The sequence below is a fragment of the Nestor notabilis genome, unplaced genomic scaffold, assembly GCF_000696875.1.
Source record: "Nestor notabilis isolate BGI_N333 unplaced genomic scaffold, ASM69687v1 scaffold14774, whole genome shotgun sequence".
Taxonomy (NCBI): Eukaryota; Metazoa; Chordata; class Aves; order Psittaciformes; family Psittacidae; genus Nestor; species Nestor notabilis.
The window spans coordinates 1-54,852 of NW_009927010.1; the positions used below are offsets into that span (position 1 = coordinate 1).

The 54,852-nt window shown below is 38.6% G+C and overlaps 2 protein-coding genes across 2 annotated transcripts; one reads left to right on the plus strand and one right to left on the minus strand.

Moving 5' to 3' along the window:
- Positions 1-759: 759 nt before the first annotated feature.
- CCDC66 (coiled-coil domain containing 66) lies at positions 760-21,986 on the plus strand (the record flags this gene model as incomplete). Its single annotated transcript, XM_010013862.1, has 17 exons — positions 760-824; positions 2,977-2,999; positions 3,867-4,287; positions 5,150-5,285; positions 5,452-5,555; positions 6,474-6,595; positions 8,417-8,548; positions 11,173-11,426; positions 11,800-11,884; positions 12,193-12,354; positions 13,780-13,927; positions 14,382-14,504; positions 15,768-16,246; positions 17,479-17,516; positions 17,795-18,081; positions 18,558-18,679; positions 21,903-21,986. Coding segments are annotated over 17 exons (2,785 nt in total), but the record flags the coding sequence as incomplete, so codon positions are not given.
- A 2,331-nt stretch (positions 21,987-24,317) lies between these two features.
- Positions 24,318-46,307, minus strand: FAM208A (family with sequence similarity 208, member A). Its single transcript, XM_010013863.1, has 21 exons — positions 46,221-46,307; positions 45,295-45,367; positions 43,885-43,976; positions 43,386-43,544; positions 41,778-41,905; positions 40,545-40,576; positions 39,188-39,293; positions 38,655-38,758; positions 38,440-38,543; positions 38,132-38,204; positions 37,933-38,007; positions 35,769-36,474; positions 33,573-34,005; positions 32,335-32,479; positions 28,351-29,294; positions 27,560-27,682; positions 26,810-26,969; positions 26,039-26,147; positions 25,699-25,877; positions 25,462-25,617; positions 24,318-24,850 (listed from the first exon to the last, which is right to left on the minus strand). Exons 1-21 carry the CDS (start codon positions 46,236-46,238, stop codon positions 24,318-24,320), a joined length of 4,452 nt encoding a protein of 1,483 aa, XP_010012165.1. The 5' UTR covers positions 46,239-46,307.
- Between the last annotated feature and the right edge of the window lie 8,545 nt (positions 46,308-54,852).

Genomic DNA, 54,852 nt, shown 5'->3' on the forward strand with positions numbered 1-54,852 from the left:
GGGGCTGGGCTTGGCTGCCGGGTGCGAGTTAACCGCCTGGAGTTACAGCTTCAGGCACCTCTGTGTTGCCCTGCGGGTTGGAAAGCTGAGTACGAGCTTTAGATGGGTTAGAGGTTTTGTTCTGTTTTCATTTTTAATGAGAAATAGTTTGAAGATAAGCGTTATTTTAAACGTTAATCTTCATATCAGATTTTCTTAAATTAATGCATGGAAGAAAGAAAGGCATTTGGGTACTTCACATTCATAAACCTGAACACTACCAGCTTGTTTTTCTTAAACCCTAACCATAGCGTTTGTTCCACTTTAAAATGTGGACTGTTTTGCGTGGAAGCACGGTTTAAAGACTGTTTGCAGAATACAGCCCCTCTGTGATCAGCACTGGCATTCAGGGAGACATTTTTAGCATCTATGATTTTATTTGTGGCACACAGTTGATATTGTTGGATTATTAAATTCATGACACGGGCATATTGCTGTGTATAAAAATACAGAGTGGCACCTTCAGCACAAAGATTTACTTTGCAACATACAAATCCAAATTTTCAGTAATAAAAATATACCCTTTTCGAGAGCTGTTGATTTCTTTGTATTAAGTAACTTCTCACAAACATAGGAAGCTTGGAGGGGTATAAAAGACCATCTGGACCAACAGTAAATACAGTGTTATAATTACATACAATTGTCTTTGTTACTCATGTAAAAATCTTATCATTATCAGATCACTTAATATTTCACATTTTTCTCTCTCTTATTTTGCAGTGATGGACTGAAGCTTGAAACTGAAGTGCTGGATGGAAAGCCTAGACTAATTTTAGCTGCTTCTGGTATTTTTTTAATCACTTTATCTCGAGTAATCTTTAAAGTGTCTTGAAATTAAATCTAAGATCCAAGCAACATGAAGCACAGCTTTATTGACATTTTTCAGATTAGGAAGAATATATGTGCATTGCTAGTTACAAGTCCTCTTGCTCACCAGCTTGATACTGAACAGTAGGTTGAGGATGACCTTCTGTATACTCTCTCCACTGGTGAACAGCTGGCAGATAGTCTTAACTCTTTACAGCTTGTCTCTCCATTCGTAAAAAGTTAAGTACTGTTACATATTGACTGGCATAACTTGGTAATTTCTGTAACTATAGCACCTTACTTACCAAGGAAAAAGAGGCCTAATAACTCTGCTTCATTTACACAGAATTACATAATTACAGTCACATTTCTGACTTTAAAGCAGCCTTGGTATTTGGCAGTTGGTGTTTATAGTTTCTAATAAGCAGTTTATTTAGGCCATCTCTCATTACTGCCACCTGATATAGACTTTTCCAGTATGTGCTCATGATAAAGCATTAATAAATTCTATTTTTGTGATTTGTCAGGTGTATGTTTCTATACAAGCACAAGTTCACTTTCTCTGCCTGCTCTACATAGAAATTGGGATACAGAAATACTCTGTTTAATGCCCCCTAAGTTATATTTTTTGCATTTACCAGACAGGTGTGTAATGAGGCACTGTGGGGTATTCTGAGTCACTCAGGAATTCCAGTGTACTGGGAATGTTGCAACGCCTCAAAGAGCAATGCTACAAATCATCTTCAGCATCATTGGTTGGATAGGGCTGTAAGATAAAGCATTGCCTCTGACTTTGAACTAGCCTTAAACAAGCTTAAAATGTTTATACAACTGATATAAACAGCATTTCCTTGAGTTGAATTGTATAAAACAATTGCATCACATTACTTTTGAATTTAATTTTTTTCTGCACTGTCAAATATTGCTCATAGTCTTAGGGGCTAAAGTAGGGTTATTCTGCATAGCTTAAGGTGCTACTCGTTGTTTCTCTGTTAAACATGAAAAAACCCCTACAACAACCACCAAATAAAAAACCAAGAAAATAACCCTCAAGCAGCACTTTGGAGTTCCACGTTATACATCTCCCCACTGTGATGGCAAAGATCCTGTGTATGTTTCTTTCTCCTCTCCATGGAGAAGTTAGGCTTGCATAGCACGTTGAATCCCACTGTTTAGTTTCGGAATAGTCAGAAAGAAGCAAACAGTGACTTTTGCCTACTCTGGTAAGGGCTGAATGCTTGAGAACCCAGTGATAAACATGGCCACAGAACTCTATTAATGGTGTGGGTTTTCAGACTTTAAGAAGTTAGTGTTTTCCAGTGCCTTTAATAGGTAATGCAAAAAAAAAAAAAAAAGTTATAGGTGCTATTACTGCAAAATGTGCAACAGCCACTGCCAGAGGAATAACTGCATAGTGCAGCTGAAGAGGCCTTGTTTCCAACAGATGTGTTCCACTAACATATCACCCCTGCTATTTTCTCACCCTTTTCCATTAGCCATATGTGCATAATTTCTTGAGTACCACATTCTGTCTATGAGTCAATATTATAATCTTTATTAATAAGTATATAAAACATAGTTCTTAATATTATTTTTGAGACCACTACACATACATGCATCCTCTAAGATTTGGGTTGAAAGACTGAAGTGTATTTCAGGGCATGCTTAAGGGGAACAATAATGGATAGAGTGATAATAAGAGGATTGTTTCTTTAGGCTCTCAGTGATGGAGACAGATAACATCACGTAATACGATGGGGTTGGGTGCGGGGATGATGTGACACAGAAAGCAACTGAAAAATCACAGTTAAAAATAAGCCATTACCACAGGGCCCTCTGAGGAACAGTCAATAGCAGGGGAGGATCAGACTGACACAGTAATTTATTATATCTATATAAAACTGAAAACAGTTCCTGGAATATATCTTTTTTTTCCCAGCGTACTTTTGAAATGTGTATTCGGGAAAAAAAAAGGTAAAATGATACAACGGAGGCAGATGTTACAGGGAAAGTACTCCCTCCCCCCCCTTACAAAAATCAGATTAATGTAATGGTTTACTAATTATCAAGATTTTTTTTCAGAAGGAAGTTGTTCTTAACCACTTCTTTCATATGTTTGTTTCCCAAAAGATAAATCAAAGCCTGCAGTGAAGGTAAGTGGAAAAATTCTTTGGCTAAAGCATACAAATTAACTAGTCAATTTGTTAACACAGAAATTTGAGAACACGTTTGAACTGTCTAAATGCTTGTGATCAATGATATTTATGATAGATAAATATGTACTTACGGGGCCCTTCCAACTTGATATATTCTGTGATTTTTCAGGTTCTTAATAGCTGTTAGAAAGGATTAATTAAAAGTTCTGTGACTACTTTTATTTTTGCAGAATGTTTTAGCTTACTTGGCCAAGAAGTTACAGCAGCACAGGGAATCATGTAAATCAGAACTTCCAGACACCTTAAAGGGATTCTAGTAAAATAGGGATCTGAAGCGCATTTAAGTTCCAGTTTAGTCACATAGGTTGAATCTGTTTGTGTAAACTGGAATGCAGTGGGTTGGGCAGGGAAAGAAAGCAGAAAAAGGTCTCGATACATATGAGATAATTAGAAGTGTACATCAAGAACCTTGAAAAGGATAAAACTTCAGTACAGAATAGAAGAATCAACATTGAAATAATTGAAATAATACTGTCTGAATGGTGGAAGCATACGTGTTTGGAGGCAGGTTTCAGAAACACCAAAGAAAAGGAAAATTAATGTCTGTTAATTATTTTAAATGTTACACTATGTAAAGATATTCATCATACTGTCAATTTTAAATGTTCAATTTTAGGTGCTGTATTCTCTTATACCCATGAAGATGTTTCATTAGTTTATACTTAATTTCTATTGATGTAACAGAGAAAAAAAATGACATTTACTTGACTTGTTGCTTCAATCTTGTTTGCATTTGTTACCCATGCAATTTTTTCAGCTTTATTTCCTTATTTAATTTATGGCCAAATCTTATTGTTTTAACAGGTGGGTAACAAAGCCAGAGCATCTAAACAGGCATTGAGAATGAGGCACACTGCACATGTACTGAGGTCAACACAAAATGCTTGTATCAAGCAGGAAAACTTAACAAAACCAAGGAGTGAATCAAGCTTATCAATGACAAAAGGTGAAAAACTGCCAGTTACTAAACACTCCTCACATGAAGCTGCAACTAAAGATCACTCTTTGATTTTCCAAAGAGGTATCACAAACAGATATCCTGATTCAGAGAATCCTAATATTCTTAAAAAAGGCAAACAGAAACCTCAAAACCCATGTGTATCAACTGAAGACCTAAGAAGTTTGGTGTGTTTAACACAAGAACAGCTTCAGCAGATTTTGATGACTGTAAAAGAAGGAACTGGAAGCATCTCTGAGAGTAATAATGAGAAGCAAGAGGAAATGGGTAAGATACCAACACTTAAGTTAGTTTCATGGAAACAGAGCATAATATGAAAGTTTAGGGCTGCACAGATGTTACTTGTATGTTTAATCAGACAAAATACTGTTTGCTATTATGGGTGTGAAATTTCCTGTTACTGTTAGGAACCAAGCATTTGATAATTTTAACAATAAAAACTAAGGATTGCTTGATTATGTATTTTGTCGAAGAGCAAAAGAGCAAGCAATTCTGTCAATATTTCATGCAAAAAAGTAACCATTTTACATTGGGAAAAAAGAACGTAGTACAACTGCACTGTACTGTTACCATTAGGAGTTTGTGTTGAGTTCCATTAGGGAAAACAACACAAACCAAAACGAAAAATACCCACTAAACCACCCACTACCTCAAAAAGATAGACCCTTCTGGTTTTGCGAAGAGTTCAGGTCTTGCTGTATGTCTCAAGAGTGTCTCAAGCAGCAGTGCCTTTGTCCTCTGGCCCAAAGATTTATCTTTTTGCCTGTTGAATAGTTGTGGGTTTTTTTCCAATTCTTCTACTTAGAAGTGTAAGAACTGTTGCATATCTTCTTGTTTGTGGACCAGTGGGGGTGGTCAGCCTTTTGCCAGAAGACACACTGTAATTGAGTAGAGCTCCAAAGGCCAAGCTTTTAGCCAAGAATAAGTTCCTGTAAGGCTAGCATCCTAAAAATACCCTGTGAAGTTGTAACTTAATGTGCCTTAAAATTACAAGCAGGCCTAGAACAGTTGTGTTAAATAGTGGAGAATTTGTAAGTTTCTCCTGTTTTTGACTTATTTACGCAATGTTGAAGAAAGGTCAATGGTCATATTTATGTATATGTTTTAATATATTAATATTCTACCACAGCTACTAATGAGGCATCAGAGGAAAACATTGTGACATTGCTCCAAAAAGCTTGTGAGGTTTCATCTGTTCCAGATGAAGCCAACTCCGATTCAAGCAGGAAAAAAGAGGCAGATCCACAACCAGGACAGAAAGTTATGTATGTAGATATGCATTACTGACTACAAAACATGTGTCTTTGATAGACTGGTACTGTAGTTCTTAATCACTGTAAGAAACTTCATAAATACTGATTTAAAAGTTACCTTTAAACTTAACAGATTCGCTTTTGAGGTAAAATCTTTTTTCCCCCTCCTTTTCTCTAGAAAGGCTTCGTGGAAACCTTCTGACATGTTTACTACCTTGGGTGAAAGAGAAAGGGAGAAAGCCTTGTTAGAATTTAGGAAGACCCAATGGAAGAAGGAATTAGGTATTTACACAGAATATATTTCTGGTCAATTTATTACATTCAGGATGCCAAGAAACTTGCATTCCTTATGCTCTTTTAAATTTACTTATGTTAGTGCAGTTGCTACAATTGGAAAGTACTTAGTTCTATTAGTTTCCAAGACAGATTAAGTTTCTTGAATTTCATAATGTTATGCAAATATTATCTATGAATTCTTGCAGAAATGCTTCTTAACCAAATATATTCAGTTATGCTTATTATTTTAGGAGTTACTTGCCACTGATTTTGTTATATTCAGCCAGTAGTTGATAGCCATTATTCTTAACAAATTCATTTGGCTTTTAGTGGGAAAAGCATCATTCTAATCTACAAGCGTGACTGAATATATCAAATTGCAGTTTGAACATGAAACAGTTTTCAGTCCTGCCTCATCACCAACCAAAGGGAATCTCTGTAGAAAAAGGAAAACACTGAACACAGTAGTAAATTCTCTTTGACAAATGAAGCTGTTTATGATTCACATGCAGGAGTGTCGTATTTTGAATTCAACTTGGGTATAGACCATCTGGTTTCAGGGTTTGATTCTGCATAGTCAGTAGCGTTCATGTATAGCTCCATTGGTCTTAATAATATTACACTAGTCCAAGACTAGTACAATAAAATTGAGGGAATTTACATTTTGGTTATTTGTTAGTTTTTCCTTTTTCAGGAAAACTTCAGATTATTGTAGTCTTCCCAGAGAGATTCCCCAGTTACCTCTGTATCTTTGGGCAGAGACTTAGCTGCAAAGTCATGTGTAGGCTGATTGGAGACTTACTCCTCTGTCCATTCCATTTTACAATCACAATACAGACATGCACTGCTGGCTCTTCTCTCTTTTTTTTAAGAAACTGTTAATGTCTGTGTCAGGAACCCTTACCAGAGTTTGGTTTTTTGAAGATGAACAGGTGGCACTGAAGAAGAAACTGAAAGAAGGCTTGGAAGAAGTGGGTAATTTCTGGGCAAAACCTGACAATAATAAAATCCATAAAGAGAAAGTGGAACCAGCTGACCCAGATAAGGTAAGGCTATCAGTAAACACAAAAGAACACAGAGTTTCCACACAGCACTGTTCCAGAACAGGTCAACTTTTAATTCATACAAGATTTTCTTCTCTGTATGAATCCAGTAGAATCCAGTCTCAGTGGTTACTTTAAACTCTTCTGTGGCACGAATTCCTACAACTCCATGTTTCACATTAATCCAGCTTGTAGCTTCACAAATTAAGGTATTTGTAGCATGAACAACCCAGTTGTATCCTTCCAGGTTGATTCCTAACTGAACAGTGTACATCTTTTCTAGTTTTGTTTTCAGGAACAGTTTCAAAGGTAATTCCTGGTTATGTATTTATTTATATTGTTCATGAGCTCTCACATATATTTGGTTGCTTAAATGAGTATAGCAGCTTGAATTCTACTCTAACTTGCCTTTTAAAAAGTCAGCTGTCACTCTGAGAATTCTGTGTCAAATAAATATATTGTACTCAGATGAGACTTCTCCAGTGAAACTGATTGCCATTAAACAGAAGTTAGGGTTCTACCTGCTGTCAGATTTTATAGCAAAAGCAATTGCTTTTCTTTTGTGGCATACTCAGCATTCTTATAAAAGTTAGTGCTCTGCCCCATAAGAATTGGGTTTAGTCTACATAATTAAGAAATACTGGATATGAGATGCTTAGTTACAAGTTTTGGCTAAAGTTTTAATGAATAGTAACTTCTAGAAGTATAATTTACTTGTTTGTTATATGTTAAAGGCTATTTAATACAAAGAAAACAGGTGACCTGAGTAAGTCTTAAAGTAGTCACTTTATCTGCAGACAGTGTTTACAGCTGACTCAGTTTTTACCACTGAGGAAAATTTTGTCCATACTACTAAAGTTCCACTGACTATTTCAATTGCTCCAGCTGGGCAGTCTTCTGATCATGGTTCTTCTGACTTACCAGCTGTCAGTTGTGTACAGCATTTGTTTTCAGGATAAGATTTTAAATTGCATGCAGGTGTCTTTTTACTTAATGACAACAGATGTGTCTTCAGTAGATGTGAGTTCTTCAGTACAAACCAGAAGAATTCAGTGGATCTCTTTGCTCTGTCGAAAGAATTGTGTTTGAATGAATGCTTATCAAAATATTGATGCTCCAGAGTTTGCATTTTCAAGGCTGATGTGAGGAACAGTAATAGAGGTGTGAGATTAAGTGTTAATTAGCTTTTAAGTGTGCATTAAAGAAATAGAGAAATGGAACCTATCGGAAATAGAAGACTAAAATATACTGATGACAGAAGATTCAAGAAACAGTTTTTGAGTTATTGCTAGTAGTCACTGATTAAAGAGTGGTTTTTGTTAGATAGCACTGAAAATTTTTAGTGCCAATCAAGTTTGTTAAATAACAGAGATAGCCACTAATAAGGAGAAAAGAATGAAGATGGTATCTAGAATTTACTCATGACAGATCCCTGCTGATTAGATCATGGTGGTGAATCTACTTGGAACACAGACTGAGTAGTGAACCACAGGAAGAAGGAAAGGATTTTTATTCATGATATATAGAATTAAGGTTTTTTAAGAGTGAGAGGCTGATGGATCAAGTTAGAATAGTACTCAAAGACTGGCTTATTTAGTATCTTTCTAACAGCTGAAACATTTTTATGGAGCAGTCAGACACTTGCTACAGGTACAAACTTCCATTCATTTTTCTTTTTTTTTTTTTTTTTTGTGCAAGAGAACAGCCCAGTTATGCCTAGCAATTGAGGGCAAAGATTTCTGCCAAGTCTTTATTATATGGCTAGATAAGGTACTGAATCTTTTGTACAAGGAAGAGACTAGGCTATCACTTATCTTATTTCAGGAAGCTGTGCCACAGGAACGACCTTGTAGTGCTTTGAAGCATGAGCAACAGAAGAAGTGGCTTGAAGAGCTGGACAAACAGAAGGAAGAAGCTAAGCTACGAAAAATAGAAGAAAAACTTGATTTATCACAGGTATCTGTGGTTTAGAGGGACTTTTTGGATTAAGAGAAGCTTTTCTCCACATTCTTGTTCTAAGAAATAAAATATGACATTATAGATTTAATGGCGTAGCAGAAAAGATCTAATTACCTGCAGCATGTCCAGGTTTTCACTGCAGCTCCGTAAGACAGTCTAATTGAATGTTCAGCCAGTAGCTGTTCAGGTATTTCAGTGGCAGAGAACAGGCTACCATGTGTCTCGTGTGATGCATCGCAGTGCTTGCTGCAGAGACGAAGGCAGTGATACTACTAGACTTTTTTTTCTTTCCCACCATTGAGCAAAAGCTCTGGGATTTGGAAGGTGCTGTAGAGACAATTGCCACATGCTGCGTGAAAGGAATTTTTTTGTAAATTACGGAAGAAGATGAGAAAAGAGAAGTTACAGACAACTACAGTGTGTCACAGTGGTGCTCAAATCCTGTCTCTAGAGGTAGTATTTTAATACACATACACTCTTATGAAACCTTTTTAAATGCTTCTCCAAAAAGTATTGAAGAAAGTAGCCTTACCTTTTTAACCCTTTGGTTTTTCCAGGCAGTTAAATGTAGGTCTCTTATGCTGGATCTAGAAAGAAACAGTGGCAAATATAATTACTTTGCAGGTAGAATACCTGAAGGCGCTTTTAATACTGTCACTGTTGGACAATTTGGTCAATATAGCTTTTGCTCCTGGAGGTTTTTTGTATAGAAACTGATTTTTTTTCCTTTATATGTTCCTATTTCTACTAGGAGTAGTTTCAAAGTAAGTGTAATACTTTGCATTCTTACACAGGCTGATACTGACACACTCTGCCAAAGACTTTGTCTTTTGAAGTGAAGAAACATGCAGTGAGATTGTACTAGTGCTAGAATCCACATTTCCGAATTACTGTACACAGCTTTAACCCCAGGATTGTATCTTTCACCATGCAGGAGATACAGAATATCTCATGATGTGAATACATTATTAGTGAACAAGAGTCTTGGTTACCAAAACTTGATTGATACAAATGCTCATAGCCTGCGGCCTTCCAAATGAAAAGGCTACAGATTTTATTCTCAAATGAAGCATTTACAGCAATTACACATTCCTAGAGAACTTCCTCACTAATTCCACAGATTGTAATACTACATGAGCTTTCCTACTTACCCTTCAAAAAAAACCCGTGTTGTCAAGGCAGGTTACGTATCTACGTACAAGTCTCTTCATTTCCTGAATTGTGGAAGGGATCACATTTCCTTTGTAAATTGAGTTTGTTTAAACTATAAAAGGAACACAGCTGTGAAAGGTTCCTTCATTAGCTGCCTTGGTTTTTAATTTGATAGGAGTGCTGGGGGAAAATGGTTGCAGTCACCAGTGAGTAACCTAATGGCAGTCTTCCTTCCAGCCTGGTTTTGAAAGGAAGTTAACATGTTTTTTCAACATGTTTTGGTTTTAGGTCTTGTGTTACACTCTCAACCCTTCTGCATACTGCACCACGGATGTGCATAAGAATAAAGTAAATTTTCCCACCACTCCGATCTGCTTAAACACTACAGAGTATTCAAAGGGAACAAAACTCAGGAAACAGGGGGAAGAATAATTTGGATTCTTACTGTATGGACTGTGATTTTCTTGCTTTTTTTAAAATAGGTGTGAAGCTTTTCTGACACAAGGGAATTTTTGTTTAAGGCCTCACAGGAAGTTTATTATATCAGACTAAATTATTTTTTAACCTGCAGAATGCAAGTTTTGAGGCAGCCATTCTCTAGTCCCTCCAGGGAAACTTCTTTTAGTCAAGAGAAAACAGTACCTATAGCAAAACCAAAGACCCTTAGGTAAAAATCTTTTACTAGTGATATATTAGAATGTTCTAGTGGCCAACACTGAACCAAATAAGTAAGTAAGTCTGGGTGGTAGAAAAGGGAGACTTAAACCCGGTATGTCACCTCTACAGAAGTTTTAGGTATATTGCTAGGGTATAGTGGTAGCTGCTGTGGGTGGAAGACATTTTGAAAGAAGGCATATTTTATGATAGGCCCATCTAGCTAAAAATAGGAAGATGGAGATTAATATCTCTGCCCAAAGCACATTAATTCTGCTACTGTCCAGAATTAAAATGGAGGGATAAATGTAGGACAGTGTAAGAGATGCTGCTTGCTCATGTTGCTAGAGAGAGTTATGTACATAACAGGGGGAGAGCATGGCAGGGTGGACAGGGTACTGATCTCTCAATCAAGCAGTTCCCAGTACTATTAGAAAAATCGTGGAATGGAATAGTAATATAAGTTGGAAAAAAACCCCAGAAACAACCCAGTACCAAAAAGCCTGCATCCATGTTAACTTTTTTATTAAAAAATAAATAAATAAATTGTGTGTCCTGAAAACACAGTGGCAATATGGTTTTGAGTCCAAGTATACAGAACAGCAGTGTATTTTCTCATCAGACTTGCATTTTGAGCAACAGAGACACTTCTGTTTTCTCATTCAGGGAATTAACTACTGTCTGTATTGTAGCTCCATAACAGAGCTTTTCAAATGTTCCTGGCCTACAAAAGGTGCATTGTCTGTTTTGTTACCATACTTCATAGAAACAGTGTAATTGAGGGCTTTTCTGTTTCTTTGTTGCTTGGTATTTAGGCTGAAGACCATGACAGATGGGCAGTGCATTTTGATTCTTTAAAGAACCACCTTAATGCTAATGCACAACACCCCTTAAATGGAATGTACAAAAAGCAGCCTGAAAATCTTTGCCTGTCACCTGATCCTAAGGAGCTGACTGCTGTCATTCACCCTTTTTCACCTGCAGCTTCAGACAATCTCATACTCTTAAAAGTGGGAAATGCAGAAAAGGCTGCTAAAAGCAGTGCCTTGGAACACAGTCAGAAAGCCAGGTGAGTGAGCTTGGTCAGGATAATCATCTTCCCAGCCAGAACGTTTCTGATGCCTCCTCAGAAATTAAAAAAAAAATTAATTAAATTCTTTAAATCTGATATTTGGGTCTTACTCATCTGGCTTTTGCTTTTTCCAGAGACACCTGATATGTCACTTTTGGAAAACACAAGTATTTCCATTGTTCAGTAATGAAATTTATTGCAGATAACTGTACTTGGTTCCTTAGTAAACTGAATTTCACAATTGTGAATTAGTGTAATGGGATAACTTCAGTATGAAAATATTACTTGAAAACTAACTGATTCTAGTTAAGAAAGTCGTTACACTTATTTTCTGATGATTGAAAACATTTACATGTTTCTTTGTTCATAGTTTCCTCCGTTCAATGACAGCTCTCCTGGACCCTGCACAGATTGAAGAGAGAGACAGGCGGCGGCAGAAACAGTTAGAACATCAGGTAAACTTTTTTTTAAGGTCTAACACTATTTTAATGAGAAGAAAGGATGAAAGATAGTGTTGTCTCATGAATAAAGCATGAGATTTAATACCAAAATCCAGCAAGGCACTCTTATGCTTCAGATTACATGTTTACAGTTGTTTCATGGTAATACATTCAGTTAGACTCTGCTGGTTTCTTCTATTATTTGTACAGAGATGATGGCATTTCTGTAACTGAATTCTTGCCTCAGAAAAGCTGCAGTGCAGTCTTTAGAGCTCTGGTAGGTTTGTGTGCATTATATCTTTTTTTTTTTCTGATGCTATTAGAAAGCAATAATGGCTCAGGTAGAAGAAAACCGAAAGAAGAAACAACTGGAGGAAGAGCAGAGAAAATGGGAAGAACAAGAGGAAGAACAGCGTTTAGCACGAGAAAAAGAACAAATGCAGAAACAGTTTGAAGAAGATATGCTGAAACAAAAACAAAAGGAGGTGGGGCTTTGCTTTTTCTTTAGTATGGACAGTCTGATAATACTGGGGTTTGAGGAAAATGGTTCTTGTTCTTCACCTTCAAATTTGTGTCACCTCATTTTGAAAATGAAAATTATCAGAAATATTAGACATTTGAAGCCAAAATCTGTTTCCTCAATTAACAACAGCATACAGGTTTAAGGTGAGTTTGTGGGGTTTTTTTTGGACAAGGGTCTTTTCAGGAAGAGAAATACTAAGAACCAGCAAAAATGGAATTGTCACTTTAAATAATACAGAAACATGCATTTTAAAATACAAATTTTAAATAAATAAAAAAACCTCAGAGTATGTGATCCAGTTGTTGTTGTTGGTATCTCAGTGCTTTTAAGATGCTTCAGTACCATGAAGTTTCTCACTGGATGTGCTTTCACTCTGGATTAAAGACATTTCAGAATATATTTTAGAAAAGAAATTTTCCAGAATATATTCATGTTCTAGAGTTTTGTCCTCTAACTATTGCTGAGCTTTACATACTCCTTTCCTATAAAAGTTAAACCAAAAGTTCTAAGCAAATTTTGTGTACATTCTTACCTTAGTAGAAGGTTAAAAGCCTTGTCTGATGCTTTATTCGTCCTTTTGGCACAGTAGCACCTATTACTGTTTGCTTCGTATTTGGAACAGTAGCAGATTCCATGTCGTAAGACGAGGTGATTCCAAAACCACTCCCTTGTCTAAAACCTGCAGAAATACAGAGCAGTGATTTCTCTGAGTTTTTATATGGAAACATGTAGCATCTGCCTTTCGATTCCAGAACAAACTGGAAAAAAATGGGAAAGTCATCTTTCTCTGTAATAGCACAGCTCTTTGAAAACACATTATGCTAACGTGTTCTTTACACCTGCAAATGCAATAGGAAGTGGGGATGAGACAGCTATAGGGGTTTGGATAGGAGATTTCCTTGTCCCAGTCTTCTGCACCTCGAACCTGCTGAGCCTGGAAACTGTCATCCTCATGTTTAGGGCCATTCTGCCTTCTGTGCAAGTAGGAGGAGGGTGGGTTTTAAATTATTTTTATTTACACTTCTTTTATTTGGCACAGTGATCTAGGAGTCCAGAGGTGCCTGAAATCAGGCAGCATTTAGGAAAAGATGAAGTTACTAGAAAGGAGATAAATATCCAAATAACTTTGAGGATTTAGGGGCTCGCTTTTTAGTGCTAGGATTGAACGTCTTTCTTTCGCAAAGCAGAGGTTCTGAGTTTATAGGCACGAAAGTTCTATGTTACATATTGCATCTACTCAACTAGTTTGGTTTTGTTTATTTGTTTGGAAAAAAGCTTTATTCAAAATAAGATATATAAACCTTGAGGATTATATGGGGAGTAAACAATGCTGTGAATTTTATTCTCAAAATAAATGATCACATATTTACCACTTTGTTTTTTAAAGGAACTCGTGACTCTTAAAACAAATGAGCTGTATCAGAAAATGCAGAAAGCTCAAGAATTAGCACAGAGATTAAAACAAGAGCAGCGCATTCAAGACTTGGCTCAGAAGGGACATGACATTTCAAAACTTCAGAAGAATCTTAGTGCTGGCAAGTACAAGTCGTTTCATGTTCAGTTTGCTTGTTCCTTTGCTGTTTGCGTGCAAGTTGTTTGTGGGTTTGCTTATTGTTTTTTTTTTCCCCCTGTCTGCATTTGGGTCAGAAATTGCACCTTTTCTTCGTGAACCATATTTCATTTCAGTTTTCTTACGTTCCAGACAAGTACCAGTGTTAACTGATAGGCAGAACATTGTATTTCAGCAAGAATCAAATGCTGTATTGCATAAAGGAAGAAATATAAAGCTACAACCAGGAATACATAGGGAATATTCAGACCTATCTGCTGCCAATTAGATTTCCAGTGAAAAAGGGACAGTATTAGGATCTGAACCAGAATTCTCAGTCTTCCTTTGAGTTCTAAACCACAGCAGTCTGATAACTTGATAGCATGGTTTAAATGGAACATACATGACTAAACTGAACAATTCTCTTTACTTCTTTTTAGGTGGTACTGAATTTGAAAATTGTAATCCTGGCATTTCACATCAAAGTCATCATTTTTCTGATGACATTAAGAGTCACATTGATCAGCAGGCTTCTCCTCGGAAAGACACTGCTGTACAGACAGGTATGAAGCCTTTAAATTTAATTACTCTGAGGCACCTCAAGACAGACAGTAGAGCACCATATTTGTGAAGCTGAGCCACATCACTGTCATTCAGAACGGAATAAAACTAAAAGAAATACTTGGACAGACGCAGACATGTTGGTATATTACAGTATATCATTGTAGTCTTCTAAATAAATTAAACATCTATAAAGTTGTTACTTACAAGTTACAGAGTTAAGTCATGCAGTCTGAAATACAGTGTAGACTTAGAGTCATGGTCACAAGCCCTGTAGGACTAAACTTATTAAGGCATTTAAACATGGATTTGTAGTCTTCAGTGTGAATGTTCACAGGTTTGGTATGGAGCAGGGCTGGGTTCCTTGTGAATCCTTGAAAATATTGGCAGAAGCATCATCAGTAATTTTGGAGTTACAAAACCATTAGAAAATGAGAGATTATATTCAAATGTTTAGAAAAGCTTTCTACAGTGCTTGCCCTCACAGAATTGCAGGTCTATCCAGGTAGATTACAGTCTTTATTGTGTACCACACCCCTAAAAACCCAGCTCAAACTTAGTCAGCCTATATGAATGTTGTAGGTGAGGTGTGAATAAGCACATTCAGTGCTAACTTACAGTCACTTTACACCTTGTATTTAGAAATGCAAGTTTATCACACAGTTTATACATGTGAACTGAAAGCTTTAGTTCTATTTGCTTAAGCAACAGTATTTTGGGGTTTGACAATGCTGGTAGAAATTTTACTGTGAAGTTGGAGAGTTTACAAATGAAATAATGCTTGTCTGTATGACCCTTAGTAGAGAAAACTGGATCGTTAGTAACTTAACCATGGAACAAACTACTTCCATTAGAAGACAAGGACTGTGAAAGTCAGTTATTCCCAGTAGCACCTTGAATATGGCCAAACCATTGGCATGCTGAAAAACTAACTAGAAGCTGTGCTTGCTCTTTACCTTTGGGTGCAATGACAGAAATAGAATTCTACATTTTAAAAGAATGTAGTTTAACTTTACATAGATTTTGCTTTACACTGACTTTATTCTCCAATTTACTTCCCCCCTCTCCCCTCTCCTGAGTTGGCTTCTACTGGTCCCATCTATCTTCCACATCAAAGAGAATAAAAACCATTATAAAACTGTTAACAACCAATTTTTGAATAAAATCATTAATGATAGATTCATACACATGCAAAAGTCAAACAAATTATTTGCATAGCTTAGACTTGGAGTTAAAATCTAATTTCTTTAATTTTTTTTTTGTAGATTATTTTAATACTTCAGCATTCACTGAGTCAGCTGAGGAGAGAACTGTGTGTTGTGGATCGCCTGATATTTCCATAGAATATAAAGAAACCTTTAACAGCAAAAAATACCAGAAGGAAATGCAGTGTACAGATAAAAATAAAATTTCAGGAAGAGAGACTGGAGGCATTTACAGTGATCTGTATGAACAATATGCAAGAAAAGAAAGACAAATTAAACCTTTGGAAAAACACAACAGAAGACCTGACTGGAACATAAACAAGCCTGGGAAAAGATACATTCCAGCATCAGAAAGATACCCTATACAGCTACAAAAACAAAGGGAAGAAAATAAAGTAAGACGACAAATGGAGCTGCTTCAGTTGGTGGAAAGAAACAACCCATGGAATCTCTGCCCAAAAAAGGGTTGTTATTCAGACAGGTCTCCTTCACCTCATGGAGAAATAAATACAAAGACTAAGGGACACAGAGGCAGAAAGGTAACTATATGGGATTTTACAGCAGTGATGGGTAGTCTTAAGACTCTTGTTTCATATGGTTTTGCCTGGATGGGAATTCAGTTCTGTAACTCAAGCACTGAGAATTTCCTATCACTATCCTTTGTGTGAACAATGGTATTACAGTGTTGTTTCCTTCATCACCATCAGAAGAATGAATTCAGGTTTTGTGACTTTGCTTTTACTGTTATTTTGGTCTTCCAAAGTGTTCATTCTTTCATTTATTCGTTACCAGTAGTTCATTATGTAAACAGGGAGCTTGATTGAAAGCACTGTGCATATAGATAGTTACCTCTTCAAGAGAATTTTTACTTCTGCAAAGAATATGCATTACTGAGGATGTAACTGTTGTCTTAGCTATGCATCCTTCTTAGTGGAGTCATTTCTTACCCAATGGCAGTAAGCACGTTGGTATAGCTTGTGTCTGGGGGGAAACCCCCCACAATTTTCATTTAAAGAAAATATGCTAGAATATATTCATGCCTTTTCTTGCTCTTCCTGCCCCTCACTCGCTCAGTCTCTATATGTATCTATACGTATGTGTGCATAAGCACCTCACTTTCTCACACCTTCCAACAGAAAAAACCTGAGCACTTCAGTTCTATTTAACCATTTGTTTACTGTGGCTACACACATGTATTTTAGAATCCGTATTTAAAAAAACTGTGTGAAGGTCCAGAACTGTTCACATAGATGGCTTTAAAGATCTTTTGATTGTTCAACTGAGTTGGATGGTTTATTTGAGGTTAATGCGTCAATCTAAGTTCTGTGCTTACATGATTGAAAGGTAAATATTCAAGAATTTTGTACCTAAGAAACAAGGCAAGGAATTTTAAGCAGATTTTTATGAATAAGCATTGTCTGATACCGTAAGTAGCATGGGATACATTAATGTATTTCATGTAAATAGATTTCAGTTCTAGACACTCATGTATCTAGAACCGTGACCTTTCCTTTAATTACCATGATCTCGGGCTGAACCTTTCAGGCTTACAAATGCAGAATTGGAGCCAGTCCTTCTGTCATTGGTTTAATTCAGTTCCTGGACACTACGAGTCTCTTTAGTACAAGTCTTTGATAAATACCTTTCTCCTGAACCCAGTCAAACAGTCCTTTTGGAATTTCAGAACAAACTTGTCCTGAAAACTGAAAGCTTTTAATATAGAAGCCATGGAGCTTTTATTTTACTGTTTGCTTTCTTGGTTTTCTCCTAGGAAGAACAATTACATAAGAATCATGTGAATGAAGAAAGGTATGTCAATACCCTGCATCACTTATATGTATAACTGAACTAATGGTGAATTACACAGGCTTTTCTTTCCTGATCTTTACTTTTAATTAAAAAAAAAAATAAATTTAGATGCACCTAATTGTCTACTATTAAAAAACATGCAAGACCAGACAGACCTCAGGTATGAAAGCAGAGTAAAAGAGCAGAAGTCCAGTCCTCTGGTGATTCTCTGTTTCTACCTATTTGAGAACTTTACTCTTATTGTTTGGGGGGGTTTTAACTACAATTGTTTCATACAGGTCTGAATCACCACCTGCTGCAGGAGTTAAGAACAGATTACACCAAGTGCAACAAAACCAGACACATGTTTCTAATTTCTTGGTGAATAACAACAGCAGTAGAAGAGAGAAAAATACCAAGCCAGATCCCCAGCAGAGGAGCTCCCCTCCTCCCATTACAGAAGCTGGAAGACCTCCCTCTTCACAGTTTATCCCATATGTTCGAACAAATGAAGTATATTATCTTGATCCAGATGCTCCAGTGACTAGACCTTCAACACATGACCCACAGTATCGACAGCTCAATGGTACTGAAATGTATTGTGAACCGACTGATGCAGAAGAGAAGCAGTGTCACAGTGATTTAGATCCGAGGGCTGCAGTTTGTTCTGTTTGGTATTTGTTTGTGCTGAATTTTGCAGTAGCCCCTGTGTGTCCCAGCACTGTACAGAAAGCCTGTGCAAGTAGATGATACTCTCTATTTAAAACACAAACACCAGAAAAAGTTACCAAAAAAAAAAAATCAAAAAAGCAACAATATTTCTTGCCCTTAATCTGCCTTTTTTGTCTGTTTACCTTTAATGAGGTGCGATTGCACTTCTCTGGTATGATTGTGTATTGATTTAGGTTTAGGAATCCAAGTGTTGTTTGACTTAAAAATAGGTATTAAAATCTGAGAGCAACCAAAACCTGATTTTCACCAGCTGTGACAATCTACTGCTTCCGAATTAAACAAAAAATGATAAATGTGTTGTTACCTGATTTGATCTACATTTACTTTCAGATTCTTGCCAAACACCACGGCAGATTTTTAGCTCTGATCATGTTAGAGATCCTCTTCTAAATCCTGATGCAGTCAGAGAGAGACAACAAGCAATTCTCAAAGGATTGTCAGAATTACGCCAGGTAAGCAAAAAGTTACTGGATAAATAGTATGTAGCATACAGTAAAGTCAAAATGAATGTTGCAAACTATTACATAGTTAGAAGCATTAGCCTTTAATAACTAATTTCATCATGTATGATTAAGGTTTGGGCCCTGTCCTTTACTTTTGTACCCTCTCACTAATTTTGCTTTTCATGCAATACTTCCACATTTGGAGTGTCATCCAGAGAGACCATGGACTCCTAGTCCTTAGATGAGCTATGAAGCAGGGGAGTATCTGAGAAAACTTGAAGCCAAGAGGAATGGCTTTATTTAGTCTCCAGGTTTTGATCGTTAGGGTTGTTTGCAATAAGAATGTTTCAGTTTCAAGGGGAAAAGAATAATGTTTTAACAAAACACTAGAACTCTTGTTAATGAAATGCCAGTTCTGCGTTTCATGGGTGCGCCAGTCATGGCAGCGCAGGGAGGTGATGCTCCTGGGTCAGTCCTGGAAAAATACTGTAATTAGCAAATTTGAAGTGTAAACACTCAGAAGATCCTTCCAAGATGGTTATTTGTTAACATGTAAAAGTAAAATTCAGGATTTGTCAATCAGCCAGATTTAGCAAGTGAATAAAAAGTGAAGTCTAGTTTAATAATACACACACCCAAGCTCCTGAGAGAAAAGCCTGTGTATGTTTGTATACACTGTTCTATTTGTAGTAAGGTACTGGTAATGATTAGATGTACAGCATTTCCAGAGGGATTTTGGATATGATAAGACTGTCTTTAATAATCTGTGTTGCAGTAGATTAAAAAAGCACAAAAGATGGTAACTGTGAAGTTATGTATTTTCCTGATTGGAGTCAGAATGCCAGGAAAAACACTCAGGCATCTCATTATTAAAACGTGAGTGAATTGGATACTCTACCTGTTGGCAACAAGATGTGGCCCATGGCAGGTCCAAGCCGTGGATCTGGACAATCACTGAACAGTTTCCTTTTATGCATCTAAATGGCCTGACAGGGGCCTGCAAGACAAAACACATTCACTTTTAGTTTTGCATTTTGTTCTTGTGGAACACTAAAGATAAGCATGTTTCAGGATCATCCCTGGTTTTTAAAAGGCTCTGTACTAAAAGTACTTTATTACTAGCAGCACTAGTAAAATCAAAATAAAAAGACAATCTAACAGACTTAAGTGCAACAAAACTACCAGTAGTTTATGCTATTAATTACCTGCTCTGGTTTAGAAAGACAGAAGTTCTGTCACACATACACTGTGCAGCAGGAGTGGATAAATTCCTTGTGCTAACAAAAAGGGTCATGGCTCTTTCCAGGTTTTAAGAGAAGTTGCAACCCAGGCACACTGAAAGGTTGCCAGTTTCTAATGTCTTCCAGATGGGTTTCACTCGGTCTGGTCTTCCCCAATGCTCCTTAGTATTTTTGATAAATATCTGCAACTGTTCAGTATTTTGTATTCAGGCTTCATTTCTCAGTGGTATTTTGGTTAAGAGTGAGGTGAAGCCACCTTCAAAGCACAGTTTGATCCTTGCACTTGCTGAGGTGAGCAAAAGTCATGGACCTTTAAAGAGGTTTAAGGTGATAATATCCACGTTGGCAAACTTATGAGGCAGGCACTTAGGGACATTCTTAATGCACAGTGTACATTCAGGTCTTAACAGTAGCTAAGATTAATCTTTCAGTGGGCCTCGGCTCTGGGAGAGAGTTAACTGAAAACATAGCAAGTTCTTTTTCACATGTCCTACCTGCTGCAGAATGCATGCAGGACTTCATCAGCTGCAGAATGCATGCAGGACTTCATCAGCTGCAGAATGCATGCAGGACTTCATCAGCTGCTGAACTTGGGTGCACACTCCTGCAGATGGCACCTGTTTTGCATCAGTTACTTCACCGAGAAAGGAAGAGTAATGCACTATTTTGTAGGAAATAATTTAAGTAAAGAGCAGAGATTACTTTTCTATTTCAGAAGATAACCCAATTGTGTTTGTTAAATTTATATATGCATGCATATACTGGATTGCTAGTTTCAGAATATATGAATATTCACACCATAGTTGGCCATTCTTTAGCCTAAAAAGTGAATCGTTTGTGAAACAGAAGGGTCAAAGATTAGGCAAAAGGACAAAGCCCCCAGCTACAGTCAGTACATACTGGAGCATCTCAATTTTACTAAGGCAGTGAAACCACTTGTCAGCAGACTGACTACAACTCTGTGATAGACTTTGTTCCACTTTTCAGTGTTACTTGTTTCTCACCTCAGCTGTGGTTGAGTGAGGGCAATTTATTGCATGACTTCATTTTGTAACATGCTGTAACAAGCTAAATGTAAAAAACACTCCGTAACAACAGTGATAATTGACAAAGGGACTGCAGAAGTCACTGACCCATTGCCAGAAATAGTAGATATGGTTGATTAGCTAAAAAGCAGTTCATCAAGTGTCTGAAAATAGGCAGCTGCTTCTTTTGGAAGGATGCCTGTCTGAACACTGTGTCTGAATTGCTGCAGTACCTGCTGCTGGCTTGCACCCTGTAGCCCTTTGCCTTGAGACAGGTCGTGTAACTTGGAGGAAAAATACCTTTGTAACTTTTCCTTTTTTCTAAAAACAAACTGCCTGGGCATCAAATTGCTTCTGATGGGTCTAAAAGAGATAATGTGAGCCCAGTAATTACAGTAAAAAGACTGTGTTTTAAATGTGAACGCACACCTGACGTAGCTGTCTTGTGTATTACTTAAAGGATACACTTCCAGGAACATTTTTTATTACAGGTTTTCTCCAGTGTTAAGTACTTAGGAGAGCCATTAACAAAGCAGGAACCTTTTCAAAGTAAATGTGTGTACCCTAAACTGTCTGACACGGTTCTAGCTCAAATGGCAATGCCAACATTTAGCTTAGAGTGTGATTTATGTTAAGGCTAAAAGCTGGTACCAGAACAGGCTGGAATGCTACAGGTGCAGTGACAGTGCACGGAGGAGTAAGCAAGTTAAGTTTAATACAGTGGAAAAGCCACCCCTGGAAACTGGACTGGCTCCTGCTTCTGTCACACATCAAGTCTTTTGCAGGAGATGGGAAATCTTGAGTTCCCTCTCTACTGAATGTGTTAGGTTGTACTTACTGCTTTTATTTGTCTATTTAAAAAGCATTAAGCTTTCACAAATAGTTTTATCAATATGAAACAGGGACACTTTACTGCTTTGGGCTGCATGAGGAAGACAGAACATTCACATTACTACTCTATTTCAGGGCCTCCTGCAGAAGCAGAAGGAGTTGGAGACTGCTCTGATGCCCGCTATGGCTCAGGAAGAGAACTTTATTTCGCCATTTTGACAGGTACTTACTTAGGAATGTTCTGGATTCCTAAAATGCCAATGCACAGCACTTTGCTACTGTAATTAATTATGAACCATCTTCTCTTCTTTACAAAAGGTTTAAATTAAGTGAATTTTGATAGATTACAGTGTCATGTTGCTTTTCATATTGAAGATACATTAAACGAACGATGGTGTGTCTGTTTGGAATGGTCTTCATGCTGTCTGAAGATACGTGTCCATTTAATATAAGCCACCAAAATGCATATAAAAAAGTTAAATGGGTTTTTTTCAGAATGTGCTGGATGCATTTTGATAAATAAAAATATGAAGCTGTATTCTGAATGGCTTGAGTAGACTGGGTTGGTATTTTGAACTGTTCGAAACAGCTCATACTTAACTATTCTGTCACATTTTAGGCTTAGACAACATTATTAACTCCAGTAATGCCAGGATTTAAGCCCACGGAAGTGCTGACTATAAACTTCCCTCTTCTCAGTTAAACCAGGATAACGGCACTTAACATTGAATGGGCTGGGCCTGAGGCAGTGGAACTCAGTTGAAGGAAGTTTTCTTACAAACAGGGTCTGCAGGGATCAGGATTTAGTGCTTCCAGTGAGAAGTGTTTAGATGAGTTTGCTTTTAGTCTTCACAGGATAACCTGGGGGAAACCTCTCTCTCTTCCAGATCTCTGCAGAAGATGCGTAGCCTGAGATCATGGTAGTGGTTCTGTGACCTAATGTCACAGCCTGAGGCTCCTGTCTGCAGCAGCGGTTGGCACCTCCCAGCAGCGAAGGGAAGAGAGGCTCTCAGGAGTGTGCCCCATCCCGCAGGCGGCCCGGCAGGAGGACAGTGCTTCACAAGAGCATTGGGGACCATGGATACAGGGGAGTTCTTCCTTTGAAAAGAGATGACATATTTGCCATGGTTGGTGGGAGGGTCACAACTGCTCCACCAGCCCAGGGGTGGCTTGTTCTTGATTTAAACAAATAAATCAAACAACTGCTAATAGAAGTAAAGATACTCAACTTTCAGGACAAGTCTATGGGGTTGGTTTTTTAAAAACTACCCTTTTTTAACCAATAGTATTTGTCCCAACTAATGAGTTCACAGTCATGTAGTTTCTATCACTGTCATCTGGTATTAAACCACACATCCTTATAAACACACTAAAATAAATTACAGACAGGAAGAAAAAACAACCAACCAAACCAACCTGTGACTCTGCACAACTTGAAGGCAAGAGCAGTGACTGCAGGAGCAGAGGATGAGTACACACAAAGCCAGTGGTGTCAGAACAAGGGCCCATTTGAGACTCCACATCTACAGCTGCCATTTTCCAGAAGTCAACTTGGAAGATGAGGTATGAAACAAGACAATTGAGAGAGAAACACTGGGAAAAATATGTTGTAACACAGCAGATACGAAATTAAAAAGAATAAGAAACTGATAAAACTCTGTACTTACACCACAATGCCAGTTTAAAGAACAACAAAAACCAAGGAAGGTCCCAGTAATGGTTATGCTGAAGGGGGAGAGAGGATGGAGGTTTCTCCAATGCAAACTGAACTACCACAGTCATTCAGCCAGGTCTGTCCTCTCAGTACAGAAATTACAATGGCAAGATAAAGGTGGTGAGATCACTCTGATGGTGCTGTTGTAAGCACAGAGCAGCCAAAGCAGACATGGGGATAATCACTATTCCTGAAATAAAGTTTAGGTGTGTTTCTCACAGGCTTTGGAATGAATACAAACCCCACAAACAATACAATGTGTTAGCAAGTCCCTTGTGCATTAAGAGTTTATTTTATTTTGTAATGGAACTGCACCATTGGTTACTCTGATTGAGGTATTTAGCCAAGATCCAGCCTCTAGTCATTAAACTACACTGACTTACAGTCATGTAAAAACATTTGTACAAAATTTGTGTCAAATAAATACATAAGTTTTGATATTTATGAAAGAAATGTGATTGGATACTCTTACAGTAAAAAAAACCCCAAAAACAAACCTCGCTGTTTCACATATTTTAGGCAAACATTCAGTTTTACAATTAAACAAACAGACCCTCAAAAACTGAAGCCCAGGTACAGGTCACATACAAATGTCAAAACTTAAAAGTGCCAACAAAGAAGGTAATTCAAGTACAATAATGTTAGAAAATATATATTTATTTCAGTTTTCAGATGCTTCCAACAGGTGCAGGCCCTCAGCCTTTAAATAAGACAAGAAAACATTGGAGATCAAGAACAAGAAACATTTTGTTCCAGAATAAAATAGAAATTGTTACTCCACCATTTTAGAAACAGAAAAGTCCACAGCAACTTATAAAAAGAGACTTGGGAGTTTATTACTGGTTTGAGTATGACCTGGAAGAATCACAACTTGCATCCCAGCCACCTTGCGATGACGACTTTCCTGTATCCACACTTTGGCTGTACGCAGATAGGAAATAGTTGCCCCCTTCTTGGTTTTGATTTGCAGATGAGATAGGGTATGTTCCCAGAAAAGTCTGGTGAGTGAGAACATTAAAGTGGCTGAACTGGTGGGACATGTTTAATTGACTGTTGTAAACTTGGAAGTTACTGAAAGGAGCTTGTTCAGCTGAATTGTGGTTTTCTCCTTCAGTAGAGCATGTTGTAGAAACTGGAGTCATTGGTTGTATCTCTTCCAAGTCAATTTTAGAAGTCTTTTCCAACAGGGCAATAGGTGCTGCAGGAGGTAACTCCGTAACTGTGAAGCTGCTTTCTTTGGAATCTGAGCCCTTGGCCTCTGCCTGTGCAGTTTCCACATGAGCATCACTGCAGATTTCTATTTGTGTTGTCTCATCCCCTGAATCCAGAGACATGTCTTCCTCATCCTTTTCATCGCTTTCTAAAAGAACTACATTAGAAGAAAGAGAAAGTCCTATTCTATTGGAATATGCACTTTTGTTAGAAAAGCTATACACTGCTCACAGTGTTACGCTTCAGGTCTGTAAGTCCAGTATCACTTAAGTCTTGGTCTTCTGCCACTCTTGTTCACTTAATCAACACACACACTTAACCCTCTGTGTGACTGTCCAGTTATTCCGATGCTAAAGCTTCTGCGCATTGTGTTCATGTTTAGTGTTGGGAAATCCCAACTCCCAGCTCCAAGGGGGTTAATGTCAAACCAGCATCTAAAGTTACACAGCAGGTGATTATTTGATCAGTCAAAGGAGTACAGTTACCAACAGCTCAGTTTCAAGTCCACCCCTCTCCGGAGAACAGAGGTTACACCACTCCTACTTTCTGAAGCACCCTGCTAGCCTAGGAGCTGTGTGTAACACCTCCTCTGGTGCTCCAGCCCCGCTGCTTTTCCCCCATCATTCAGAATAGAGAAGGAGTAGCTGTGAGTTGGGGTTTCCTTGCCAGCGGCAGTGTTCATTACGACCGTACAGGCACGCTGTCCCCAGGCCCTCCACCCCACACATCTAACTCAGTAAATAAAGCCTTAGGTGTGTTTCGTACTACCTGATTTGGCTCCGTGAGCGTCGGCAGGAGGAAAGCTGTTCTCAGTGACCGAGTTGTGATACCCAACGAGACTTTTAAAATTGTGCATGAAGTCATCGACAGCAGCAACCACTATTCCATTATCAACATAATTTGAAAGTGGTTTGAGATTCTTTTCTAGATACGTAAAAAGATTTTGTATTAATATTTGGCACCTATTACCATAAAAGGGAGAGAAGCATTCGTTAGTTTTTTTACCTGTTAAGAAGACAACATGTCTCTGCTGTATGTTTTGAGCCTGAAGCCTGATAAGACAATCCAATTCTGGGGCATTTCGGGTCTGAGAATCACAATTATGGTAGGACAAAATCTCAACCAAGTGCTGCTTTTGATAGGTGTTCAGAAGCGTCAGCAGGCTCAGGGCATTGGCATTCATCCTACAATGGGGGAAAAGTGTGCTGTTAGATATTTGATTTAAGCTCAGTCTAAGCATTAAAATCAGGTCAAAAGACAGACTAAGTTCCACTTAACGGGGTTCTGGAAAGCACAGTTAAAGCTGAAGCATTTTAACAACTGGTAGTTGAAGAGCATTACTTACCTCCCCAGCTCTTTAAGTTTCTTTTGTATTTTGCAGTGGACCTTCCACTGCCATTTCCCATCTGGGGTGTTGAGATCCTCCAGAAATTTTAAGAACTGTTTTAGCTTATCTGTTTCAGAGATATTGAATAAAAGTTACATTTTGTGGTATACAAAGCGAACATACTGCTTCAGTGTATACGTAAATCTTGCTGTTTTCAAAGTGTAGTTACACAACTATGAACATTGGCCCAGGACTCTGGGTTTTCTTCCTAGCAGATCAGCCAACAACAGTATCCCAAAACTAGGCTGCTTTTTTTGCAAGTCAGATGCCTAACAGTGGTAATTTGCTATGTAAAAGCTGAATTCAGTCACGCCATCTGCCTTGCTAAAACATCTATTTAAAAAACTGGTAACTCTGTTAAAACTATTCCATTTCAAATAAAAAAGTGGGGAGAAAAAATGTAGGGTTTTGATATTTTTTCCCTAGCAGATTTGTGGAGTGAGTGGTAGGGAATAAAAGGTTCCACATACGTAACTACACCATCTAACACAAACTTAGACAAGATCTTTAAGTCCCCATGTTTCCCAGAAACGTGTTCTCCAAAACATCCACTGAGGTAAGAAAGAGACTGAATTAACTGAAGTTCTCCAACAACCTCACAAAAATTAGAAGACTTGGAAACTAGAAGATGTGCTTTGGCACTGTGGTGAGTGTGGCGCCTCTCGCGTGTATGGAATTGTTGGGCATTTCTGGTCTGTGTTTTAAAGCTTCAGGAAACATCCCACTTACCTGTAGTGATGGACTCCGGATTAAGGACAGATTCGTCTGACACAACAAAGCCACCAGACACAAACAATTCATTGTAAGTGTGATTTTTCACATCATCCAGACTGTCAACACCCGCAAAGCTGACACAGGAAAGCCTCTTCAAAGTTACTAGGCCAGGTATCTGTTTAAAATGTTATGAAGCAGAGATGTACACCAAAGCTCATACAGAACCGGGAACTACAGAACTTCCCTACTGAGTAATGTCAACTATCAAAATGCAGAACACATTTTCAAAGAGTTACAGATTTCTCTTGCCTTGGGAGGTGCTCTCTCAAAAACACTGCATGAATAAGACAGTGGCAGCTCATTAAACTTTAGGTTAATGCTGATGCTTCTGAGCACTTACAGTAATGGTTTGTCCTGTCCAGCTCAGGTTCCTAAACCACAGCTGGTGGGAATGCCTACAGGAACCCCACTTGCCATTACACCATCATAGAACTGGAAGCAGGACTACTCAGGCCTCTCTTCAACTTTACAACTACTAAGAATAAATACGCATTAGAACATATGTGGAGGTGGAAGGAGTTAGGGGTCTATGATGGACCAAAAGTAGTCATCTACCACAACCATTTTTGTTTCTTCAAACAGCAGCTAAACACAGGGCATTGTTTAAATCCTGTGCTGTTAGGAGAAAGTAGCCTTGCTCAACATGAGCTTGGCTCACTGTTCTAACAGTTGCTTTCTACAGTAGACATTTGTTTTGTGGAGTACCTTATGGATGAGGTTGGCGATGTCTTCATTTTGGATAATTATCAACAGTTTATCCAAATCAGCTCTTCTTTTAAGGAACTGTTCCGGATGGCACTCAGTGTTACCTAACTTTGTAAGATATTCCTACCACCACAGAAAGAGAAGAGGGTGAATACAAAGTGAATAGGTAGTTCGGCCAAAACCACCCCCACATGATGACCACATCAACTAAGTTTTCTACTCAGGTCAATCTTGGAGGAACTGCTTTTCTTGTCCTTGCCATACACTACTCAGAAGGATGCAGCACACGCAAATCAGCTGTTTCAGCAGATCAGTTGCTCTTTGCACATAAATGGCCAACTGTCAGTCTATCAAAACTGCTCAAGTTTTCAACTAAAGCCAGAAGGTTTTATGACCTCAACTTCAGTCGTACACATCTGAATACAGAACAGTAACCTCCAAAAGTTACCTGTACTATTAACTGGACAGGAAGTAAAAAACCCTCAAAGCATCAACTTCTCATATGTTCTCCTTTCCCCCTCCCGAACCCCCCCCCAAAAAGTATCTTCAGAAAGCAGGCTGTTCTGCTTTCCGACTCTGAGACAGACTTCCATAAAAACTAAATACAAGCAAGACTGCCTCAGAAGCTCAAAGGAGGAATGGGACAGGACAGCCTACTTTCACAATTCAACCTCTTCTGAAACAGATTCCAGACTACCGTATGTTTGCAAGCCCAGCTTTATACACTGTGATTTAAAAAGCACTCTAGTCTGTTTTAACACTAAAGAGAAGTTGAACTGGAACATACTTACCTTGATTTCTTTGCAGAGAACGCTTTCCTCCTCTTCATGAATATAAAATTTCACAGTGTTTTTCTGTACATCTTTAATAATTTTGACCAAACTGTTAAATACTTCTGGTTTTAACTGGCTTATGAAATCAGTAAAGGCTGGTTGGGATGAAATGCTGAAGTTCTCTGGGGATTTCTGTGTCTTTTCTGGCACCTCCGTCAGATCACCGCTGGAAGAGATCTGCTCAGATGTCACCATGTCCTCTGTTTTAGCATTCACATGATCTATTTCCTCCTTCACTACAGGCAAGCTTGATGCACGCTGCTCGTTAGAATCCCCATCTTCCACCACGTTATTACACAACGGCTCCGGTAACGGCACCGTGTCAGAGTCCCTGCAAATGGGCAGCGTGTCGGGCAGCGGGTTCGGCACAGTGTTACCAGCCCCCTCTGCTGGCTCAGGACTAGAACCAGCCGGGGGGGTTTGCCTAATGCACGAAGACGACAAAATAACGCTATGCAGCTTTTCATTCAGTGTCTCTATATATTCTTGGACAGAAATCTCCGATGCCCGTAAACAGATGTATTCAGAAAGTCTCATTATCCTCTCCTGGGCAGAGAAGACTGGTGTGGACATACCACTGACATAGGTGATATTCTTTTGCTGCAAAATGTCTTGAATCTTTCTTGCAAAGAGATTATATTCTTCTAATAGTGTAGTCTCTATTACTGCACTAATGGAATGCTTAGTTGCAAAAGGGTGGTCTGCTAGCCCACACTGATCTTCCAGTTTCTCCACTTGTCTTGCATAAAGCTCATCTTCTGCTGTCCCCTTTTGTGTGTCTGAAAATGGAGAGTACGGAAACTGATAATCAGAACTTCTCTGTCTATTTATTACCCGGGGGTCATTAGGAAAGGCATCCTTTGGCGGTAAATACACCAGTGGTTCTTCTGGTGATTTCAGACCTATATAGGAAGAGTTAATCATCACCATCTCATGTTTGAAAGTCATGCACAACTGATAACACTAAAACCTCCAAAACATGGTTTTAAAACTGCATTAATGTTGTGCCTCCCCCGCCAATCAACTTAAATCCAAAGACTCAAGTGTTACTGTCTGCTGAGGTACACAAGCACAGCACATTTAATAGCTCCTAAGATGGTGAGACAATAAAGTCAAAGTTTGCTCAAAAAGGAGAACACAAGTAATAGTCCCACAGATAACATCTGGTTAAACGTGGCAGAACTGCCTTCAGCACAAAAAAAACCCAACTAAACAAACCAAATTAGAAATCAAGCACAGTGACAAATTATTCAAATCTTTTCATTTGCTACTAGGTTACAATCCTCAGACTTTCAAAGGGCTTACTGCAACCACAGACAGCCCCGCGGAGTCAGGCTGCACACTGTGGGCTGCCTATCCGACCTCGCAACTGAGAGCAGAAGGGTTTGGCTAAAAAAGGCAGGACTCCAGTCTCAGGGTACTTACTGCTACACTGAATAATACATTGCATGGAGTGCCGAACACCCTGCATCATCCAAACCTCCAAACCCACACCCCAGATCATGCTGCAGCACTCAGTTTTCTTCATCATCCACATTCAAAACTATGGTTTTGTTCGGTTTTAAACCAAATTTAACACTTTGTTGCAAGTAATGATACATATATACCCAGGTATTTCAGATATACACAGGTATTTTTGTACCATAAACACTTCAAAGGAGGTTTCCTTTGTTGATTTTGTTTGAGGGTTTTCTACATGTTGTATTAATATTCAGTAAATACAGTTGTAAGCAGAAAACCACATTTCTGGAACAGAAGCAATAACCAACACAGCATAGGCAATTTCTGAAAGTGTTCTTTTGGAAGGCAGTTGGTTTTGCAGCCAGTTAAAGTTCTATTCAGTTTCTAATTTGATCACATCCACCCAGATCTAAAAGAAAATGTCTGCTACTGACAGTATCACCTCACAGTTACTTTATGCCACCAGAGTTATACAGAAACCAGAGATACACTTCCATTTTGTTATCCTTGTCAGTGAAACTCTATGTTCTTTCTTTATCCTTCATAGCACAACTTTTGAGTCAACCCAAATTTATAGTTTGCATATTCATTTTAAAAGACTGAAGAACTTGGCATCAAATTATAATGTTAACAGTTTAAACTTAGTTTAAGCTCATTTCGGATATAAGGTACTTAAGAAATGTTTTGAATCTCATTCTTCTTAAGCTGCTCAACACTTACAAGCTACATCACTACTGTAAACAAGAAATGCTGTACATACTATAAAAAGAAGTGTTAGTAACAAGATTAAAAGCTATACTATGGCTTTAAATTTGGGGCTGTTTTTGTAACTTTTTACATTTGAATACAGCTAACCAGTTGAATACTGATTTTTAACCATGAACTGTTGTTCTGCAGCTCTCCTCTCTGCACCCCCAATACAGAGGAAATTTCAAATCCCGAGGTTACTAAAAAAAGCTTAATATCCCATCCACTCCTCCTGATGTGATGCCAAGTTTCTGTAACAATTATATTAGGAAAAACCTGTTCAAGATACATATGATTCAGAACTGATTAGGTTTACTCCTCAAAGGTTATTATTTAAAGTTTTACAGAAAGAAAGAAACTTTGTTTTAAAAACCAAAAGCCTTTGGGTTTACTACAGGATTTTATTAAAAGCATTCAGCAGAATTTAAACAGAGAGATATACTGCTGAATATGGAACCCTAAATATTTTCTGGCATGTAAATAAAAATGGATTAAAAAAGAAGGATGATTTAAATTAAAGTTACCCTTACTAAATTAAATTCTCTGAAGGTGGCATCCCTCATGGACTTAAACCTTTGGGTCACAAGTCTTCCCAAAAACAAATGCATGAGCAGGGAGCAAATCCCAAATAAACACTTCAGCAACTATTTAAGTATGATTTATGATTCCAAAGATACTATTCTTTCTAGTAAGATTTGTAGTCTCCCAGGTGCCTGTGCAATCTGTCAGTCAATTGCATGAACTCCCACATCCAGCACCTATGATGCATTTGTTTTTAGATGCTTAATCATCCAGTTAACTGGTTATCTCAACAACCATACTCTCATGTGTATGCTCCTCTGGGAGTGAAAGAAACAATGTTCCATCCGTACTCTACAACTTTGCAGAATATCAGAACAGATTTTTGATGTTTGGCCCTGAAAAGTGCAGAAAGTATCATCCAGAATCACCCCATCATTTCATTGAAAGGCTTAAGAACACTGTGAGGGGAAAACTGCTTCCCCAGCCCTCCTCCCTTCTCAGCCAAACAAACAAAAGAGAGCTGCTGAGCTACGCAACTGGATGTCCAAGAGACAGATTCCAGCATTGCTGGAATATGATCAGAAATCAGTCAGTTTGTCCTTGGGAGAATGCAGTTAAATTCTACCTGGATTTAGTCATAACATGACTTGATTTTGTAGCCTTGAATTTAGAGCTCTTGATGACTATTCCTAAAGCCCAGTTTTCACATCCTTCAAATCCATGCTTTAATGCTCTGAAGACTTGACATTGTTGACTCATCAAGAAGCAGAACAAGATGCTGCTTCCACATGATTACTTAAGATTTAAATATTTAGATAGCCCAAAGACTTGGAAGCACTTCCAGTAGAAGAGCTTGATGAGGTAAGCAGTAGGCTACTTTCTGTGAAAACACATTTTTCATTACTATTTTGGATTAGCAGCTGCAGTTATCTGCCCATCCAATCTGTCAGCAGAACCTAGCAAGTTCAAACACTGAATTCAAAACAGTTTTGTACTTCACCAGATAAATACTCAAATATTCACATTTCTCTCCACCAGTATCTGTCTTCATCCAGTGGATTTCTGCATTAACCAAATATCGGAAACAGCTGCATAGTATATACACTTGTGTACCAACATGTAACCCAACAACGGGATCTATGAAAAGTACAAACCTTTAGAGCAAGTTCTCACTCACTATTTGTAGCAACAGAAGAGTTAAACCCATCTTACCTGTAATTGGAATAAGTTTCCAGGGCATTCCAACTTCTCCTACGTTACTTGATTTGGAACGTTGCCTGCGATGAACATGCTCTACAGGTGTAACAGGACAGGGGCTGTAGTCTTCATGACCACTTACACTCCCAGTGCTCGCTTCCTAAAAAGAACAAAAATTCTCAGCTCAAAACTTTCTTTCTTTTCTTTGGTAGCTACTAAGCTTTTACATTCTGAACAGCTGACAGCAAGAACACGTCTGAGTTCACCAGCATGTTGGCAATCTGGCCTTCAATCAAGGCAAGTCAAACTTGGAAATGTTCACATGTGGTACTTATGTATTTCATTCACCTGTTTGGCAATTTCTGAGACAGATGTCTTGGCTGATGGTCTGTCATTAAGTGAATAAGGCAGTCCTGAGCACATGCCTTAAGGTAGAGAAGCTGGGTGGGGCAGGGAAGAAATGAGGCAAAGAGGGGAAAAAATTAGACAAACTGTCTGTTCCTTTGCCTTTTTCAGGCTCTTGTGTCAATAGCTGACTAAAGCCATGAGATGTTGGCATTACTGAGGAACTGCCTGCAACTGGTATTAAGCCCTTGAACAATCCTATTTCATCTCACATTCCAGATGGTTAGAAGCAAAAGAGCACAGAGAGCACAGGTAGGACAAACCTTTCGTGCTTCATGACTTAGAAACTGAGCTTTGTTTCAAAGTATTAGTAACAGAGATCATAGAACAACCACTGTGCAGAGAGTACTGTGACTGAGCAGGCAGCTGGGGCATTCTGAACCCTAAGGACAAGAGCCTTCCTCAAAGGGTGTTCTGCCAGTTATACGCTGTCATGCAAAGCATGCATGGAACACACATACACAAACAGGGCACAGACAGAGCAAGGCATGCATTTAGGTTCTCAGAACCTTTGAACTCTGCTCCCACCAGAACAAAACAAAGTCCATTCCCCAACCACCTTTAACAATCCACAGAGCACTTCAAGCCTTCCACTATGCACATTTCTTAAACGCTTTCTCACTCAGACACTGCTGATATGGGTATGTAAGTTGTCATATCCAAACCACCATCTTCCAGGTTTTCTTAATTTTGTCACAGAAAGAACAGACAGAAGGAACCAGGAACACATCTATTGTTAAGAATATTTCCATATATGATTCTATATACGCTCCTACCAAACAGAAAAGCTTCTTCATGAAAATAGTACATTCAGTATTTGCATCTACCTACATGGCAGTTGCACTTACTTTTAAATGCAGTGTCTGTTCAAGGCCTAGTTCATTAGTGGAAAGCTGTAGATCCACATCAACAGGGTAGGGTAAGCATGCCACATCAGTTTCCAGTATCACTGGGCTCTGTGGGTCCTTAAAGTGAACATTTTCAGCCTGAGCAGTATTGGGAAGCTCATGATCATCTTTGTCCTGTGCTGGAATGGATTCATATTCATATTTTTGTCTCATATCCTCTTCATCACTGCTTAGTCCTAAAGTTTGATTTACAGACCGTACCAACGATGAATCCAAGTGTCCTGCACTAGCCAGTGTTTCTAAAAGCAGCTTAATGAGGCTGTGTGGGTCAGCAACAGCAGGGTCTGATACATCTTGTTCCCTCAAGTCAGGATCATGTCCACCAAGACCAGTATTAATTGAGAAAACAGCATGTGGCAAGTCCAAGGTTGTTCTGCCCCCTTAGAACAGGGGCAAGAGGAGAAAAATAATCCATTATTAACTTTTCAAAGAAAAGCAAAATCAGATTCCCACCCCCGAACACCAGCCACATACCCACAGTCTCACTCCTCAGCATCAGTTCAGATATTACACAGACATTTATTTTCTTAACAAAAAATTTTGAACAGGTAGATGTTGATAAAAGGGCAGCTTCTAAAGCTAATAGCCTCTCCCAGGTAAATAACTAGGGAGCTTTTAGGTCACTCAGTAACACACTGGTTTATGTCTTAATAGAAGTCGCATACCATGATCCACGCATTTTATGGACACCCTGTAAAAGTCTCTACCACTTGCTGAGAGAAAAATTAAGTTTGTCTAAAATATTTTTCTCACTGTTGCTCCAGAAGCTGATGAGTATCTTAACATGTAACCTCCCAAGTTATCTTAGGCTAAGTGTAATTCTAAAACATTATCACACCTATTTATATGAAACATAACTTTAGAACAGAGTTGTTATTTATATCCTCATCCCCTTGGATGAGTAAATACCACAGGTATCTATCCTTGGGAAGAGACAGGCCAAAGAACTACTTTAAGCATCTGACGAACCCCAAACTCATTTATCCTATGTGGAAATAGGGAATAGTTTAAAAGCTGCTTGACTAAAACAAATCTAATTATGTTTAGATACTTAAGATCAGAATATTTTAGGTAAAATTTTTTGCAAGACAAACAAATTACTTTTAGGGTTCTATAAACATGGAATTCAAACCATAGATAGATATTGCAGGTTTGGAACCCCTAAAGGAGTTAAGTAAAAACTCAGTTCTAAACAGACACTCTTCTGCTTACAGCCAGGTATGCATTCACCTATTTTACATTAATCATCAATGTAAAATGCTCTGCAAGTTCACAGACTTCCAAGCAGGAGGAATCCCAAGATCTACCATGTAGCCTACCCTGTTTCCTCCATCACACATGCCAGGATTTTTTGCCCCTCTCAAAACGGAAACTTATTCCTACAATCAGCCACTTCATCTTCCAAAGTGATTCACACACACAAGAATGACCGCTGCCTGATGCAGATTCCCCCTCTTTGAGCCTCCCTTCTCCCCACATTTCCTCCTTCTGAAGAAGGCCTGGATCGTTGCCTCGGGAAACGGGTCAGGGAAACAGAAATCAAAGAGAGATTGGGTTTTTTTTTTCTAAGTATCAGATGGTATCTGTGATCATTATCAGGTGGAGATAATTTCATGTAGAGTAATTCAATCTCAATCCTATTAGGTTGTTTCTTCAGTTCCACTACGCACATTACTGGCTATTTCAAAATTTAACTGTGCTCATGCTGAGAAGTTTAATTCTCCCCTTCAATCTAAATTTATCAGGTATTATAGAGGGTATTGAAGCCATAAAGAATTACAGCAATGGCTAAAGTCAAACTCTGCAAAAGACATCACGATATCAAGTCTGCTTAGTACTCTACAGGAGAAAGCCTTCGCACAGTCCCACAGCTAAGCAAGCTCTGGAAGTCTGCCTTCTTTCCAAAGAAGCAGAACAAAAGCAGCTTCCATGACAAATGCTGTTAACTTGTCTCCTAGAAAGAGACAACCTATATAAAAATCAACTTCACCTCTATTGATAGATCTCAGGCCAATGTCTAAAAGAACCACCATGCATTAAAATATCCACAGCATGTACAAAACATTCAACCTGTACAGATTAAATGTTAAGCATGCTTTAAATTACAATGTTTAAAGAGGAACTCCAAACACTGACTTACCTTCGTACTGACAACTGTTCTCTGCAGATTCACTCATTTTAAAGTATTTCCTCAAACTTTCAGACTGTTTTTCCAGCTTCCTTTTCAGACCGCTTTTATTTTTAGAGTCTTCAGAATCAGAATCTCCACTTCCGGTTTTTTTCCTACTCTGGATTAAGTTAATAAGTTCTTTGAGTCTGTCGGGATCATAATCTCCAGAATGACGCAGTTTTCTCTTGGCTTCGTATTTTGCATGGATTCTTTTCCCAATTTTTGCATTGGCAAAATCAGAGTCTTCTTCTATGACTTCATAATCTGAGATGGGACTGAACTGCTGAGATTTCTGATTTCCCTCCATCAGTTCCATAGCTCTAGAAACGGGTAGCTGATATGCCTCACACCCAAATATATAGTTTTGCAAGGAGCTGTCAAGATGAGATTTATTTTTTGGAGCAGAATAAAGAAATTTTTTTTCATCCAACCGTGATTCATACCGATATAATATAAATTCTCTGTATTTTCCAGGGCCACTACAGCTTCTTTTCAAATACTCATGTATATACTTTTCCACAACAGCATTGAAATCTGCAGTAGCATCTTTACGAGACTGGATTAAAGCAAAATGTAGAGATTGAATAAACTTTGTGAATTCTGGAATGATTTCCTGATTTTCGTGCACGGTACTTGAATTTTTCTGTGTTCCAAGTAGAACACTTTTTTGTGCTGCCATAGGAGAAAAGGGAATTCACAATTAAAATCAAATCATAAAGTTATAAATAAATGATGACTAGTTAGCAATATTCTCTATTATATATATTTGGTGAAAGACAGTTTGGAATTACTGTGGAGAAGTAATCCAAAAGCCAGGAAAGCGATTTTTTGGGGGGAAGGTAACCATCTTTAAAGCCTACTTAAAAGTTAACCTACTCACAGTCACGATAAACTGCTCATTTTCATGATTCTGTGGTAACCTATATCCTAGATACACATATCATTGTGAATATAAACCACTTCGCTGACCCTTCTAGAAGGCTGCTTCAAAGGCTTACTAAAAGGTTTACTATGAAGCAGCCTAACAGCTCCCTACAAGAAACAGGGGAAGTATTACTCCTTCCTCTGCAGTCCCAACGCATTTGTGCTGCTTCTAAGCTCACTGGACCCTTACAAAATGGTTGAGCTTAGTAACCCAGCAGAAACCTACACAGCTTTTTCCATTCCTTTCCAAAGCAATACAACTCACTAAATCAGAGATGCAATAGGAGCAATCTGCCCCTCCTCCCAATCACAGACTGAAACTTTTCTCCATTCAACCACTGGAACACCCTGAAGTCTCAAACCAGTGATTAACCTTGTGTTTGACACAAACTGGAGCTCACAAGTCTTTGAAATGTCAGAGCAGCAAGAACTGGAGGATTTTTAAGGAACTGGCATGCACACACCTTAAATGTCATCTTGCATCATATCACGCCTCTTACCCAATCTAACACAGATTCAATTTTCACAATTGTTACTTACGTAAGAAAATGTAAGGAGTTAGCTGAATCAGAAATATAGACATAAGAACCTATGAAGCTGCCAGGACTTAGGACAAGAACTTCTTTGTAAAATTGAAATACCTGGAAAGAGCTATGTTTTGATAATATCACTTCTAACTCACAGCAAGCCAAAAAGGACTGCACTCTGCTGCTGGCAGGAATTATTGCAAATTTCAACTGGAAAAGATTAAAGTTTGATCCCAAAGCCAAATTCCTTTAGTTAGCTTTTATTACCTCGTTGTATCACTATGTTCTTTGTTCTTTAACTCAGTTTTTGGTGCATAGCCCAATGCAAAAACAAAAACAACAACAACAAAAATCCAACCCAAAACCCCAACAGGTACACTGAATGAAGACTTTCAGATATTTTGATGGCTAAAGCAAACCCTCAAACCTCTTTGTGCAATGCTACTTATGCTCAGTTCTACTAGAATATACAATCAAGAAATTGGAACAAAGTTTTACTTTCTCAAACATGAACAAAATGAACCTAGAACACGTTATTTAATAGTTGCTTTCATGCAACTATTGAACACCATCACCATAACCAATGCAAACTGTTATTCCTAGTTATGTAACACTACAGGGTCTTCAATGGAATCTAAACTAACATGTACACGCCACTCTTAACACTGAACAAACTTACCTGCGCTCACTACACCTCTAGGTTCTGGGAACAGAAACAATGCATGCAGCATACGGGGCCGTCCAGTTTGCTGGTCTAGAAGGCAAGAAAATAGCAACAGTTGGGAAGACCACCTCTGTTCTTCAAAATCTAGTACTCAAAACCCCACTAAAATTAAAAACCAAACCCAACTCAAAACCAAAAACCCCGATATGCATACCATAAGGAGACATCATTTGCCAAGGAGAAAGAAGAAAAAGAAATCCTCTGTCTGGAAGTAGTTTCACAAGAACCTGTTGTCAACCAAAAAGAGGATACAGGATCAAGCACAGACATTTGCTCACTACGAATACTCTTACTGCTGGTAAAGCTAAATTTCATCATGGGCAGAGAAGTGCCCTGATACAATACCTAAGAATATGCCAAGCTAAGGAATTCTAGTGAGATCATGGATCTTGTAACATACCTCAATTAAGGGTTAGTAACATTATTTTTCAGAACAGGAATAGTAAAATCTGTTGCACTCACAAGTTTCTCTTTCTCTAGTTTCTGAAGTAAACCCTCAAAGTGACTACCAGAACGGGACTTCTCCACAACTTCATACAGGCTACAGTACATGCCACTCTTCAACACTGACAAGACACAAAGGTAGAGAGAGAAGGTAAGAAAAAAAGAAACAATATTGTAATTCAGAAGACTTTTAAAAATTCCAAATTTTAAGAAATTAAGCTGGAATTAGTTACCTTCTCTTGCTCCTACGTAAGTTTCTTTATACAACAGTGCTGGTGAAATTTTTTTCTTCAGTTGATCAATGCTCACAACTTTTTCAATGTCCAACTTCTCTGGACTGGAGAGGAAGGGTGGGGGGAAAGAGGAAACAAAAAAAGATAAAGACTTCTTTACACACCCCACACCCCCAGTCCTACCCTCACTGATCAAGTAAGAATTAGTCAATACATGCTCTTAAAAATCAGTTCCTTGGACTATCTCGTGAGCCAGTGGTGTTTATTCCTGCAAAGGGGTGCATCTGCCACTTCAGAGGAAAAAACAACCAACCAAGAAAACAGCAAACAAAAAAGAGATGCTGACAGTTGTGTGCATGTGCTAAAAGAAGCTCTGGACACACATAACTCGAGAGTCTAGTCAGCATACTTAAAATGTCCAGTCAGTATGTATTTTGGATTTTCACCTGAATACATCCAAAATTCACCACTCTACCAGAAAGAGTTTTAACACACCAATATTCTAAACTTACTGCTTAAATGGTAGTACTCACAGCTTGCATGGAAGGAAAGGACGTAGTGCTGATTTCAAGGAAACGTGGCACAAAAGTTTGCCTTTATTCCAAAGCTGACCCCTCCATAACGTATAGTTATATTTATCTAAATTAAGGTAGAGAAAGGAAGATTAAGTGAAACTGTTGCAGTATCTTATGTTTTACTGAATCTTTCTGTATTTTGTGTTTGTTTGTGAAACAGCTATAGGAACATCTTGATTTAAGAAGTTAGCCTTTATGTTAGCATGGGTTGCCATGCTACTTGAAATCTGATGCTGTGTTGCTTGAAGTCCCTGTTCTCTGTAAGGTAGCAACCTTAGTCCTTACTCTCTAGACCATAACCAAAGCACCTAGGGTCTATTGTATAAGGGATGAGTTATTTGACAACCTGGCAAGGCAGATACCGAGCCAGCCAGCTTGGCAACAAAGTAAGATTAGGGTGTTGAACTATCCTCATTATATTCTCATCATAATACTAAAAAGCACAGCCACAGATCAAGACCCTAGCCCAGGTGAAAACCCTTCTGCCGTGCAAATCACCAACCAATCATTGTAACTGGGAGTGCACTACCTTGTAATTTTGGTGTATAAATGTAAGGACGAACTGGGCATGGGGTGTGCTTGATTTGTGGAAGTTCTACCTAGCACTCAGCACTGCAGAAAAGAAGTGCCTGATCCTTAATGCTGTATTAGTATCAAGGAGTTTTTTTCTCCTGACTTTTGGTGACAAAAACACTTGTGGGACTGAAAGGAAATGGCAATAAAAAGGCAGTGAATCTCCAAAAGCAGTACAGAGAAAATTCCATGCTAACACCAGACCAGATGAAAATATAGTAAATAATAAGCTAAAAGGTAACAGAAAGAGTATTTACAATCCTAGCTTGTTTTAATCTGCTCTGAGCAGATTAAAGGAGGTTGGTATGTCACCTGTACCTGCCTATATAAGCACACCCTTGATGCCAACATCTGTGGAATAGTATCCTCTGTCCTTACCTTAACTGTCAACCATTTTCAAACATTAATATTTTACTGGAATAAGGTTCAAAAGAAAAGCAGGACAGAGGATCATATTAATTTAAATGCCACTGAGAAGGAGATTCAGAAGCAGAATTTAGGTTCCCACTGTACTATAAGTAGAAAAGGAGGGGGGAAAAGAAGACTTGATTTTGTTCAGTTCTGGTTTGTTCTGGTAAAAGAAGATACACATTAAGGTACCTGTCTGATCACCCAGTACCACTAAAACTCAGGTATGCAGTCAGCATAATGAAGCTGGTTAAAGACAAAGCTACACGAGGAAAAAAGTCCACAACCTTCCATACCTCCATCATAAAAGCTGTAAATTTCAAAGTATTCTTACCTATAATTCTGTCTGTGTTGAAGCTGTTTGATCTATCAAAACGAAAAAAGACAGAATGACTAGGTTGAAACAGAAAATTCTGGCTACTGAGTTTTACATTAAGGATACTTCAACAACAAAGCAAGACTGGTAATTCGCTCTCTAACCTCAAGCTATCAGGTATCTTGATCACTATTTTTTAGCACTACACGGTACAGTCCCCACATCTGGATGCCTTCTTAGCAGCATAGGTATCATATTGTATCTGTAATCAATTGCTCCTTTCAATATTCTCTCCACAAGCAGGAAGACAACACCAGAGAAGAGCTCAGTGACGAAGTATACAGAGAATACTTTCCGAATACTATCATGGTTTAAGCCCAGCCAGTAACTCAGAACCACGCAGCTGCTCGCTCACTCCTCCTCCTTCTTCCTCCCCCCGCTCCCGGAGGGATGGGGAGGAGAATCGAAGGAATGTAACTCCCACAGGTTGAGATAACAGCTCTCCAGTAACTAAGGTATAATAGAAACCACTACTGCTGCCAATAATAATGATAAGGGAAATAACAAGGGGCCATTTCACTCACAGCTCCACCACCAAGTGTAAATTCATTCTAAATCAGAGCTGACTTCAGAGGTGCTTGTGATCATTGCTGCCATCAGACTAGCATACAGGCATTATGCCATAAGGCTGAAATAAGTATATGCTATTGTTTTTTTGCTTCCTCCCGACTTCCTGTGCCCCTCCTCCCTGGCAGAGCATGAGACTGAGAAGTCCTTGGTCAGAGTAAACATTACTGAGCAACAACTAAAAACATCGGTGTTATCAGCGTTGTTCCTAGGCTGAAAATCAAAAACACAGCACTGCACCAGCTACTAAGGAGAAAAATGACTGCTACAGATAAACCCAGGACAAATACCAAACAAGATAATGCTGTGAACATTTCTATGTCTGAATTTCCTTAGTTAACCAAAAGAAAAAAAACACCCCAACCCACTACACATGGGTTCCACCTAGGCAGAAGGTGAGTAGGTGAAGACAGCAGCAGAACTGCTTCTTAAAGGGGCCAGCCTGCTGCATAAAACCAATTCTGTCACCTCTTGCTTTGCATTAGAAATATTTATGATGCTAAGTCCCTGTAACATGTCCATTCATCTCAGCACTGTTCACTTAAATCTGTTCTAAGCTACTGCCAAGAGCTACGAGTTCTTCATGCTGCATGCAGTCTTTCCAAAACTCATTTTCTAGCTTACCTTGATGGAGGCAAGAATTTTGGTACTGGCACCATTTCATCTTTGTAAGTAAATGAAACAACAGCGTAAGGACACACATGTCTTGGTCTTCGCCTGATCTCATCAAAACCATATTCATAAAAATAGTACTACAACAGAAGTGAACACAACGTTAATTACAACTCTGGTAAACTGCATTTTGCAGACACACTAAAATCCATGGCCTTTCTTCACTGAAAGGTGTACTGTGATTCACAGAAGAGCTGACAAAATATACCTCATGATTCATTACTTAAACAAAGGGAGTTTGTTTGAAACCCATTATGCCAAACATTAACTGGTATATAAACCCAGTTGTAAGTTACTGTAATAATTCACATCTACGCTTGTTTTACCAACAGCCTATTTCTTCAAAAGGTCATACTTAAAAAAGCTACTCAATGTCCTTCTCATATGTACTTTGTAATACAATCGAGGTATTTTTTCACCTACTCCTCCATCCTCTACCAAACATTGACAGGATGGACACTAGTTCAGGAGCTAATCAAGAATGAAAAAATAATTTTGTAACATTTATTTGAAAGTATATTCTTGATGAGGCAAGGGACAAATAAAATAAAAAGTCACTGAGGAAAGTATTTTGCTGAGTTCTGGAGTCTATCCTTAGCGCAGTCACAAAACTCTGATGTTAAAGAAAAATTTTAACTCAGGCAAGTCCGTATGAGAAATGAAAACATACATTCATCTGCCAGCCATCTGATTTAGTGCCCAGCTATGATTCACAGAAGTCAAAAGAAGCTGCAATACTAAAGAGAATGCTTTCAAGTTAAGTATCCTGAAATCTATGGACTTGACAGAATAATCCAACTGCAATGGATTACTGCAGTGAACAGCTGGAGGAGCAGAGATGCCTGGAACTGATCCCATTTTGTCCTCCCCTCCCCATCTCCAGACCTAAGAATCTGGTATGGGAAACAAAAAAATGGGAGGGAAAAAAGAATAAAAAAAGAGGGGGGGGGAAGAAGGGATGAACAGGGATAAAAAAGAAAAATGCTGTTCTTTCCTAGCCAGTTCTACTTTTACACTTAAAAATTCCATGTTCTCTCCTCTCCTCCCTGGCCTACATTCCAGTCCCTGTTATTTTCCCTATTTCCTGTTCCACCTATATCCTGATTTGAAGGAGTTCTCTATCAGGTCCAGATATATAGATATAAGGAAGAAATTCTTCACAGTGAGGGTGGTGAGGCACGGGAATGGGTTGCCCAAGGAAGTTGTGAATGCTCCAACCCTGGAGGTGTTCAAGGCCAGGCTGGACAGAGCCTTGGGCAACATAGTTTAGCGTGTGCTGTCCCTGCTCATGGCAGGGGGGTTGGAACTAGATGATCTTAAGGTCTTTTCCAACCCTAACTATTCTATGGTTCTATATATACCGGAAACAAGAGAGACTGACGTGTTCTTAATTTCTAATACAGGCATCTCTGGGCTACTGCTAAACATACACCAGACTGCAGCGTTACAGGACATGCTCAGTATTTGTTATATCTTCAGTGATTTTATCTCCATCATGTTAACAGTTCTGTTTATCAAGTTCATAGATAAGAAGTTAACACATGCACAGCATTCCTCTACCTGAGTAAGTTCGTACGCTCGATAAGCCAACAAGGAGGTCACTTTATTTGCATTCTTTGAAACATGACACTCGTGCTTTGGTGTTGGATCTAATGCACTCTTTACTGTTGATTCCATTGCTTTCATACCGATGTGGTCATAGATGCTTTTCATTCTTCCCTGTAATAAAGCAGAAGATTTGTAAGCATAAGCTTTTTCCTGAAATCTGGCAAACTGCTTCAAGTACTAAAGGAAGTAAGAGCAGGGAAATGGAAACAGGCCATTAAAAAAGCAACTTACATAAGTACGTTATTTTCATAGAAAACAAAACATTTTCACCTTCTATAAAAAGTAATGCTTTTTTTTAAGCTCAAAGTCAATAGATTTTAAGCCTGGAAGGGTTCTAGTTTCTCTACAAGCAGACAACTGTGCAAATGGAAGTTGAACAACTTAGGCTTAAACCACCTTTATTTTATCAGTGAGCAATAGAATCCCTCAAGAATAGGCAAGATAATTTTACCTTTATTATTTTAAAAACAATCACATCTCCAGTTGCTCCAGCTTCCAGAGGGTTAGGCTGCAATAAATCAGCATACCTGGAGACATACACACCTGAGAATATAAAAAATCCCATTCCGGTGAATATCCAAACTTTATTAGATGTTTAAAAAGCATTACAAGGTCAACATATAGCAAACAATAAAGACACAGTAATTTTTCTGAAGCAAGAGTAGAGAAAGGTGAAAGGTTGCAGCTTCAAGACAACAGAATAAATATTTACTCGCACCAACAGCAGCAAGAAACACTGCAGCAGAATATGGTCACCAGCTCAGTTTGAAAGGAGCACACCCAAACTGTTGACAGTGTTGTGTTCAAGAGGCCAAGCCTGCCCAAAGGCTCTACAGATGCTGTTTTCAGGTGGGACTTTTTTTAAGAGCTGACGTCCTTCTGTACAATGTCCCATTGCATGATGTGGAGACAAGCAACAAAGATATGATAGAGAAATAAGGCAGGAAAATACTGGCATCTTCAGCAATCTTTCATCCTATACTGTTGACAAAAACACAGTTTTGGAATCGTAAACTGACACTCAAATGGAAAGGTAAAATAAGTTCCTGCTTTTCAACACTTCAACCATACTTTCATAGATTTTTTAAGGCCTCAGACACACACTGCATCTGTTGGTCTAGCTGACTACCTGAGATCACCTGAATTCAGTTACTCAGACAAGCAGCCAGTTTGCTTACATTGCTCTCATTCCAAATCTGTATTTAACTGCTTTGATAAATTGCTCCAGAACCTTTATTGGCTAAACAAGTAAAAAATTACATGCTCATGTACCTTTGTTCTCCTCACCTTGCATCTCTCCTGCTTTCAACATTCATACTGTCACCTCTGTATCGTGTTACTCTTCAATCTATTTTTAAACCTTTGCAAAAAAGGAATCCTGCACTTTCAGATTTCTTAACACCCTGTGACACTTCCAGGTCTCCAGTTCACCTATGCTCTTCTTCGATTTGTGGATTCAAGAACTTTATAACTACATCAATACTAAGCTGAGCTACAATTGCCATTAGGTATTTCTGAATGCATATACATGCAGATATGTACATACAAACACAGAAGCACACAGCCATAGATTGCATTAGTTCCTTGGCCTCCCTATTGTACAGGGAAGACACGACATACTTATTCGACTTAAGCCAAAATGAGAATTAGGTCTTCCCAGTAGGAAAGGAATTAAATAAACTAGTCAAAACCAGAGTTACGAAATAATGTTTTGATGTCAATCTACTTTGCTAAAAATACTTAAGCTGCGATGTTCCTGCAACAAGTGATAGGAAAAGGACTGAAAGTTTACACAACTGCATCACATTATCTGCCAACTCACACTGAACAATACCAGCACATATAATCAAAAGATAGTTACCCATGGAAGGGCTGCCGAGAATTGTTATTTTGGAGTGGCCCACCTGCAGCCCCTTTTCACATATGCTTTGGATCTGAAGAGAACAGACATTTTTGTTTAAGCAAGTCCATCAAAAAAGCCAGAATACGAACAGAACAGTGAGAAACAACAATTACACAATTTTGATTGAGCTAACAAAAAAACAAACCCCAAAAAGCCTCACAAGCAAAACCTAGGCTGAACTGCAATACAAACTGTTAAACTGTACAAGTCAAATGCTCAATATAAAGCAGTTACATAGACCCACATGTAACTTAACAGCAGCCTCCCCGTGCCTTAAACACACTTTACGAACATTACTTGCCTTTCATACACAAAGCAGAAGGAAACCTGGCAAATATGATTGAATACTTAGGAAGTCCTGGCTCTATAATAGCAGGAAAACCACAAAAACTCCCTGTCCATCACTGTCATTAAAGATGTATGATCAAAGAAGAGACACAGACAATAAGATCCATTTTCTAATATTACATGTTACCTGCTCCTTAAGGTAATCTCTTCTTGACGCAGAAAAAAACACCAATTCAAAACAACCAGAAAACCCCCCAAAATCCCCAACACCAAAACTCAACTGCAATGAAAACACACATTTTTATAATTAACAAATACAAAACCACTAAAAACCAACATGCCATCCAGAAATCTCTTTTTAGTTAAGAAGCAGAGCCTAAAACAGAGGATACTTCAGAGAAGCATATAAACAGAGAACCTCAAACAGTAGGGAAAAAAGGACTTAAAAGGTGACACAGTATCATCTCTCTTTCCGATTTTGCAAAACATAACTTAGTGATTAAGTGTGTCAATAAAAACACTCAGTTTAAAAAACAAAACCAAACTTCTAACTGAAAAACAAGAGAAAGCATTTTAGATGGGAGTTTTTCCCTTACCTGAGGCCGATCAACCATCAGAAATGCATAGGTTTCAGAAAGTTCTTTTTCTGGGCGACCATCAAATTTCAGCTCTCTGCGTTTTTCTGTGTACTAATAAACAGAAAGTTATTAACACATGAAGAAAAATTTCTGTTGTCACATTCAAGTGTCAATGTTTTAAGGCCCCATCTATGTTAGCAGACCCAAGTGTATAAAAGTAATCAGAAGATTAAGCTGAATGAGTCTCTAGTATGCTCAAATTCAATTTCAAAAACATTACACCACAAGAAATATCACTGGCTTCATCTGCCCAGGGATTTACTTTTTCAGGAAGAGACACCCCTCAAACAAACCTGTGCAGTAATGTTTTAGTGTTATCTTTGTAGCATAACTCGTTACAGGCATCCAGCTCAATGCCTTCCCTATCATCTTTGAATTTCCAGAAATAAGCCTTTTTCTCTTATAAGAAGACAGACCATTGTATTTTAGGTTGTGCATGTGCTTTTGCAGTTGCACCTCACTGCTACTGAGGTGGTTTTCATCAGCTGCAATGCTCCTTAGCTGTAACTATGTTACAGTAATGGAGAAAAACAAAAACACATCAGAGCTTACCTTACATTTTCAAGATAATAATTACAGCAAACTAATTATATATTCTATTACAACATACATGAAGCTTTTTGGCACTGGGACTGAAAACTTATTTCTCAGTTTGGATTTAAGAGACAACGTGGAAGGTACAGCAGAAGTGCTTCAACCAAACTGCTTGTCTTACAAGATCAAGTGATCACCTCTTTTAGATGGTGCTTCTTGGAAAACAACAGAATTACAGAGACTGTGTAAACTTAGTGTCAGAAAACTATTTTCAACTTAGGTTTCACAGGGAGCATCAGGCCTTTTAGACAAGGCACTGTAACATCTTTCCAGGTTATTAAAAATACATAAAAATTAGGAAAATGTTTGAAAACTTAAAATGCAGAGAGAGACAAGCAGTGCCAAATACAATCTTTCCTTTAGTCTCTTTTGAGTACCTGGCAGGCAAGATATTTTATCTATGCAGTAACAAACTTGCCCGAGAAAGTGCTGTTTACATTTTTGGGGATATGAGTGTGTAATTAATTATCAAGCACTAGTAGAAAATAATCTTTAGGTCTCTGCCTCTAGACTCAGAAATAACTTTAAATTTCATTTGACTTGTACACAAAGAGAAGCCATAAATATACTCACTTCCTTTTCCAACAGTTCACTGTGAACTAAGCTGGCTCTCTTGTAATTAAAATTGGACACTGAAGTTGGTTCCAAGTAAGATGAATGCAGAATCTTCACAACATCCTCAAATTCTCGAGAGCCTACAGCTACTGGCTGGAAGAGTGCTACAGAAGAGACGACGACAGTTAACACTTCAATTTAGAATACAGAACACATGGAGTATTTGAGAAGGATGGAATTCAGGCTAGAAAGTTTAACTTGAAGTTGCCTGGAATTATAGCAGCTTCAAAAAAAGAAAACAAACCGCATTTCCTTGTGAGTTGTTACTCCTGAACAGCTGGTTACCAGAAGCTTAGAAGGGAAGCACCTCAAGTCTGAATTTACCCTTTGAAAACATCTGATATGTATTGCAAAACACTGTAATTAAACTTCTGTAACTTTAATTAAACTAATTAGCTCTTTAAATTAAGAACTAGGAACAAATTGGTCTAATAAAAACCTTAAAAAGAGATTCATAGCTCTGCCTCTCTATAGAGCCCTTAAGGGGCTTTTTGTTTGTTTATGGTACTAAGGCTAAGTATGAATAAATCCAACTGTCTGAAGAAGTCCAGTAAGCTCCTGGTTATTAAAACCCACACTGCCTGTGTTCATGCTGTATCACCTTACCCCTTATGAGAACTGCTTTAGAAGGACAGCCTTTCATTTACTGTTGTAGAGATCCACCTTCCAGGCAAACCTTTGCATGAAAGTTTGCACAGCAAAGTGTTCATCTCCCCAAGCTTCTTCTGTTGCATTTGGGTACTGAAGGTGACAAATTGATCAGAAGAGCAGCCTGAGAGTAGGCCAGCAAAGAATCTGAGTGCAGGTTCTGAGAGTAGTGTTTAAAAAGAGAATGCTTCTGGGGGAACTGAACTAGTTTAGTACGGCAAGTGTTTTTCCCCTCAGAGTAACTTCCAAAATACGAGTGCAGTATTTCTGTGGTATTTGCCAACTTCAGACAGCCAGCACTCCCAGCAGGTGTTTCTGAGACTGCTTTTGCCCTTTTTTCTCTACCAAAATAAACTCCCAAGCCACCATCACCTGAAAACACTAGAAGTTACAACAGTTAGGAATAAACTACAATAGTACCAGTCTCACATAAAAGACAACCTGCCATCACTCAAAAAACCAAATTAAATGTAATTACATCTCCAACTTCATTAAGTAAGATGGTAGTAGATTTAGACAGCAATCTTTTCCTCATTTGCGAGAAATATTTACTGCATTAGCCTCAATATAAACCAAGTGTTCTGAATGAAAACTGATCTGGTTTGTGTTACCTAGTAAAAGATGCATTTACACACTGAGAGTTTGTCATGTATTACCACATGCACAAACCAAAGAAAAGCACTAATTCCAAACATCAGAAACAATGAATAAGTGATTTTTTTTAAGAGTGCAAGTTATGGAAGTGATTAAGAAACCATTCTCATGTAACATCCTTTCCAGTAACAACGCCTTCATTCTTGAAAGGCTGACAGCAGTATGGGTGGAAAGATAATTGGAAGAAAATGGAATTCTCAACTTTGTATTACTAAGATTGAATGCACTTGTACTGAAGAGAGAAATACTTCCCAGTAAAATATAAAAGAAACCTACTATAGATCTACACACACTGGACAAGCACCTCCCATCCACACACACCTCTTTAGTCTTTCTGACAAGGAGTTATTAAACCCCACTGTTGTGGTACAGGAGTTCTACATATTGCCTGTTCCTCTTGTCTCTGAAAGGCTCAGTTAAGGCAGCAGGTTACCAGTGCCAGCTGCATGTCCAAATTACCCATTTCTGTAGTGGTGATTCCTGTACCTCACCCCTTCCCCCCTACAAACACATGCTCAGCCAAACACAGCCTATTTCTTTCATCTTCAGCCAGGCGAGGACAAAAGTCTATAGGACTAACTAGAAAGAGCGACCACAAACTACATATACATAATGTCTTGCCTACTTCCCAGACACAAATCTAGGAAAAGGCACATTATTACATTGATAAGGACCCTGTCACTCATTCTAATATTGTCAACCACGTTCCCATTTGTGTTTAAAACATTTCCTGCTTTGCAGAAAGTTCTGGCAAGCAAGCCAAGACAGCCTTGCCCAATAACAGCAAGCTAAGGAGAACCTACTCTACAATTACCTCTCAACAGATTTATGGAAGCGCTCTACTTAATCCCTTCAATTCCAGAATACAGCAAATTAAAAGATTTTTTAAAAGATTGTTGCTTTTTTCTTCTCAATTTCTTAGCAGAGAACTAAGAAATACGTTTTACTGCTGTTGTCACTTATCCAATAATAATATTCAATAATATATTTTCTTGCTCTCCACCAAATTTATATCCCAAACACATCCTCCAAGTTCACCAGAGAGACCACTGGAGGCAGCAGAAGGACTGTTGTTATGCTGTAGTGAAGACAGATCAAAACTGAAGTATTTTTAAGTTCTTGGGCATAAAAGTCGCTTTTGAGAGTCCAGTTTTTCAATCTGAGAACATACTGAACATCAAACCAAGGCAGATTCCACCTAAATGATCACATCAGTGCAAGAACAAGATTCTACAGCCACCTTTTCGTAAGAAAATGCTTAACAATCCAAAAACTTCACGGTAATGGAATTTCTATTCCTTTAAATGTGTACTGTCCAACCAATACAAAGGGATCAGGAACAGCAACTACACCTATAATCTTGCCTTAGCTTACTTCATGCATAAATTAAGAGTGATTGGGTTTATGATCTGATGTCATCCATTGTCTGGGAAAAAAGGAACATGAACAAGGTTTGTTGCATGTACAATCCTTACAGAAGAAACACATACTTAGGTTTTGAAGATCCCTTATAAACACCAAATTTTATCACCAAAACCAACTGTCTGCTGCCACCTTTTCATACACAGTACTAGCAGACAATCCACGCTTGGTTTGAAAACTAGGCAGCACCCACTAGGAGTTTCTTCTCTAGGGCAGCCTGCTACTTTTGTGTCTATTGCAACTGATTCCCGAGTTGTCAAATAATGGATGGAGCAAGAAATAGCTGCTGAAGTGACTACAGGACAGCACTGGAACCATTGAACTAAAACTTCAGTCATTTAGCTTTGAATTTCGGATCAACTATCACATCTAGCAGTCAACAAATATGTCAGAGTGCATAGCATGAACTTGTTTCCCTTCTCCATGCCTGAGTGCGTCTCTCAGACACACTCATCATACGCTCTCAAATCCACTTCCCAGTTGTTCCAGAACTTGAGGCACCGCGGTCTTCAGGTTCCTACTAAAAACCTGAAACATTAAGCAGCAAGACGAAACTTTTCTATTTGTCATCTCATCACCGGTACTGAAGGGCAGCTGTTTTCCAGGAGGTTACAGTCAGTATAGAAGAGCCCGTACCTCACCTAAAGGAGTTCAGAAGCAAGAAAAAAGAACTACTAAACTAGACCATCATCAAGCCTAATGTTCACAAGCAAAGGATGTGATTATTAAGCTTATCTCCAGTCCTACATCAGTTCAAAGACAGTATTGTCTTTGAAAAATAAATACCTATTTCTCAGGCTCACTATACAGACCTGATGTTGGTATGCTGCACCTTTACTGACCTGTGTAAATTAAAGTGATTTATGTAGGGACTAATTTCTGGTATCCTTATACCACATACAAGTCAATTATTACCAGTTTTGCTGGCTTGTTCTGACCAAGTAAAAATTAGTAAAAGAATATTGGTTTTGTTCAGTTCCTATCCAGTGTATTGGAACATATATGGGTATTACTAGGTGGAGACTTATTTTAGTAATAGTACCTAATCTCGGGACAGACACTACACCGGATGTTCAGATGCATGTAATTCCCTAGCGGCTTTAGATTTCTCTTTCACAGCTGTCTGATGCTTCAACATGAGAAAACAGAGTTTGGAGTTAGCAGCATCTGGTTGGTTTGGGTTTTTTTTGAAGTCAAAATGTGAAGAAGGGAACAGTGACCTTCTCCTTAAGGAATCCAGAACTAACTTTTAAGTGAACTTAAGAAAACTACCTATTTTATTTTGACAGAACACTAGCACTCTGACAAACAAGTGCTCCTGCTACAAAAACTTCACCATTTTAAGTCTTCTTTTTTTAAGACTGACTCCAGAAATCTATGGTGTTAATGAATCATAGCATTGTTATGATTTGTTTCCACCCCAAGATGTCTTTTGCTTTAATGAGGTCTAAATAGTTACCAAGTCCAAGGATTGCTTAATGAAATCCCCATGTAGAAACACCTCTCTACCAAAGATACGGAAAATGAGCTGTCAAATACTATTAAGAAGAGACCTCCAAGCAAGTATTGCCAAGACTTTCATGGATAAAAGCAAAACCTTTTTCCACTACTCAGCCAGTTAACTTGGTAGAATATGGAAATATATGTCCAAGCTTAATCAACAAGCAACCGATTAAATCACTGTTTGCTACTTGAGCATGTGTTTTGGGATTGTCTTTTGGTACGAGGGCCACTCCCACAGTTCTGCAAGTTAACGAAATGCTCCTCCAGTAGTTTTATCTTGAAAATTCATTTTCTTCATCCTATTAAACAAGGACCATTGAAGTTTCAGGCAGACTTGGAAACCAGGGAAGATGCGACAACTGAATCAGGAGAGGCCATGACAACAGGCAAAGCACTAAGATAAAAAGAAGAGACAAGCTACTCAAGAGAGAGTAGCGCCAGTACTAAACTCTATGTCCCAAGAAAACAAACTTCCAAGACAGTTCTAAGTAGGAAAACCAGTGCATGCACACCCTAAAAAAATCTCACAGCCAACCTTTCTTACAGTGTTTTCCCCAATTCTTCCACTAAAGTAAAAAAAAAAGAGGTTTAGAAGAAACATTCTCCATGACAAGCAACCACAGTTAGTTTTAAGAAGCATGCTCCCTCCAGATGCGTTTCTCCACATGAGCAAGGTTCTGCTATTTTCAGTCCCTCATTGAGTCTCCAAATAGAGGTGGACATAAATTCCAGAAAAGCTAAATAAGCAGCTAAATCCTAAGTTTTCTACAATTTAATGGTTTGGGTTTGTTTTGTTTCCAAAACACGTTTTGGTGCTTAAAAAAATAAAAATAGCCCCACTCAAATGACAAAATCATCCTCTACAGATTTTATAGTCTGTACATGACAGAGAAGTCTTCACAATCAAAATAGCAGGTGTATCACGGGATGGTATGTCCAGGAACAAAATGGAGGTTGAAAAAAGCAAAACAAGGACAATTCCAAAACAAGGACAATTCCAAAACAAGGACAATTCCAAAACAAGGACAATTCCAAAACAAGGACGGATGGAGGAAGCTTACATGTGTATTGTTTTATGCCAGAATTCAGAATGCAGCCAAGAGAGCTCTTCTGAGAGGTGGTATTCTAACAAGATGTATGTGAGCATTTGCGCCAAGCATGTTGCAAGTGTATGCCACTGCAATGTCAAGATGACCAATGCACTGCTGACCTCCTAGTTTAGTTCCAGACTGATTCAACTGCATCACTTCTCTAATGCTGATAGGGAAATTGGCTGGCCTCAAAGATTCTGGTGGCAGCCCACTTTGCTAGTCTTGCCTGTGCCAGACATGCTCTCCCACAGCACTTTGCGCTGTGGTATCACATGGTGTAAGACCAACAATAAGCAACCGTAAGTAAGGATAATATTGCAAGTGCCCTGGACTGAATGCAGAAAGGTCTGAGACTTTTGAAAACCCTAAGTCAGCAGTATGATTAAAATGCCCAGGAAGCTTTCTTTAAGCTGAAAGGGCAAGAACAAAAGACAAGCACGCTAAAATGCCCTTCAGAATAGGTCAAGTGACCTTGACGCTAGCGAGTGAACTTTAAAAGTAGGGCAAGAATGGCTTCCCCTTTTAGATGCCACAGAATCATGATGTTTCAACTACATAGTCTAAAACTTGTTACACACTGTAGGAGATGGTTCTGCATGGGCAAATGATGAATTAGATCCCCCAGAAAGGTATTTTGCAGGTTTTCATTCACACTGGAACCAAATGCTACAGAGGAACTTCAAATGACTGTGGTTAAGTACTAAGTGTATCCGAGATATATTTAAAGATATTCAAATGTAACCACACTTAGGTCTGACATATGGAAGTACAAGAGGCACCATGTTTTATCCAGACATTTTGCTGTCAGATGAATATTAAGACTTTTTTTTCCCCCTCAAATCAACCCAATCCTTTTTACAATGAATCTCTGCAAGACTTGCTCCCCCTCAGGGGGTGGCAATGGGGAAGAAAAGAAAGAAAAGGAAAATGGGGACATTACTGCCAAACACAGAAGAGAAAGACTGGATAATGAAATAAACCTACCTTCATCTCTTCCTTATAGAAGAAATCATTTCAAGAAGTTAGGTGTTAGATTCTTCTCTGAAGAACTATAAGCCTATGTATTTTCGTGATACGTACTATGTTACTAACCCCATGTTGCAAAGGGTCAAGAACTCTGGCAAAGTTTCACAGAGGAAAGAAGACATGTCTTCGTGCCACTTAAGAGAATAAAAGATAAGCAGAAGCCAAGGGAGTCTCATGGAATGCAAGAAACACCACAGGCTCTAGAGAAAGAGTTACTGAGGGTAAAAAAAAAAATCCAAAATCAAACCCTGGACACTTGGAAAAGGAATGCTTCCAAGGCGAGGCACGTGAACGTGGGATGCTCGCTTCCTTCCTGCCAAGGAAGGAACATACACTAGGATAAGAAGTCTTCTGCGTATCATCAATGATGGACAATTATGCTCAGTATTTGCCAGTCTACCCTAAATATGATTTCACCCCTCTCCTGCAGAGATGAGGTCAGGGGGAAGAGAAAAACGAATCATCTTCTCTGCGTGTCCATGTCCCAGAGAACCATCTTCTCTGCAGGCGATTGCCTCTCCAGAAGCAGAGCCAGGATCAACACTCAAGCCCACCCTGACTGCATGAAGCTTTTCCATCCTTTTAAAGCAACACTCTGAAATTCAAGCCGAGTTGTTTGTTTTTCTCCTCGTGGCAAAATAAATAGAGAAAAGAGGGAGGGGTAGGGAAAAAATGTAAACGCCCCTCTGACACCGAATATCTCATCCCCAGCAGCCTCTCTAGTCTCAGCCATGCCACAGCCTCCTCCACACCCGCAGGATTTTGCATGCAGTTGTGTGAGGTGCACAAAGAGCCTGCCTAATGAATAAGATGAAGAGGACAGAGAGGGAGAGAAAGGAAGGAAAGTGAAGGAACAACCTTTCTTTTCTCTGCTCTTCCTGGGAATCTGAAAGTTCCTCCTAACATGCAGATCTTCTGGAAGCTTAAGGAGAGGGGGAGGCCCCAACAGGCTTCTGAGCGGCTGCTGCTGTTGCTCATGTGCCGTTGAGATGCTGCTCCTGCGCTGGCTGCTGCTGGTGATGCTGAGGTTTGGGGGG

Excerpts from the sequence above, each read along its gene's own strand:
- FAM208A (XM_010013863.1), bottom strand. Across the intron at positions 34,006-35,768 it reads AGTTGTCAGTACGAAGGTAA|AACAACCTTGGACTTGCCAC; the intron begins GTCAGTGTTTGG and ends CTAAGGGGGCAG. Across the intron at positions 25,878-26,038 it reads AAACTTAAAGAGCTGGGGAG|GATGAATGCCAATGCCCTGA; the intron begins GTAAGTAATGCT and ends CCCCCATTGTAG.